At 34.0% G+C, this 72089-nt stretch overlaps 1 protein-coding gene and 1 pseudogene across 1 annotated transcript; one reads left to right on the plus strand and one right to left on the minus strand.

Annotated features, from left to right (window-relative positions):
• The first annotated feature begins 1264 nt into the window (after positions 1–1264).
• On the plus strand, positions 1265–1383 carry LOC141565145 (5S ribosomal RNA; annotated as a pseudogene).
• A 3108-nt stretch (positions 1384–4491) lies between these two features.
• ANKRD10 (ankyrin repeat domain 10) lies at positions 4492–60349 on the minus strand. The gene is made up of 6 exons (XM_074299546.1): positions 59867–60349; positions 49346–49498; positions 46648–46739; positions 32308–32543; positions 11140–11235; positions 4492–6199 (listed from the first exon to the last, which is right to left on the minus strand). Exons 1-6 carry the CDS (start codon positions 60077–60079, stop codon positions 5730–5732), a joined length of 1260 nt encoding a protein of 419 aa, XP_074155647.1. The 5' UTR covers positions 60080–60349; the 3' UTR covers positions 4492–5729.
• Between the last annotated feature and the right edge of the window lie 11740 nt (positions 60350–72089).

Below are 72089 nucleotides of genomic sequence, written 5' to 3' on the forward strand. Positions count from 1 at the left end.
GGACAATTTATAACCTCTAAAATTGATTTTGCACCAGGGCAATTAAGAATGTTTTGATGGGAGGGAAGATTGTGCTTAGAGGAATTTTAATAATATTGGTGTTGAATCTGTTATTTATATTTCCAGAAAAATTTATAGGGACTCTTTGATTGGAGGAAATTGAACTAACATTTTTTAGGATGAAGAAATAGGATAGGATAGGATTCTTTAATGCAAAATTAGGATAGTCCTGCCCATTTCTAAATTCTCTGAGAGTTTTAATTGGTTGTCTGAGTCATCTTAAAGCTGTTCTCATTGTTTAGGAGGATTCTGAAAACAGTGGTCTGTTTTTGTACCTTTGAACATGGTTAATACCTGAGCATATAGTGCTGTTGATTGGTTATTGAGCACCTTAAAGTAAAATGATTTGTGTAATGTTGAATTTAAAACTATCTACTTAGAGACGAAGATAAGCTGTGAGTGTTCTAGGATGGATCTCTTACTGTTATCAATGTAATATTATAGTCAATATTTATTTGGGATACGTGATCCTTGAGAGCTAAATTCACCTGAAGCTTTGATTAATGAAACTTATTATTTTGCATTAAATTTCTTGGGACTGTATTTAATATTATTTGGAATACAGGTATGATTGTCCAATGGATCATCAAGCCAGTAACTCACATCTGAACGGAATTTATCACAAGCTACTCAGAAGACTGTGATCCTGAACTGTTACAGGTGGAGGTTAGTATCTGGACAAGAGTTGGGAAGACAATTTGGCCTCTGCTTAAGGTGGGATCTTTCTGACTTAATTTCCCAGTGGTGTTCCTTTGAATAAAAACTCACCTGATTATTCCTGAGTCTGGCTATGTATAAAGTGGAAAACTAAAAATTACCTAAAGTCAAACAGGGCTGCTTGATCCCATCATGTATGTGCTCTCAGGTGGAGGCCTGAGGGACCAGTTTTGATACTATTATGTTCATGTCCCTGCTTTTTCCTCTTACAGCAAATTTTTATAATCAGAGCAAGTGGTCAGAAGAAACTATGAGTACAACTCAAGTAAGATCTTGCAGTTTTCAATTTGAAAATATGTGGTTATTATATATTAAATAAATAGGTATTTGGCCTAGTCACATGAATTTGTTTCTTTTAGCATTTTTGTTGCTGCAACTTTTATGATAGGCATTTTTATTTGTGAAGGGTTACCTACTCCACTGACTGGGGACACACATAGTTGTGTCCCAATCTGTATGCTCAATAGGCCTGTTACAGGAGCCACCTGCTAGTGGCTCTACCACCTTGAACACACCCGATCCTGTCTGATCTCGGAAGCTAAGCAGGGACGGGCCTGGTTAGTACATGGATAGAAGATTGCCTGGAAATACGGGGTGCTGTAGGGAGAGAGGTAGAGAAAGCAACCGTCTCTGTCTCCTTGTATCATTATCATCCTCTCACATGAAAGGATATATTCTGCTGGTCGGAATTGGACAAGGCCCATTAGACTCCAGGCCATAGTCAAAATAATTATTGATCAGATGACAAAAAAAAATTTGTAAGCAGACCAGGCCATTTTAGATATTAGACTACTTGTTAGATGAATAAGGTAGAGTTTGTAGATTAAATCTTTCCATTTGCTATGTGCAAAGTGATAATAATGTACAAGTGGTGAAGGAAATTGCCAAAGACATCAGAAAATTGGCCCATGTCCCACTCCATACCTGTCCTCCCCATTTAATACCTCTTGGTATTAAATCTTGGTCTGTAGGCAGCTAGTGAAAACAGCTTCTTTGGTTCCTGCTGATAGTATTAAGTGGAATCATACTACTCCCTGTCTGTCTCCCCTGTGGGATGCAGCTTATCACAAGAGTAGTACAGACATCACTGGTCAGGATGGTCAAGGCTGAACAAACTGCAAGGGGAGGTTCAGTTAAGCTTAGAATACTAAAAAGACTTGAATGGACCCCAGGAGAGCAAGAGGACAGACCAAGTCCAGAAGGATTGGAGACTGAGAATGATAGTTGAGGAAATGTATCAAGAATGGTGTGAGGTCATCAAAGGTTAATAAGAAGAGGGATTGAATGGCCTCAACTTGTGCCTTAATTATAACTTATTTGTGCTATAGCCAAAAGTCACAGGTGTTTGCTTATCTTGGATAAACATACATTTCCCTCCTATTCCCCGTCTTTATTCCCATAATTAGCATTAAGTGTGTCATTGATTAGTATTCTTTGTCTCTGGGTAATCCTGAATTAGGATGTATCCTAGACTCCCCCAGCCTACTGAGGATACCTAGTCTGTTGGGAGTTTCCCTTTCATAATAAATCCTTTTTACTTGGAGAATCTCTGATTTGAGTAAGGGTCACTGTCCCACACAGGGATAGGACAGACTCATTGTGAAGATCAAATGAATATTTTGTAAAGCACCTAACAAAGGCCCTACCACATTTATTTACAAATGTTATGTTATAAACATATATATATATATGCATATAAATATATATATATATGTTTATATACTTACATTATACATCTTATCTACAATTTTTAAGGCATGTGAGCTACTTGAGAACAAGGATGTTTACTTTTTCTTGTATTTTCAGGGCTTGGCTCTGGTGCCTTGATCCTAGTTAATAAACACCTGAGTACTTTTCCATCCCTATAAAATGGGAAAGGAAGCCTAAGTGAACTCTAATAAGCTAAGAAACCTAAGGCTAGAAACCAAAGGAATCTGTATTTGTTGTCATTTCTCTAACCCCAAGGCTGTATGACTTAATATTGGGAATAGAAGAAATATTTCTTAAACTTAATTGACTAAATTTAAGTAGGCAATTTACTATTAAGTTATAATTCAAAGGCATTTGTAGAATTATATATGGGAAAGAAAAGATCCCATGGTAATAAAGCCAGGCCTCTCAAAACTACCGATATCAATTTTATTAAATTAAACTTGGGAGCCATAGATTCTTGTACAATGAGAAAGTTACAAATGAAGTAGAATGAACAGTGAGAAAAATGGATCAAAGTAATGTTGTATGCTAAAGTTATCCAGGGGTATTTGCAACAACAAAAAAAATTTCTGATGTTTTGTCTCTCCCATTAGAATGTGAGTTATAAAGAGTATCTTTTCTACATGTATGGTCAGTGCTTAATAAATTCTTTGGTCATTCATTTCTTAAATATCTGCAAAAATGTTGAAAACAGGGGCAGCTAGATATAGCAATGGAGAGAGCACTGGCACTGGAATCAGGAGAACCCAAATTCAAATTCAACCTCAGACATTTTAAAATACTTCTAAATGTGAGACCCTGGGCAAGTTACTTAACCCCAATTGTTTTGCCAATAAATAAATTCTTTTAAAAAAAAAGAAAAGAAAAGAAAAGAAAAATTTAAAAACACTAATGATCATTACATAAAAACCAAAATCAATTACTGCATCAGAAATAAAAGTTAAAACAAAATAACATTCATATATTCCAAGGGTGATCAAAAGAAATTTAACCATAATTCATACATTATAGTTAAAACGAAATCTCAAAAAGCCAGCAAAAGAGCTGAACATTAATATAAGTACCACCACAGGTAGCTAAGAGAGCTGTTAAAATGCTGTTAAAATGCAACAATTAAACTTATTGTAAGTGATCAATTCAACATTGTACAAAATGTGTTATCATTAGTTTTTCCTCGGAGAAATGAAAGATCCTATCCTGACCAATAATCCTGAAAAGAGATTCAAGTGTTGTGAATTTTAGTGCATTTCAGGTAGCTCACTAACATGGCAAATTCTGGAAATGTTAAGCTCTTTATGTCTCTGAAATGCTTTTAACAAGGTCATATTCCTTTTATTCAATAACTATTATATCTTTATTCTTTGTCTAAGGAATAGATCCTAATGTGTCTCATAAAAATCATCTGAATGCTTTCAACAGTATATAAAAGAATGCAATAGGTTATTTTACTGGTAATTCCAAAGATTATCTGCATTTCTCCAGACACCTGCACAGAGGAATGATAAAAACTACTCACATTTACATAGAGCTTTACAAACTTCCTTTCTTTACAATGTTTACATGAGGTATGAAGTATAAGTGTCATTATGCCCATTTTACACAGGAGGAAACAGGCTTAGAGAGATTTAATTGACAACTCATAACTACAATGTTAGCAAATGTGGAGTCAGAAATTGTAAGTAGACTTTCTAGCTCATGGTACGGTACTCCTCACACTTTACCACACTTCATTAAAGGAACCTTTTGTAGTGCAAGAGAGCCTGTTGATGAGTCAATAAAAACTGATATGTAGCATATACATGACTTAGAACAAACTGAAGGATAAAAGATCTTCTCAACAATATTATTTCTATAAGAAAAGGAATAATTATGCATATGGTCAAATGCACTAGAGACTGAAAACAGGCATTAACATGAATCCTGTTGGCAGAAAGCAGGATAAAATGGCTTATTAAGATAGAATTGCTTAACTATAAAAAAATAAAAGGCCACCCATGGAAATTTGAGCATATAAGAAATTTATTTTTATTCAATTTGTAAAGGTCCCTTTTTAAACAAACAAAAAAGGATGGCATAGTTCTCTTAGGACACTGGTTTATTTATTTGACATTTTCTCCATCACACCATTCTTCATTATGAAATCACCAAAGCAGGAAAACATTACAATACTTGCAGTGTCGCTACTAGCTGCATCAATGTTGACTTGTATAAAACTATAAACAATACAAATTCAGTGTAAGAATCCCTTAAGGATCTCTCAACTGGCTAGATATACATAGAAGTCTAAAGCAGAATATACTTCCAAAGAGTAGAGAAGGGGAAGGGAAATTCAACATGTATCAAAAAACAGTCAAATTGAAATATTCTGACCTAACAAATTCTACAAACAACAGTAATTTTCATTGCATATAAAGAAACCGTGCTAACATCCCTTCAGTGGGTGATCTATAGTAAAGTATTAAGCACATAAAGTAAAAATGCAAGATAAAAATATTATAACATAGGATTAACTCCAGGCTGAATTGGTTTGCAACCAAACTTTGGGCTGTGACCCACTATACTTTGTTCAAGTCATAAGCCAAATATTTTGTTTGGTAACTCACGCCAAAGAATGGACTACACATGTCCAATTATAAACTTTAACATATGAAAAGTGAAAACTCATTTTCAATGTCATTGAACTTAAGACAAAAGTCATTTCCTCCACATAAGCATTGAAAATTAGTATAAGTAATCTATTCTAAGATTGAAATAATTTGTTTTTTACAAAAGGTAAGAGCATGGGTCTTCTCTTACTAGAGGCTCAACTAAATAAGTAAATGGAAGCTTTTTATAGCTAGGCTCAAGTATAATAAACTAAGTTAAGTGATTAGGACACTCATTTTTGGCCTCAATTTCTATCTCCACTGGATACAACTCAGTTTTTACAGGAAAAATAACAATTTTTGGTGCTAGTATTGGGCTTGGTGACCAGCAAATGTTAAAAAAGGAACTTAATTCTGAAAGAGCATCCCACTGTAACAAAACCTAGTCACTAAGTCCCATTCATGCAACAAACTAAGACTTCACTTTAACTAGGAAATCATCAAATGGAAGCTTTATTTTTCCCAATAATTCAAAGTATAAAAATGATGGTTGTGGCATTCCTCTCCAAAATAATGCTACATGGATATTTCCTCCCAAAAAGTCAGTCAACAGCATGAATCAATGTGTTTCAAATGAAGCAAATACGTCGACTTTTAGGAACCATGATAAAGGTGCATTGTGCCCAAGATAGTATTATCATATTTCTCCTCCACTTTAACAGAATTGGAATGCTCAATAACACTATTAAGTTCTGGGATGCTCTCAGCTGTGTCCCCAAACCCATGGTAATGTCCATAGTGCAAATTATCTCCAATGTCATCTAACCAGGATGGTCTATTAGCTACACAGCTACTTGGGCTCCCATTCAGGTGCAGAGAGCCACACATATCAGGAGAAATGTTCATAGTCTTTTCTGATTCTTCAGCACCATTAACACTGGGAGTTTTCTGGCTATTTGCAAAAGTCAGTCCTGGAATTAATCCACTGCTAATTCCATTAGGTGCTGTTAAGCATTCTCCATTCCTGTTTTCCATCCCATTGAGCTGTGTCGTGGAAGGGAAGTCCAAATGTCCATTGGTGGCATATCCACTTGTCAATGTATTCAAAACGGAGCTACTCATATCTGCATTAAGAAATACACCTGTCACCAAAACTCAGAATCAATGGGGGGGAAAAAACATTAAAAACTTGGCTATACTTAAAATAAAACCTCTTTTTATTTTTCAAAATCAATTAGATCTTCTGTCAGGTACTGATAAATTTAAGATACCTTGCATAGGTATATTTTTTAAAATTGACAAAATAATACAGGTTTTGACTAACAATTTGAAAAATAACTGGGCATTTTTAAAATATGGAGCCAAATTAAGAAACTTAGGCTATCATTATTTACTTTACAAAGTAGTGTTCAAACTATTTATAGTAGTTTTCGAAATAATTGTTTTGGGAATTTTTGGCTATACCTGAAAACAATTCTTGCAAAGTAAATTCTATCTTGCTCAAAAGGAAAAAACAAATTTGATTTTTAAAAAAATATATCTCAGGTTTTCAGTAGAGAGGATTCTAATCCAGTCTCAGACCAAGCCTGGGATTAGGAACACTAAACCCTTAAACTCTTAGTAACTTCAGGCAACTTTAAAATCAGTTTAATCATGACATCCACATTGGTAGAGGGAGTTACCTCATCTATAGGTTCTCAAAGTCAATGAAATCCCAGGACCTAACCCTCCTCCTTCCAAGAAAAAAAAACAACACAAAAGGGCTTTCAGAAAGGATTCAAATGAAGTGTAATACTTCATTCAACATCAGGAAAAACAGTATGGTAAAGTAATTGAAGCAAGTTAATTACAGTAGCTTTTTGTAAGAATGTAAGACAACACAAAGTGTTCTAAAAGCAATTTCAGACCAATAATTTAGGAAAAAGCATATGCAAATTTTAAAGGAATAGCTTTCTTTAAGTAACATTCAAAATTGACATAATCCATATGCAAAACGCCAAGTGACAACAACACTGGCAGAATGCACAGACCAGAATGCTTACAAAAAGAAAACATGGAAATATTAATAAAATTCATGCAAAAAGGTCATTTTGAATAGCTAGTTTTGAATTTTATTAAAATTATATTTAGGATATGTCAGCCACATTTCAAAAAAACATAAGTAGGGGGAACATTGGATTTTGAAGCTTAGACAAAAATTTATTTAATAAAATATTGATAAAGGAAAAAAATATCTATTACAAGTACTGGAATAGACCAATACATATTACAATTCTGTTTATAACTCAGTGTATATGCAGTCATGAATACAGAGAATAAAATGGTTTAAAATTGCTTCTAACCTGGGACTATTAAGTAAGGTTTGCCACTTAAAGTGCTGTTTTATTATAATAAAAAGTAGTCTTACAATGACCATTTCAAAAAATCCATTTCTAATAGCTTTTCACATATAGAAGCATTTGATGCATATCTTATTACCCTTATACAACAGTGCCCTGCCAAAGTGCATATTTTTAATCTTTTCCAGTCTAAGTAGTTTTCTACATTGCACATTAATGCTACATCTTCGTTCTCCCTCAACCTCATTTTCAACCCATACCCCCATCTCACCCCTTTCAAAAAAAAAAAAAAAAGTAAATAAAAGGTTGAAGACAAAAGTTTACAATGTTCTATTAATAATTAATTTTTGTCTGGTAACAAGTTTATAAAGTTTTTAAAGTTAAAAATACATTAATCAAGACCTTGGATTCCATAAAATCTGCTAAATTGGTCTAACTATGAAGGAAAATGGATACTTTCTCTGATCTTTCAAGTTGAACCTATAATCTTAAACAATAGTGTAATAGTGTAATGGAAAGAACACTGGATTTAAAAAAATGAGAATTCTGACAGCCAATTTTGTCATTTCTGTTGTTTGACCAATGTCTGATCAATGATATAACCACTCTCATCCTTAGTCTCCTCATCTATTATATGGGGATGAGATTTTTACTCCATGTCACAGCCAAGCATAAACATCAGCTGTTAATTACTTAAATTCAAGAGTAGATGGTGAGCTAAATAACAAGTATATGTAAAAAGTATTAACATCCACCACCAAAAAACCAAACAAAAACCCAGAAACCCAAATCTCCAGGGCTAGTTGCCTTAGAGGTGGTAACTAATTCATTCCTATTTTTCAAAAACAAAGATATCTTCTTTAAAGATAAAATCTGTCTATGGAGAAACAGTATCCACTTGAAAGATAAGAGAAAAAAAGAAAAAGAAAAAACAAAAACAAACAAAAAAACCAAAACAAAACCCCTGACCATTCAAGTATATTTGTCCAATTAATTATCCAAATCTCTTTAATGAGATGGAGACAGTAGACAGTATAATTGAGTTCCCAAAGGTAATTAAAATAGCTAGTCAACTGCTCAAAAAATGGGGTCTGTGGCTTCAATCCTAGCTTACTTTAATATGTACTTTTTAAGGAAGACAATGGGAAGGTGGGCAGCCTATTTTCATAACTTAGGTAAAATTAAAAATTGCTATAAAGGGTGTGGTATTTCCTCAAGCAGCTAGGTTAAAGCAAATTAGTTCCAGGGAATCAACAACCTAAAAAAAGCCCAAGCCACATAAATACAGCCTCATAACACTATCACAAAGTAAAACAAAAATTGTAAACCCACAGAATCTTATTTTAACATAATAAAATATGATGACAAGACCATCTCGGATCCTGCTCCAAAGGGTTTGGTTAGTACAGTCAATCCCAAATCTGCCACTTGACATTTTACCATTCTGCTCATTTAATGCTGCCTAATAAAGACCTATACTTCTCTTCTTGCTGCCTTTACCTGCTCATTCCACAGTTTCCACCGATGTCCGAACAGACGAAGGCAACAGCACATACACAGCCCGGATTTTGCCTTATGGCGGATCTGCTTTAAGATGCAGCCTCCAGGAATGCATGGCATCTAAAAGCGGGGCCCACCTGTACCAGAGTGATCTTGTTATAGCAGGGTCTCACCTATACAGGTGTACCTCGCTTTAAGCCAACCCAATATATGAAAATCCAGATTTACACAAAGAAATAAATTAGGGGGCAAGTATTTACTTTAAAAAGGATTCACAATAAGATTCCTTCAGGTAGTAAGCCCCTCCCAGCAATTTAAAAAGTAAAAATTTGATTTATACACTTTTTAGGAATGCATCCATCTACTGCATAAAGTGAGGTAGATCTGTAACATTCCCACTGGCACAGACCTTAAAGGGCAGCATTCTAGCAAGGCTTTTGTTTAGAAGTATAATATACTTAAAAATATAAACACTAAAAGAATACATTTCAAGTGGCTACTTTATTTATAAAGTTAAATTAGACTAGCTGGAAGTTTTATTAATTAAAATAAGAGGGCAGAATTTGGTTCATTTTTCTAAATAAGTCCCTGAACCTTTAAAGTGAGCTGTGAAAGATTAATTATTGCTTTTTAAAAAAAGGTGAAAATCAAAATTTATTACTGTTTTAGAATTTTTTTAAGATGTCAGAGGCTAACAATTACAACTGATAAAAAATAATATGCCTATGGCACAAAGCTGAGCAGGCTTTTTGTCTCTACTCTGAAATGGGCTTGAACTATGAGAATTATTTATAATTTCAACAAAGTAAACTGCTAGGAAGTCCCATAGGAACAGAACAGCTGAAGGTCAATAAATTTAACTTTTAAGTTTGTTCCACTGCTTTTCTTTTTTAAAATTTTGCTTTATGGAGTAGCTTTGGTATTTACCCATTTGCCTGGTTATATAGGTCTTAACTGCAAGTAAACTTGCCTACTATCTTAATTAAAGCATCATCCATTTGGAAGTCCCTATTTATTTACTCTTTAAAAAAAACAACAAATAGGTTTCTAGAATTTTAGATTATTTAGTAACAAGATATTTCCACCTATAGGAACTATTTACTAATATACTTGTATGGCTTTCCTTTAGTTTAGATGTTTGAAAACATCATATTTCATTTCCAAAAGGGTATGTATATGTGTATATGTATATATATATATACACACACATACATACATATATATTACATATATATGTACATGTGCTTTTTTTTTAAGTTTACTTTTTAAAATGGCTTTCATGTTAATTCAGAAAACAAAATATCTATTCTATTATTCCCCAAAGATTCACTTGGCATATAGAAAAACAATATTAATAATAAAAATTAGTTTCCATTTCTAAGCATAGCATTAAATTAATAAAACTGTTGTAATCTTTTCCTTTCAAGTACATTGAAAGGCTAAAAGCTTTTAATTAAACTAACATGACACACTATATCTGTGATAATTCATTTTTAAAATGTTCTAGAATTACTATTAAGAAATTAATCTGTTGCTATTTGAAATGTCAAAATGTGAATATTTAACTCTTATGACAGTTTTAAGCTGAAGAAATCAGGCATTTAAAAAAAAACTTAAGACAGTTTACAAACAATTTTAAAGAGTTTTTTCCCCCTCTTTTTAACTTAGGTTTATATTTTAGCTAAATATGTTTATTTCATGTTTTACTTTACTGATCAAACCTCTAGCAATTCCTAGCTATTAGCATAACTATCTTTATAGCTATTTCTATTAAGGTACACATTACTCTAAAAACACAAGTACACTATATGTGAGAAGAAAAACTATTTCAAAGCTAAAAAAAATTAAAACTCTTTAAAAAGATAAAGAAGGCACATTAAATTTATGCTCAAAGCAAAATAGGAAGAGTGACTTCATAATTATTGTATATATATCCACATTGTGTGTGTCAAGAAATGTTTCCTTGTGTCTACAAACACCCAAAAGAACGGGCATTAGAGTAATACAAGTCTCCAAGACACTGGACAACAATGTTGAAAAATTTAAAGAAACTTTTGTATCTCAGAAATAATATGCATACTGATTCTTACAACGACAAGGGGTTTGCATTGATGTAACTGTATAAATTTCTATCTCTTTTGGTCCAATAGAACCACTCTCCTGTTGTTTGATGTCTTCAACCATTTGAATGTTGTTGCAGTTAACAGGAAACTGTCCACTCCCACCTGATACAACAGCAAACTCTCTATCAATGTGCATACTGTCAGGATCATCATCAGCTTCTCCGTTCACTTGTGGCATAGAGCAAACAAAGCTCTGAGCTTTTGAAGAAAACAAAAAACAAAACAAACAAAAAAAAAAAAACAAACAAAAAGAAAACACCAAAACATGATTTTAGGTTATTTTGCACATATAAAGGAAAACATCTAGATAAATACTCTAATCCCATATTTTCAAAGCAAAGTAGTTAAAAGCCTAACATAATATAAAATAAATTGATATTACCCTTCCCTTTCTGTCTTTATTTTTCCCTCCTTCTGGAAATGCACATGAAAAGCTGTTTATGTAGCAGTCAATCTACATCACATGGCAGATTTTTTTAGCAAATAATTTAATAAATGAAACTTAAAAACTTCTTGGAACTAGCAATACCCATTTAAGTTCTATTTGATAATCTATTCCATTTGAAGCATACTGTGTTTCCACACTGAATTTTTTATTTCAAGAGAAACATGCATAACTTTAAATATTCAACAGAAACAGTGATATATTTAAACTCCTCCCATCATTGAAATGAATGAAAATTTTTAGCGCACAAGAATTACTTAATGATTAATACAAAGTATTTTGAAATTCCTATATTTTTACTTTTAATGTTGAAAAAACTGAGAGGTCCAGGAGTTAGGATAAGCTAAAACTTCCAAATGAGTCAATGTTTAGGAGTGACTACTGAATTTCAATCAAGATTGTACAATGTGTCACCAAACAAGAACATTCAGCATTTTATGTACCACCCCCCCCCCACCTTATACCTTGTGAAGTAAGTCCTATAGGTATTGTCAGTTCCATTTTTACATTTAAAGAAGATATTTTCCTTTGGTTACAAACTATCACAAGAAATGTGATCCCAAACTCTCCTGCCTCAGTCCAGTGTTCTATTATAGCCTGTTACCTTTCAACTAATAATGCCTTCCCCTCTATTGGTTAGGTCTTTATCTATTTGTGAAAATCACATAGATTCCTCACAGGTACATGTGTGAGTACAACTGTTTTGACCTAGAAAAGTTAACTAGAAGCTAGCAAAATATGGACTGGTCATAAGCAATTTCTTACATATAAACCATATGAAAAAAGTTAACCATTCTTTGTGTTAAATAGAATTCCTGTAAAGTACAGTAACAAATGCTATATAACTATAATGAGCAAACTTGACCCTGAAAAAAATATGAGAAGGCACCTTACTCCCTTCTTTACAGAATTAGGAGATTATATTTGTGGAACACTCAGATTTTACTGATATGTTGGTTTGTTTTGCCAAATCCTTTTTTTTTTTCCTTTTCTTTTAAAAATCCTATTATACCTGATAACTCTCTGAGTAAGGAGAAGAAAAAAGGAAATGCTGATAAATAGAAATGATATATAAACAAGAGGTCAACTTTAAAAAATATTTAGTGTATTAGGAATAGATACAAGTTTCAAAAACATGGGAGGGAAAAAAAATCTTACATAGTCAATGCTGTTGTAACATTGGAAAACACATGAATCAGTTAAGCAAAGCATAGGCAGCAATGTAATAGCAGTTTCAAATTATCCCCAAGACTATAATGAAATCAATGTGCAAATAGTCTTAATGAATCAGAAACAAGAATTGCATATTATACCAAAGAAACAAGAAAGGAACTGCAGAGAAATCTTCCACAGATACCCAAATAAGGTACATGGTAGGAGAAAAAAGTTATTTCTTATTTTATAAGTTGCTGAAAAAATATGAAAATTTAAGTTATGTTCAAGTTGTGGGGTGGAAAAATGAGGTTAAGAAAAAAACTGACTTTGCATTTATATAGAGTTAGAACATTCTTAAATATTTTTAAAGACCAAAATTATAGATTGACTCTGTCTTTCCCACACTCCTCTTCCCCTCCTCCCAACAGATGAACAACAGATCCTGGAGAAGAAAGTGTTCCAAGTGTCTGACACAATATACTTTATAAGGGCTTTTCATTCTTAAATAAAGCATTTGCAATACAATAAGTCATACTGCAAATCCAAGCAACCTGTAGTTTTATGTTTTCTTAGTAAAATGTAAATTACTCATCAGAAATGGGTTAAATAGGCAAGAGCACATATATACCACAAAAGGTATAGCACCCTTCAAAATCTATAAAGAAATAAGGGAGAAAGGATGGGTGGACCAGGAAGCAAAGGATGAGGAAAGAAGACCTGGGAAATAACCAGGTTGGAGCAGGGGAGGGGAAGGAGGGGAGCTAATAGAAAGGCAAGTTAGGAACAGAATTAAAGCAGGTGGCAGGGATAGGAAAGTTATATGTATGTGTGTATGTATGTATGTATCTATCTATCTATAAATAGATCCTTTCTTAACTAAAAATGGACAGAATTTCCAGAATAGCTCAAGACAAAAGAAACGTTAAGAAAATATAAGCCTCAGGAACAAACACTGGCAGCAGTGTTTGTGTGGCTATAGAATGGAATACAGGTATATGAAAGCACTGCTAACAATTGAAGCATATTTTTACAGAACACTTTGAAAAGAGAATTTTCAATAGGAGATTCACGTAAAGAAATTAAAGTACACTCAAGGTGCTGGCAATACTTAGGTATCATTTTAAGAACGCTGAGTTATGCTAGTCTAGACGTCTTCTGTCATGTAGAATTTCATATTTGTTAAGCCTTCCTTCTAACAAAGAATTAAAATTAATTACATTATGATCTTTCAAGGCCCTACTCTGCTCTTTGAAACTTAAGCAGTTTCAGGTTAGAAACATACAAAATACAAAAAACCAAAACAATGCTAAAGCCTTAGTCATAGGTCAAATCCATTATAGGAGATTCTACTATGTTACATTCCCCCTCCCCCACTCCCACTTTTCAATACTCACTAGCATATGTATTATATCTATTAGAAGAAAAGCTGTGGCCTTTACTCATACTGCTCTAATTTTAATAATAAAGAAAGCTTTTAGCAAGTTTCCAGTCTATTTTTCAAAAATCGCTCAAGCATGAAAATCATACATATGTTCAAATATCAAAGGGTAGGATTTTAACTATTTGTTTCCATCAACTTTTTACCAATCATATTTCATAGACACCTAACTTTGGTGTTGTAGTGTTAAATGTTCTTTACTCATTGAAAGATGCTTTATGCCATTTCATCAAAAAAAAAAAGATATATTTTAAAATCATTCTCAGAAACTTAAGGAAATCATAAAGATTTCCTTTTTTTATCATCAGAAAAATAACTTTAAATGACATGTGAAGATACATATATGCAAAAAACCCAAGACTTTCTCACTAAATGTTTGAAAAGATCTAACAATGAAAATAATGGAACTGGAAGTATTTCATATCTTGGTATTTTTTAACTGCAGAAATTATGATGTGAAGTGGCATAGCACTGAGTTAAAAGTGCTAAACTTAAAAGTCAATGGGAACTTTTCAATCATTGTTTCTCATCTCTAAAACAAATAGCACCTACCTCATAGAATTGTTTCAGGGGGATCAAATGAGATATGTGAAGCATATTGTAATCCTTAGAAGTGCCAGCTATTACTAATGAACAACAAATATTATGTATGCTCTAAGTTGAACAGTTGTCTGGATCAACAAGCATATAGAGAGCAATACTCTAAAATCTAATCTCAAATGATTTGGCTATTCCCTCCAGTGACACAAGACTGCAACCCATCCATAACAACCCATTTATCCCACCTCTGCACACAAGGTGCTAAACATTATTTTCTATGATTAGAAAGATACAACTGAAGTGCAGACTATCTGTGAAGTAGCTCATCTCTCTATTTTCTATCCTATTAAAAGACATTTTTTATTCCAGTGATCTCTGGAAAATTTTCCTTCATTACTTTGTAGCCTGCTCATATTCACTATTGCCCTCTGTGTGAGACAAAAATACTTTACGAATATAATATTCCATTTCACACTTACAACAATGGAGAATAAAGTGTGTTGGAAAGATGGACCTTCATTTCTAGGGAAAGTTTGGGGTCATTAGAGTTCTGTAATAAATTTAAAGCAATTCACCTTGTTATGAAATAATAGAGGAGTACAGGAACACCCCACTTGAAGGAGCAATGCTATCCTTTTCCTGTTCAATTCTGGCCTAACCCCTTATCCATGTAAACTGATTTTGTAACATATAACACACCTGCCTGCAAATGCTATATTTTGGGCAAAAGACATTTTTGATTTGTTACAAAACTCTTTCTAAGAGGCCAGACAATTTTCCTGGCCCTGACACAAAGAACATAAGATCATTTACAGAACAGGAACATCTACAGAGAACTACTTTTCAACTTAGCTCTGTACTAAATCTCCACCAGAGTGGCAAACAATTTCCTTTTTTTATACTTTAGATCTAGTATTTATGACACTGGGTTGTGGATACAAAGATTATTGAAGTTGTGAAATATCAAATATGTGAGGCTACATTTGAGCTCTGGTCTTCCTTATTCTAGGGCTGGGATTCTTTCTCACTGTGCCACCAGTTGTCCCTCAGACTTTTTATAAATGAGTATATTAATACATGACAATGATGTCTTGGTCATCTTTTCCAGTATTAATGATTTTCTACATTTTAATCTATTCTTTAGATCCCTTAATATAGTCATATATGTCACTGCCCACATGGATTCCATGTATTTGTTCCATTACAACTGCTTTTCCTCATCTTTATTTTCTTTATATTTCCAAGTGTAATTGGGATTGTGATAGCTTTACTGTCCTTGACAGTAAAAAGCTATTTTTAAAAATTGCAGGTTTTTTCCATTGTTGTTCTATTGGTTTCCATCTTTAAATGCCCTGAGGATGACTGCTTGGTTGGCTCTCTGACTTCAAATGAACAAAGTATTTTTTAGAAACACCTACAGTTTTAAAGGTGGGTTAAAAGTTTCTGCTCTCAAAAAGCTCCAATTCTAAGATATTCAAATAGCAAAAGATAAGAGGTGTATTTTGCTTTGGAATCTTATGATTTTATTGGATGACAATATAGGGGAGTTGATGACCACCACTTGATCTGATTAGTATTTAAAAAAACCAAAGAAGTGTGGGTATATGTGGTCAGTGGCAAAAAAGTTGTTAAGATGATCTAGCTGGGTAGTGTTAAGTTTACCTCCCGAGGATGAGAATTCTACAGATGAACAGGTTGCATAGTCTTAACTTATTTTGCCTATTATTTTTCTGATTTGGGCAGCAATACTACTCATTTCTAAAGCTATATAAGTAAGTTTATATTTTACATGAGTCTTCCTTGGCCACCATTACTACTTTGCTTAATAGTACATATAAAATGGTGTCAATTTTGCTTCTGTTGTCCATTATCCATTTTCGACTACAAAAAGCATGTTTTTAATTCTCACTTTTTACTAAGGCAGGCAACAAGGAGGCAATTTAACGATGAACAGAACATGAGTTCAGAATTCCCAAGGACAGATCAATAAACTATAGCTTTGGCAAAAGTATTGCTTTTTGAGCAATATTTGTAATATAGAAATCTCCTTATGTGACTTTAAAATGTATTACATTGATAAGCAAACTTAAAAACTTTGTGATTAAAAAAAAAAAACCTACTTGTAACATACCTAATCAAAATAAAACAAAAAAACCTAAGCACCTATCATTAAGTCAAACAACAAGATGGCCTACATTAACAAAAAGCATTTTTTCACAACCCATAGACTCCTGGGTCATCTCTCTGGGAAATTTCATCACTTTCCAGGAGTTTAACTATTAACTCTATGCATGACTCCAAAACCTGTACATACAGTCCTTATTTCTTATGAATTCTCTTGTTACTTTCCACTGCTCATTTGCCAGTTCTACTTAGATATTCCATAGGTACCTCAACCTCTAACCATGTCAAAATGGAACCCCTAAAACTTTTACAATTTTTTCTTAAGAGGACCATCATTCTTCCTGTCACTGAATTTTGCAACCTAGAAATTCTTTTTCATTTTCAACTTCCTAAGCAATCTTCATACATCAATTTTAAATTACCTACCATCTCAACATTTGACATTCTCTTTACTGCTAATAAAACCATCCTTCTCTAGGCTTTCTTTGTAACCTCTTTCTTAGACTACTGAAATAGCCTAACTGATCTCTTTTCTAACCACATTATGAAATTATTCAAAACTGGTATACTAAAAGAAAACTTACAAAGTCCCTTCCTTTAAAGAACCACTTCTTTCAGGAAGGTTAGACAAATATGAAAAAACATAGTAATGTGGGGAGGTAAAAAAGTAATCCAAGTTGAGAAAATCAATCAGAAGCTTTCCAAAGAAGGTTGTGATTTATCTGGGCTTTGAAGGAAATTAAATAGATACAGAGTGGGGAAGTCTTCCTTCTAGATACAGTAATCAGACAGGAGGTACAGTGCTTAAGTGCCACTTCCTTCAAGAGCCCTTTCTGGATGCCCTTAAGGTTGTGTATCTCCTACCTATTTTGTGTTCACTTAGTAATCTGTAGACATGTGTAACCATATAGCAAAATATAAACTTGAAAGCAGGGACTTTTTACACATTTATATCCATAGCTCCTAGAACCCAGTACTTGATAGAAAAAGTACTTAAAGAGGGATAATAATAGCAGCTCCTCTCCAAGAATTTTAGAAGGATAAAATGAAGTATTTGTAAAGCAATTAATATGCCAGGATTGCAGGTCAGACACATATGCAGAAATGTCATTAAATAATTATCTAACCCTGAAGTCTCTCTATATAAGTCTGATCTCTAAGATTTATAAAATCTTGGCTTTAAAGGTTGAAGACCTTGGAAATCATTAAGTCCAGACCCCCTCACTTTACAGATAAGGAAACTGAAATGTCAAAATCAATTAAAACCAGGTAACGTAATTAGAAAGCACCTAAGGCAGAATTTGAACTCATCTTCCCAATTTACAATCCACTAAACTGCCTTTTCATCTCCAAAAATAAGACTAGAGCAGAGAGCTAAAAACCTTTCTTTTTCTATAAATCCAAGGCTATGCCAAAAAATAGCTTTTCTTTTTAAAAAGTTACTGTCTATGTAAGGATATTATTTATAAGTTCAACATGCTTAAGTTTACTACAGGAATCTGAGAATTATTTGAAGAAATACAATCTTACCTAATATAGAGAAGCAAAAAGGCTACTGTTCTCAAAGTCCTAAGCAAAAGAATTGTCTATAATAAAAATTGTCTGGTACCTGAATAGGTATTATTTAGATTTCTTATGTAAGATCAAAACATTCTGGATTCCGAGACTTTAAAATATATATCTATATCTATGATTTATTCTACAGTAAAATCGCAAAAAAACATATTTGGGGGACTTCCGGCTAAGATGGCGGCGTGGAGGCAGACAGCTGCTTGAGCTCCTCGCTTTCTCTCAGAACTTACTTCATGACAAGCCTCTGACTTAATGCTTGACCCAGAAAGAAATCCACAAATTATCACCAAGAGAAGACATCCTTGAGAGTCGCCAGAAAAGGTCTGTGTTTGTTCGGGGGAGGGTCAATCAGACTGGGCGCAGACTGAGGGCAGACAGCCAGAGCAAGACAGGCAGCTCACACAGCTCAGACTGGAGGGGGAGGGGTGTGATCTCTGCAGTTTCTGCGAAAGGGCTTTTGCCCCAGTGTGGATGCTCCGTCTTGGCAGCAAGCCAGGAGCCACGGAGAGGGTGTAAACACCGGAGGTGAAGATTAAAACCCCAGAAAGCCAGCGTCTCTCAGAGCCCGGCCACCCCCAACCCCCACCTGGACTGACTCGGTGCGTTCTCGGAGCCTCAGAGCGCAGACTCAGTACAGTCATTGCTGTTCTGTTAGTGGCTCTCTGCTGCCCTATCCCCAGTCTGTAGAGGAAGCCCATTAATAACATCCAGCCCTATCCCCCGCAAAACAGACCAATTGCTTCTCTTGTCAGTTTGTTTTCTTTGATTCTGACAAAATGAATAAAAAATTCAAAAGGGCTCTAACCATTGACAGCTTTTGTGTGGAGAGGGAGCAGACTTCAAATGCTGAGGAGACTAGGAACAGAATGTCCCCAGATGTATCCCCTGGGAGGGATATAAGCTGCTCCTCAATACAAAAGAACCTCATAGAGGAAATAAAAAAGGCTCTCACAAGAGAGCTGGAAGAGAAATGGGAAAAGGAAAGGGAAGCTTGGCAAGAGAGCCTGGAGAAGTCATCCCATGCATTCAAAGACAGAATGGATAAAGAAATCAAATCATTGAGAAACAAGATTAGTGAGCTGGAAAAGGTAAACAACTCCAAGGAAAACAGGATTAGTGAGCTGGAAAAAGAAATCAGCTCTCTAAAAAATAAAATGGATAAAATGGAAAAAAATTCCATAGAAGATAAAAACTCAATTGGACAATTACAAAGAGATATAAAAAAAGTGAGTGAAGAAAATACATCATTGAAAATTAGACTGGAACAAGTAGAAATGAATGACTCAAGGAGAAACCAAGAGGGAGTCAAGCAAAACCAGAGAAATGAAACAATTGAAAAGACTGTCAAGTACCTTACCAGAAAGACAACAGACCTGGAAAACAGATCCAGGAGAGACAATTTGAGAATAATCGGACTCCCTGAAAAATGGGAGGAAAAAAAGAGCTTGGACACCATTTTCGAGGAAATTATCAAAGAGAACTGCCCAGACGTTTTAGAAACAGAGGGTAAAATAGACATTGAGAAAATTCATCGATCACCTACTGAAAGGGACCCTAAAATCAAAACGCCAAGAAATATAGTGGCCAAGTTCAAGAACCATCAGACAAAGGAAAAGATATTGGAAGCTGCTAGAAAAAAACAATTCAGATATGGAGGATCCACAATAAGGATAACACAGGATCTAGCAGCGTCCACATTAAAAGAACGCAGGGCCTGGAACATGATATTCCGAAAGGCTAAGGAACTTGGTATGCAGCCAAGAATAACTTACCCAGCAAGAATGAGCATTGTTTTCCAGGGAAGAAGATGGACATTTAACGAAATAAATGAATTCCATCTATTTTTGATGAAAAAACCAGACCTACATAAGAGGTTTGATCTTCAAATACAGAACTCAAGAGACTTCTAAAAAAGGTAAAAAGAAATCTTGAGAACTATACTTCTGTCAAAAAAATATGTAAAGAACATATGTACAATTTGTCTTAGAAAATAGAGGTGGAAAGGAGATTATATCATAAAAAAGTACAAAGTGGTGGTACTACATCTCATGAAGAGGCAAAGGTAACCTATTATATCTGAGAGAAAGAAAGGAGGGAGATGAACATAGCGTGTATCAATAGACATATTCGATTTATGGTGAAACTTCTTCCACTTCATTGAAAAGTGAAAGGGAAGGAGTAAGCTAAGGGGAAGGGAATACAGTAATTTCGAGGAAAAGGGGTAAAATAAGGGGAGGATCTTTAAGGTGGGGGAGGGATCCTAAAAAGGGAGGGCTGTAAAAAGCAAGTGGTGTTTACCAGTTTAATACTGGATAGGAGGGTAAAAGGGAAGGAAAGGGGAAAAGCATAAGCAGGGGTTAATAGGATGGCAAGCAATATAGAATTAGTCCTTCTAACCATAAATGTGAATGGGGCAAACTGCCTCATAAAGAGGAAGCAGTTAGCAGACTGGATTAAAAGTCAGAATCCTACTATATGTTGTTTACAGGAAACACACCTGAAACAGGGTGAGACATTCAAACTAAAAGTAAAAGGGTGGAGCAGAATCTATTATGCTTCAGGCAAAACCAAAAAAGCAGGAGTAGCCATCCTCATCTCAGATCAAGCAAAAACAAAAATTGATCTAATTAAAAGAGATAAGGAAGGGCATTATATCCTGCTAAAGGGAAGCATCAATAGTGAAGCAGTATCAATATTAAACATGTATGCACCAAGTGGTGCAGCATCTAAATTCTTAAAAGAGAAATTAAGAGAGCTGCAAGAGGAAATAGATAGCAAAACTATAATAGTGGGAGATCTCAACCTTGCACTCTCAGAATTAGATAAATCAAACCACAAAATAAATAAGAAAGAAGTCAAAGAGGTAAATAGAATACTAGAAAAGTTTGATATGATAGATCTTTGGCGAAAGCTAAATGGAGACAGAAAGGAATATACTTTCTTCTCAGCAGTTCATGGAACCTATACAAAAATTGATCATATACTAGGGCATAAAAACCTCAAAATCAAATGCAGTAAGGCAGAAATAGTAAATGCATCCTTTTCAGACCATAATGCAATCAAAATAACATTTAATAAAAAGCCAGGGGAAAATAGACCAAAAAATAATTGGAAACTAAATAATCTTATACTAAAGAATGATTGGGTAAAACAGCAAATCATAGACATAATTAATAACTTCACCCAAGAAAATGACAATAATGAGACATCATACCAAAATGTGTGGGATACAGCCAAGGCAGTAATTAGGGGAAGTTTTATATCTCTACAGGCCTACCTGCATAAAATAGAGAAAGAGAGGGCCAACGAATTGGGTTTACAACTAAAATTGCTAGAAAAGGAACAAATTAAAAACCCCCAGACAAACACAAAACTTGAAATTCAAAAAATAAAAGGTGAGATTAATAAAATTGAAAGTAAAAAAACTATTGAATTAATTAATAAAACTAAGAGTTGGTTTTATGAAAAAACCAACAAAATAGACAAACCCTTAGTAAACCTGATTAAAAAAAGGAAAGAGAAAAAGCAAATTGATAGTCTTGAAAATGAAAAGGGTGAACTCACCACTAATGAAGAGGAAATTAGAACAATAGTTAGGAGCTACTTTGCTCAACTTTATGCCGATAAATTCGATAACTTAAATGAAATGGAAGAATACCTTCAAAAATATAGCTTGCCCAGATTAACAGAGGAAGAAGTAAGTAGTTTAAATAGTCCCATCTCAGAAAAAGAAATAGACCAAGCTATTAACCAACTTCCTAAGAAAAAGTCCCCAGGACCAGATGGATTTACAGGTGAATTCTACCAAACATTTAAAGAACAACTAACTCCAATGCTATGTAAACTATTTGAAAAAATAGGGATTGAAGGAGTCCTACCAAATTCCTTCTATGACACAGACATGGTACTGATACCTAAACCAGGTAGATCGAAAACTGAGAAAGAAAACTATAGACCAATTTCCTTAATGAATATTGATGCTAAAATCTTAAATAAGATATTAGCAAATAGACTTCAGAAAATCATCCCCAGGATAATACACTATGACCAAGTGGGATTTATACCAGGAATGCAGGGCTGGTTTAATATTAGGAAAACTATTAGTATAATTGACCATATTAATAATCAAATTAATAAAAACCATATGATCATCTCAATAGATGCAGAAAAGGCATTTGATAAAATCCAACATCCATTCCTACTAAAAACGCTTGAGAGTATAGGAATAAATGGACTATTCCTTAAAATAATAAGGAGCATATATTTAAAACCTTCAGTAAACATCATATGTAATGGTGATAAACTAGAACCTTTCCCTGTAAGATCAGGAGTGAAACAAGGTTGCCCACTATCACCATTACTATTCAATATAGTACTAGAAACTCTAGCCTTGGCAATAAGAGCCGAGAAAGAGATCCAAGGAATTAGAGTAGGAAATGAAGAAATCAAATTGTCACTTTTCGCAGATGACATGATGGTATACTTAGAGAACCCCAAAGACTCTGCTAAAAAGCTATTAGAAATAATTCAGAATTTTAGCAAAGTCGCAGGATACAAAATAAATCCACATAAATCCTCAGGATTTTTATACATTACCAACACAATCCAACAGCAAGAGATACAAAGAGAAATTCCATTCAAAATAACAGTCGATAGTATCAAATATTTGGGAATATATCTACCAAAGGAGAGTCAGGAATTATATGAGAAAAATTACAAAACACTTGCCACAAAAATAAAGTCAGATTTAAATAATTGGAAAGACATTCAATGTTCTTGGATAGGCCGAGCGAATATAATAAAGATGACAATACTCCCCAAACTAATCTATTTATTTAGTGCTATACCAATCAGACTCCCAAGAAACTATTTTAATGACCTAGAAAAAATAACAACAAAATTCATATGGAAGAATAAAAGGTCGAGAATTGCAAGGGAACTAATGAAAAAAAAGTCAGAGGAAGGTGGTCTAAGTGTACCTGATTTAAAGCTATATTATAAAGCAACAGTCACCAAAACCATTTGGTATTGGCTAAGAAATAGACTAGTTGATCAGTGGCATAGGTTAGGTTCACAGGACAAGATAGTGAATAAAAATAGCAATCTAATCTTTGACAAACCCAAAGATCCCCAATTTTGGGATAAGAATTCATTATTTGACAAAAACTGCTGGGAAAACTGGAAATTAGTATGGCAGAAACTAGGCATGGACCCACATTTAACACCACATACTAAGATTAGATCAAAATGGGTCCAAGATTTAGGCATAAAGAACGAAATCATAAATAAATTGGAGGAACATGGGATGGTTTACCTCTCAGACTTGTGGAGGAGGAAGGAGTTTGTGTCCAAGGGAGAACTAGAGACCATTATTGATCACAAAATAGAACATTTTGATTACACCAAATTAAAAAGTTTCTGCACAAACAAAACTAATGCAAACAAGATTAGAAGGGAAGTAACAAATTGGGAAAAAATTTTTACAGTTAAAGGTTCTGATAAAGGCCTCATCTCCAAAATATACAGAGAACTGACTTTAATTTATAAGAAATCAAGCCATTCTCCAATTGATAAATGGTCAAAGGATATGAACAGACAATTTTCAGATGATGAAATTAAAACTATTTCCACTCATATGAAAGAGTGTTCCAAATCACTATTGATCAGAGAAATGCAAATTAAGACAACTCTGAGGTATCATTACACACCTGTCAGATTGGCTAAAATGACAGGAACAAATAACGATGAATGTTGGAGGGGCTGTGGGAAAACTGGGACACTGATGCATTGTTGGTGGAGTTGTGAAAGAATCCAACCATTCTGGAGAGCAATCTGGAATTATGCCCAAAAAGTTATTAAAATGTGCATACCCTTTGACCCAGCCATACTACTACTGGGCTTATACCCCAAGGAACTACTAGAGAAGGGAAAGGGTCCTGTATGTGCCAAAATGTTTGTGGCAGCCCTTTTCATAGTGGCTAGAAGCTGGAAGATGAATGGATGTCCATCAATTGGAGAATGGTTGGGTAAACTATGGTATATGAATGTTATGGAATATTACTGTTCTATAAGAAATGACCAACAGGAGAAATACAGAGAGGCTTGGAGAGACTTACATCAACTGATGCTGAGTGAAACGAGCAGAACCAGAAGATCATTATACACTTCAACAATGATACTGTACGAGGATGTATGCTGATGGAAGTGGATTTCTTCAACATAGAGAAGAGCTAATCCAATTCCAATTGATTAATGATGGACAGAACCAGCTACATCCAGAAAAGGACTGGGAAATGAATGTAAACTGTTATTTTTACCTTCTGAATCCAATTCTTCCTGTGCAACAAAAAATTCGGTTCTACACACATATATTGTATCTAAATTATACTGTAATATATTTAACATATATAAGACTGCTTGCCATCAGGGGGAGGGGGTTGGGGGAGGAAGGGAAAAAATCTGAATAGAAGTAAGTGCAAGGGATAACGTTGTAAAAAAAATTACCCATGCATATGTACTGTCAAAAAATGTTATAATTATAAAATAAAATAAAAAAATTAAAAAAAAAAAAAAAAAAAAAACATATTTGGGAAAGGAGCTTTCAATCTTTGAATTATTTTCAATTTTGACAAGGAAATAAGCCTCCTGAGACTTATAAAATATATGCCATAGTTGGACAATAGGAGATTCATATGATCATTTATCTTTTTGTATATTGTTACTATGTTGTGAGGGAAGCATTTTGTAATTCATACTAATTATCAGAATATTTATTACAAGACTTTACATATAAAGTACAAAAGAACCCAATCTATTTTGCCAGATCAATGTTTGTCTGAAATTAATGTTTCTAAATCATACTTTACAATGGAATACACATTCCTTGCTGCTCTTTGGAACCAATAAGCACATTCACATAAAATCAGACACAAAAGTTTTAAAGATTGCTTTCAAAGATATTTCCAAAATTGCACAATTATCACTATTCTTATTCCACTACAATAAATTTTTATTTAAAAAATTATATCCATCTTATGTCCTGTTTGTGCATTAAAATCAACATATTCTAAAAGGAAGTTTCCCCCCCCCCCATGGTTTTTTTTTTTTTTTTTATTTTCACGGTGAGGGATTTCAACATAAGTAGTAGTGCACTGAGATTCTATAAAACAGAATAAAAGCACTGAAAATTCTATAAATCCTTAAGTTTAAGCCACCTAAATATCAACAAATAAACAAGCATTAAGCACATACATACACTATGTGCCCAAGACTGATAGAGGCACTAGATACAAAAAAGACAAATAAAAGCACCTATGCCTTCAAGGAAAAAAATTGTTGGTTCATAAAGTTAACTTTCAACCTTTTTTATTAAACGAGATTGGCTAGGTGAATTGTTTTTATCCTGCTTAAATGAAATCTGCCTCTAGAAAAAGTTAAAAGAATTTTTTTTAAGATCAACATTGTACTTATAAAAATAATGAACTAGAAGTATCAATTATTTTGTAAGCAGCCATTAACTTGGATATAAGACTGATTAACTACCTAAAATTGAAGACATATTGACCAAATAAAACAGCAGAAAAAATACCTGAAAAGGCTAATAATTTCATATTTAAAGAAAACTACTTTATTTCCCCTATCATAATAAGGTGTTCCTTCTTGGTTTGATATACATCACTGTAACATTTATGACTTTGTATATAACTGAAGTCTGGTTTTTCAAAATTCTGCGAATGGCATTCAACTGGGGCAAGAAACTATTTTTCAAAGATATAAAGAAACTGACCAATTTTAAAAAATATATTTTTAAATTTTTGCAGCAGTTTCTTTGAAATCCACCTACTCAGTAGAATTAAAATTTGTTCTATAGAATTCTGAATTCTATATGAAGAGGGTTCATCTGTCTTTTGGATGTCCTAAGTTCCTAGTCAATAAGGCAAAATATCAAAAAGTGGAAAAGATATTTTCATCTTCAAACCATTTGAAGCACCCAGGTAAGTAGATCATATTTAAAAGGAAAATAGTTGAATAAAATTAAATTGCAAGTAAGAGTAACTTATCTGAAATGCCCCTGAACTTTATCCTGTAGTAAAATAGGACATTTTGCGATAACCCAAATAACTCAAAATATGTCGATAGACAAATATGCTACTGCTAAAAAAAAAGTTATCTCCTCAAAAGTTAGTTGTTTAGCCCAGATTCCTCTTTATTTACATCTTACAAGCAAAATGGCAAGTATTTATATAATGGAGGAAAAAGGGATCACTATTTGAGAGCATCCTAAACAAAATCTCATTCTAATAAGTATTAAAAATACTTGTACTTGTTTGAAGTACAAACTTGGCTGTTTGAATATTTATTATAGCTTAAGTGTATTACTTTCTTTAGCATGACTATTCTCTATCCATTTATGTTAGAATAACTCAAAATCAATTTCTTCATAAACATAAATATAAATTTTATTTATTCTTGGCAAGTGACATAGGAGCTTTTATATTTAGTATGTAATTATCAACTTGGATAACAGTTCATTTGAATGAATTAAGAATGAGAAGTAACTTGAAAATGACAGAAAAACATAACCATGATTTTCATCCTTACATATTCAAATGACAAATTAAAGCAAATGTTTCAGTTATATTATATTGGAAAAGAACTGTGATGGCATAAACAAATTTTGGAAAAATATTTGGCTTATTTCAGCTAAAATTCTTAATTTTTTTGAATATCTTTAAGTTCCATTTTGTACATCTATATACACAGTAAAAGCCCAATATTTCCTTTTCCTCTATAACTGATTCCATTGAAAGAAAATTACAGAGCTGCTGCAAATCTAGGAAATTTCAAGTAAACAGAAAACTAAAGTTAACGGATAAAGAAAACAAGCAACAGTAATATTGCATTGCATAATATGAATTATATGTGTATCATATTACATAAATGAATTTGGAACAAGCATAAGTCTTTTGGACTATTACAAAGTAGTCTATTCAAAGCAGTTATTTGAATTTCATATCTACAATATAAAAACTCACCTTTTAAAATTAGAGAAATTAAGTCTTCACGGGGAAAAATGGAGATTAAAGATCTGAAACTGAAGTTCTACAGTATTTACAATGAGACATTAAATATGACAAAATCACAGGTGTTTCTCAGGTCACTTAAGATGCTTGGCCAAATTCTTATCAAGTTGAACTTTTGCTAAGGTGCTATACAAAACCTGGGTCCTGATTCATTTACAGTTTATATTCATCCAGAAATAGCTCTTTTAAAAAAAATACTAAGAAATACCTTTCCCATAAAATATACATTGGACTAAATGCCCTCTGAAGTCTGAGTGCTGTAAAAATTACTTTGATATGAACATTTTTCTTAGGTCATTTTAAAGACTCCCAAAGGAGCAATTTAACTCAGGAGTTAATTAGGCCTGGGATCCATCTTTGTTTTGCTTCTTCACACTGATTTCGGTATTTGGGAGGAATCTTCTAATTCCTCTGAACCTCACTGTCCTCATCTGTAATATGAGGGGATTAGAAGTAGATCTCTACATTGATACTTTCTTAAGGTATATAATAATCCTTCTATAGCTGATAATATTTCTGAACTTGATAAGTGTTTCCTATGTAAACTACTTTGATTCCTCTTCTCCATAGTAGACTTTTCATATGTGTTTGAATGTTTCCTAAAATTAGTTATTCTTGAAAGACTTGGTCAACTTAACCTGAAGAGACATAATTTTTAAAATCCATTCATAAAAATGGAGAGATCAGAATTAGAGGAGAAACTAGGAACTCAAAATATACCTCAAAAAGCTAAAAATAGGAATAAAACACATTTAAATTCTATCTTAACTTGAAATCCATTTTAGAAACTTGTTCTACTGCATGTTTAACATCGCTACAATTTGGTATTAAATCATTCAACTCAAAATTTTTTTATTTTAAAAATTATGTTGTAGCAATAAATCTATATAAATCAAGGCTTGAGTATTTTACCAAGAAAAAAAAATGAAGAACCACACCCCAAGCTATCATTGGAGAACACATACACACTTAAGGTACTAAAATAAAAATTAAAAAATTAGTTGTCATAAGAAAAAAGAAATATAGTTGAGATCAAACAATAAAAGACAAAACAAGAATAAGGATTCTAGCACATATTAACCATAAAGAATTCTAGAAAACATTAGGAAAAAAACAAACAGGATTTCTCCAAGTGAAAACTGTATCAGACTACTTTTAACCAAGTAATATAGCTTAAGGCCAAATTATGATTGGTACCTTTTTTTTTTCATATCTGATTTGCGACTGTTGACCATATACATGATATAATTATTTAATGTTTCTGTAAATACAATGAAGCACTTAATAAGTGTTCTGAGTATATATGCTACTCTTTTGTGAATGATCAAATGACTGCTTGCAAGAATGGTTGTTGTCCAGTCTCAAAGATCAAAATGATCTCACTATGACAGAGTTGGATTACAGTGTCCAACTGTGGCTGATCAACCACTAAAAGCTCAGAATGAACATTTGAGTCGGATGCTTTTAACTGTGCATCTCATATTTCTTCTGAGTTAATTCAATTCTGCTTTGCTCATAGAGCGTCACACCTTCTCATGAGGCCACACCAGGCTAAGCGGTCCTGTGCCAGTGTTTCCTGTATTATAAACAGATTTTCTTGAGACCTCGAATGCCCTTACATCACTTTTTCTGGTCATCCTGTGAGGGTTTGCCTTGTGTGAGTTCTCCATAAAAATAACCTTTTTGGCAAGCTTACATTTGGGATTCAAACAATTTGACCAGTCCAAGGGAGTTGTGCTCTCTGTAGTAGAATTGGAATACGTGGCAGCTTGGTTCAAGAAAGGACCTTTTCACTTATGCACACATATATGTAATTGCTATTTGGTCCATTTCAAATATCTAAGTACCACTGTTTTGCCACTGGGCCTAACACGAGTCAATATTAACCTCAAAAAAGGAATAAGCTCCATTTTCCACATTCTAGCTACAGAATAAAGACCATTATCTTTGAGATCAGGCCCCCAATAAGTCATAGAATACATCAGAATATACCAGGGAACACCCTGCTTCTCCATCTCCTACAATTCCTAGGGAATTGAGGAAAACTAACATATTGGTTGGATATGGGCCCTTTATATATTAAAAAAAAAAATTAGGAAACTATCTTTGCCATTACCATCCCACCTATTGAATCTAATATAGATTTTAACATCTAGAATATCTATCTTTAAAAACCTGTCACTTGGATATGAGAATTTTGTACATGAGAGACCTAGGCTACAAAAAATAAGAATTAAAATGGGTAGAACTTAAGTAATTTTTCTTTTGTTTTGTTTTGTGGGAGAAAACTCCTATAACTCAGAAAATAGTTGGAATCCAGTTCACTAATTTAATCTACAATACTAAGTGACCCTTCAAATACTAATGAGAAAATAGTTAAGGATTCTTAAATTCAAGCTGTTTAAATGACAATTGAGCTATACAAAACCTATTTCACAGTAATCTCCTAGATGAATTACAATAAAGATTTATTTACAACCTAACTAGCCATTTCTCCTATACTTTTAAAAGGCTTAGGATAAGCAGTCAAAATCTCATTAATTTTTAAATGATTAAAATTTTTAAATAAATTTGTTAGTGACAATCCATGCCATACTTAAAGTAGATTTTTAAGAATCACTAAGTCTAAGGAATAAAGAACTTAGAAATCAGGTAATCCAAACTTCTACTGATGCAGAATTTCCCCTTTACAAAATTAACCCTTTGTCAGAGAACTCATAATCATAACTTTTTTTTGTTCAATTCACTAGTTAATAAACATTTATTTTTATCTTCAAAGAACGGACATTCTAGTGGAGAGAAACATATACACAATTAAGTAAATTATTTCTTGTCATTTGAATATTCGAATTCAGATTCATTGGTGTAGGGAACTCTTGGCATGTTTCTTCAGAAACTCCCTTTACAAAGGTAGACCATCAATTCTTCTGAAACTGACAGTCTTACAAGGTTGCTTGGGGCAGAGGGAAGTTAAGTGACTTGCCCAGGGTCACAAAGAAAATATGTATTACAAACAGGACTTTAAACCAGATCTTCCTGATTGAGCTTGCATCGCTACCATTCCATGTTGCAAAAACAAATATACACATAGATACAAATCAATCTAGAAACAGATTCAGATTATTAAGGTCTTTATGTTAGAGGAAAAAAATATATTTTTTCCTGGAAGCAATAGAAAATCAAGGAAAATCCCTAAGTAGGAAGTACCATGGTGAGATATATGCTTTAGGAATATCCATTTGGAAGTCAAGTATAAGAAGGAATGGGACAGGCTGGATGCAGGGAGGCTAACTACCATGTCTTTCTTTTTTTTTTTTTTTTTGGCTGAGGTAATTGGGGTTAAATGACTTGCCCAGGCTCACACAGCTAGGAAGGGTTAAGTGTCTGAGGCTAGATTTGATTCAGAGCTGGTGCTCTATCTACTGCGCCACCTAGCCGCGCCTCTAGTATGTCAATAATATAAGTGAAGAGTGATGATCCTGTTGGTTTCTTTCTGCAAACCAACATTCTTTGATACTGGTTCTGTTCTCTTGTATTATGCCAAAGGAAGGGACAAAAAAGTTTACTCAAGATCTACACTATATGATTTATAGATTAGTGCCCTAAATGGAACTTGATATTAAATCATCTTTCTATTTTTTATATATGACTCCAGTTAAAATATTGGGATTATGTAAATCCTTTCCACCCAATTAATGTCCTCTCCAAATTGTCACCTGGAACAAATATGCAGGTTTGCTTCCCAATGCATAGATTCCATAAATGAAATTTGAAGTGTCATTAGTTTTTAGAACAATATCACCACGCTAGGTAATTCATATCAATCTAACAGCAAAGAACACAGATATTCCATTTACTTTTTTTTGTTAAAGCAATTGAGGTTAAGTCACTTGTCCAGGGTCATACAGCTAGTAACTTAAGTGCCTGAGACTAGACTTGAATTCAGGTCCTCCTGACTTAGGGGCCAGTTCTCTATTCACTGAGCCATCTAGTTGCCCCAAAGAATTGTTAATTATTTGCAGAATTTTATTTCTTTCTGATTTTCCATATTCCATATTTCTGAATTCTTATTCTATTATCGAATTATCAGCTATTTCCTTTCTAATTGTGGTAATTTTTTATCTTGGCTAATAAGTTTATGCTTAATTTATGATTTTAAAAAAAGTCACTATCTTATAGATACCATTTCATGTAGGCTAAAATACATTGGAACCAAATCTTTTTCAGAGAAGGACAGCACATACAAAAATACTAAAAAGGGAAGTTTACAATGGAAAATTAAGAAAAATAAAATGCTTGCATAGTTTACCTAAAGAATAGAGAAGAACAATTTATCAGAGAAAAAGGCTACTCACAACTGAGATTAGTTTATTTACCTTATAAATAAAAACTATGTTAATGACACACAGTGTGCCACAAACAGATCAGATCCATTTATGTATTTGTATACCTAAGGATCTCAAAATGGCCATATTACCACACTATCAGAAATTCTTTCCCAAAAAACTCAGTTAAGTCAAAAAAACAAATAAATCAGGCACAATGGCAGAATTTTTTAATAGTTATATTTCAAATACAAGTACAAGACAGAAAATGTTTCTAATTATCTATGTCACAATGCCCAGTAAACTTGAAGGGTAGCAAGATTACATTAACAATGGTTCTTCATCATGTTTTGAGAACGTTAAAATTGATCTCTCTCTCTTATCCCACCTTTTCATAAGAGGCCAGTCTTCACAGCTACATAGAAGAAAACTTGAAGGTAAACAAATGAGTGTTTCTTGGTGCATGATCTCCTTGTCTGTAAAGCTCCCAGAGAGCTTTTTGCCTTTATGGCTGAAATAAGTAAAATATGCAAAAAGAAAATATGTTCATTAAAACTAGTTTCTTCCCCACCTCTAAAGCAGTCTCACCTTCAGTTCTAGCCTTCTTTATTCCAGCAGACTCGACATCTTCAAAGGATCGCTTTCGATTTGTCCCACCACTACCATGATTAGGAAATGCATTCTGATGAACCCCATTTAAGGTGCCATTAGTATAAAAACGATTCAGATGACAATTCTGGAGGTTTAAGAGAAACTGGGCACATTCTTGAAAACCCTGGGTTTGTGCAATGTCTGCTGCTGTCAGGCCACTGGCATTTCTTAAGCTGCATGATACAAAGAAACTGAATTACATTCCATTAACAGTTTAACTTGGTTGCTGCTCCTGCTGTTCTTACTGACTAACTATCTGAAGGTGATATGAGAGAGACAGATAAAGACTATACAAATTTAAAGCAAATTTTCGTTAAAGAATAAGTAAATCATCTTAGTTCTTTAACTAACTTTTGCTCTCATATATCTGGTTTCTAAGCAAGATCTGGAAGACAGTGTATGAAGACAAAAGAAATCAATATTCTAAACTCCCTTTAAAAAGTTATATTCCTATTTAACATAAACAGCGTAATAAAATGCTTAATCTGAAGAATCAAAACTTTATACTAACTTCAGACTAAGCTTGAATTCTGAATTCCATCATCTGCCTATACTTATTTAATAATCCAATATTCTATCTTGAGTAAAAAGTTAATTATATAATCAAAACAAACATGTACTAGTAATTGTCCATGGCATTCATATAACAATTACTATTCTGTCTAATGGAAAAGCATTATTGATAAAGTTTAGGTCTACTCATAACAGATTTTATTAAAAATATGTGACACTATAAGTGGAAAGTAGGGGCATTACCTTGATACTGAAATTAGATATACTAATTATTTAAATATCCTTATGTATCATTTAGAAACCTAATCTAGCTTAGATGGTGAGAATTATCTTTGGAAAGTCTGCTTACTCATAATTTTTCTATGATAGAAAATACATGTATTACTTAAAAAAATCAAGACTTTGATGCTTCTTCAAAACACTAAAAGGTAAAATTATCTAATAATGACAGTTCAGATTGAAATATTAAGCAAAAACAAAGGTCTCGATAAGATGACTTTTGAGAAAAAAAAATCATTTTAAAATAGCAGTCAGGCAGTTTATATCAAATGAAAATTTAAGGACAAAACTATTCTATATTGAAGTTTGCCTGGAATATGAGAATATGTATTGCCTTGTAGGAGGTTAAAAAAAAAAAGCAAAAATTAATTAGCTGAAGGGTCAATTAGAGAATTATCTAATAAGTAAAAAACGAAACAAAACATAATTTCCATATCTACCCACTTCATGGTAGTGACAATTAAAAAGATCAAAGAGTAAGTACTACAACTTGAAATGTTTTAGATAAATTTTAAAGTCTTTCCATCTAAAATCATTTCCTAGAGTCACTAATAAAAATGAGAAATATCTTGAGACCAAATATCCTAAAGCCAAAGATCCAATAACAAAACAATTTCATGTGCATAGAAGACCATAAAATTTATATTATTCCTTTGTCAAACTTTTAAGAAATTATTCCAATAACTAAAAATTGAAAATTCTCCTCAAATATGAGATTACATCAGAAAACCCTGAGATCAAATTTAAGTATCAAAGTTTTATAAATACCAAAATCAAATGCTTTAGAGGAATCTCACCTTTTCAGATTTGTTCAAGTATAAAAATGAAAAGGCATAAATAAGAATTCTACAGAAAAAAAAAATCAACTTAAAAATTTCCAATTTCATGGTAAGGTTTACAAATGAAAACAAGTTTCACATGCCTACGATCACTGACAATTTCACTAACGATTATAAAATCTGATGAATATTATTCTAAAATTTAACATCTAAATTCAAGGTATGAATTAGATAAGCAAAAAAAAAATGAAGTAATGTCAGAATATCCTGGTGAATTGTATGGTACAAAGGGAATTATACAAAATGAAGTCCTTGACTGTACTTCAAAATAATAATACACTGGACTTAGGAAAGGCTGAAAGATGGGCAATATGACTAAGAATGTAAGAAAGGCAATGTATGAGTTAATATTAAAAAGATTAAAATTCCAGCTTGGAAAAATTGTGTAAAAAAGTCTATAAATATTGTAAACATTGGCTTGCTCCCAAGATCCAGAAATACAAGAATGCAGTGCCACACCCCACTAAAACCTGAGGACATACAAATTTAGAAGAAAAAGGGAAATATTACTATCTGGCATAGAAAGACCTTAGAACATATGTCCTAAAAAGTTATGTTAAAAATACAGATTTAAACAATTTAATAAAGCTCATTAAACAAAACCTATTTGAAGCAATCTTTGAGTTGTCAAATTGACACAAGGAAACACCATCTTACAAAATATCTGTCAATGCTTAAACAAAATCTTAGGCTAGATGGGTCATAAATTAGCCTGGTATGGTAATTCCCAGGTCTTTTAAAAGTGAAATTTAATATCTGAAAGAAAACAGTACTAATATATTTATTACCAGGAAGAAAAAATTCACTAAGATTGAGAGCAGAATGGTAAATGTTGAACTATTTTCCTATAGCCTTTTTTCTCCCTCAAAGGGAAAGGACATGTCATTACATTGTTTTCATAAAAAATAACATTAGCCATTATTTTTGATAATAAAATTAAGTTAGTCAAATTAGAAAGCTTAAATCATTCATTTCTTACAAAATTAAACTTTTAAGAAGATAAGAAAAGAATTAATAGAATTAAATAAGAATTTTGCTGGTTCCTAAATTACTTGTACATTTAAAAGAAAATTAATCAAAATGAATGGGCTCTATGAGCCAAAAATCAGGAAATAAGGGTTAAATTTTTTCTTTAGAAGATTTAAATTTCCCCAACTAAAAGGCAAACAGATAGCATTAGTACTCCAGAAGTACAGATTGGTGATAATATAGTTTGTATCACTAAATGTAAAATATTTTCTGTTATTTCTATGATAACTTCCCAGTTCATTATTTATTTATAACATTCAATAAAATCTATTGTTAGTCTTATTGTTTTGTCCTCTTGGATTGAGTAGAAGGCAGTATGGTATAGTGGAAAGAGAATTTGGACTTGGGAGTCAGAAAGACCTAAGTTTCAAATTCCATCTCTCATGCTAGGTAAAGTTAACTTCAGTTTTCTTATGTACGTACATAAGATATATGAAATAATGACTATCTGTGGTACCAATTCATTGAGCTATGAGGCTCAAAGAAATTAATATACAGACCGTGCACTCTTTAAACTTTAAAATGTCAGCTATTATTAATTTGGCAATCTATACACATCACACTTACCTAATTCTTCTATGTTACTTTTAAACTCTTTGCCCTTAATATGTACATATCTTAGCACTTTATTATATCAGCATGTAATTAATTGGGAATACTATCTTATTCACTAATTGCTTTACTTGTAAGTACTGTCTTCCCAATTAGCTTCCAAATTTCTTTGGAAAAGACCGTATCTTTTGTATCCCACAGGACTGGGCACAAAATTAAGTATTTATTAAACACGTAGTTTTTTCTTCTTTTAAGTTAACTACATTATCTAAGTGTTTTGACAGAGGTTTTATAATTTTTAAAAATTAAACTGCAGGTATAATTTATAATCTCAATTCTTAATTATGTCACAGAGGCTTATAATCTTTAATACCTCAGAAGTCTAGAGACAACAACAAATACTTATTGGTCATACTAAAGATTCCTATTTCTTTGGGCTTTTTTCTTTTAAGTGGATTAATATGCACTTTTAAAAATCACTGTAATGGTTTAAAATAAACCAGGTAAAATCATCTCATATTTTATTTTTAAGTTACTTCTGCAGTTATTTTCAAATGTTATTTTATGATGGATAAAAAAATGACAGCTTGAAATGAGTAATCAAAGTTGTAAAATGTTGTACCTTTGCAACCACCTAATCTAATTCTCCTTTTCAACTTAATTTTTTTTTTTAAATGCGACAACTGGGGCCCAAAGAAGTGAAATGTATTGCCTAAGACTACCAAAAGATGTAGCACAGGTGAAACCACAACTTTGGCACATTCCTGACTCCAGTCCAGTAATCTTTCTTCTACCCACTTCTCTCTTAAAATGCCATTTTTTCCCTCTTAAAAAGTCACAAAAATGTTCCTATAACTTTCTGTAATATGTTATGTGTTTCTTATATAATGATTCTGTATCCAAGCTTAATAACTTCTCTAAAACAGAAATATTGTCATGAAAATATATTCCAACTTAGAACTTAGTGTTAAGAAAACAAAGGCCCCTTTTGGATTAGATTCTGATAACAGAGCAAAAAGCAATTTAAAGATTGACTCATCTTTACAAAATTTGTTTTTTATTAAAGCTTTTAATCTACAAAACATATGCATGGGTAGTTTTTCAACACGGACCCTTGCAAAGCCTTCTGTTCCAAATTATCCCCTCTTCCTCCTCCTCCCCCCTTCCCAAGATGGCAGGTGTTCAATATATGCTTAACAAAGCTTTGGCTTAACAAGTCTCATAGAATACATTTCATTTCCAAAAGTAAAGCACTTAGTTATTTCAATTTAAAAACATTTATAATTATTCTAAAGATGATCTTGATATCTGTACACTTAAAAGTATAAAGAGGTATCTACTAAATTAATTTACTGTTTTCCAGATGTATTATGGTACTCCAAAGGGAAGTTAAAATTAATTGGAGCCATAGTGTTATACAAAAGCTTAATTTTTTTTTTCCCCAAGGACTATCTTTAATGACAACTGAAGTGATACTGAAATTAGACATATACTGTTCTAGAACTAGATCTCTAAAAAAAAATTTTAAGAAAAACATCTTGGACTTGACATGCCTCTTAAAAAATACCATCTGACTAGATGAAGATATATTCTGATTGAAGTGGATATCTTCAACATAAAGAAGATCTAACTCAGTTCCAGTTGATCAATGATGGACAGAAACAGCTACACCAGAGAAGGAACACTGGGAATTGAGTGTAAAATGTATGCACTATTGTCTTTCTACCCAGGTTACTTATACCTTCGGAATCCAATTCTTACCGTGCAATAAGAAATTTGGTTTTACACACATATAATGTATCTAGGTTATACTGTAACACATTTAATATGTATGGGATTGCCTATCATCTAGGGGAGGGAGGGGAAAATTTGGAAAAATGAATACAAGGGATAATGTTATAAAAAAGAAAATTACCCATGCATATGTACTGTCAAAAAAAATTATAATTATAAAATTAATTTTTAAAAAATGCAATCTGCCTTGGAGCTATGCAGCATTAAAATAAAATCTAAAAACTGTATTTAATAGACTATCTTAATTTTGGATTACAATTGAAAGTATTACATCTACTAGAACCACAGTATTTTTAGGATAAATAATAGTAACAGAGTAGTAACTTTTAGAAATAGTTGCTTGCGGGAGAGTTAGGTGGTGCAGTGGATAGAGCACCAGCCCTGAATTCAGGAGGACAAGAGTTCAAATCTGTCTAGTCTCAGACACTTAACACTTCCTAGCTGTGTGACCCTGAGCAAGTCACTTAATCCCAGCCTCAAAAAAAAAAAAAAAAAAAAAAAAAAAAAAAAAAAAAAAAGTTGCTTGAGATACAAATAAAAAAATGTATATGTTAATTTTTATCAGTATATCAGTATTTATTTTGAACATATACTTTTACTAAGACTGGTATGGCCATATTATGAACTATTTGAGTTAAGTATCTCAATCAAGGCCAACAATTTACTCCCTACATTTAGCTCTCTTAATTTCTCTACATTTGTTCTATGTAAAAATAAGAAAACAATAGGAAGAATTAACTTATATTAGTGTTAACTACACTGCTCAATTTCAAATACATACTGATTATGTTATTTACATGGAAAAGTTGGTATTTGGACACACTAATAAAAAGTTAAACAAGGCTTTGTTCACTTAAAATTGGGAGTTAAAATAATAAGTTTTTTAAAAAATCCTTTTAATTAAAAAAAAAGTACCTTGCCAGCAATTCTTCTTTATATTTTCCACTTATAGTGCCACAAGAATAAAGGTGATAAATGAATAGGCTCTTCTATAAAGAAAAACCAAGTTTTTTTCAGCATTTTTTTTTAAACTCGGTATTTACAAGAAAATTTCTGAAAAAGCTTTTTTTTTTTTTTTGAAAATCTGAAGTTTCACATCACCTTCAGTCATGTTTTCTTTTTGTAATGCCATGTGACAATATAAAATAAACCACATCTTTTTGAATATCAACGTAATATTTCTGTTAAATACTGATCTCAACTTAACTATTGTTAGTTTAGTTTATAATAAAGGTAGATATCATAAATTAGGGTAAGCAAAGCATGCAAATCTAAAGATTCTATATCTGAATTCCTAGATTAGCATTAAAACCAATCACCGCAACAAATACCTCAACAGTATGCCTTGTGTGGAGAAAGGAAGCGATACTGAACATTCAATGCCACAACTGTAAGGTTTTCGGAGAAGCACCTGTGGCAGTTTCAGCAGTTTCTATATGGAATGCTCCCCCTTTCTAGGATTACTTGAAAAAATCAAGTCAATTCGAATTACGTAGCTGTAAAACATTGACATGTGTAGTTTTTACAGTTTCAGAATCTTCTGTTTGATTTAAAACGGGCAAGGGTTCATAAAACAGGAAACTTATATCATAAGGGATCACATATTTGCAGGCAACATTTAGATTAAAAAATACATATACATACATAAGGTGCAGGAGCACATTATTCATTGCTTTTAAGCCATTGTCATGTGACCACCTTAACCATGAGATACTGTGACAGGATACTGTCTTTTAATAACGATATATATATTTTTTTTAGCATGAAGCCAATTTAAGTCTGTCAATATTCCGATAAAATTTAACAGTATGGACTAAAAGCCATTAGTCAACTCACGATTCTGGTAACTTTATAATTTGGTTTGCTGTATCTCAAATACATTAGTAACTATTCCTAGACAAAAATAAGCAAATACATGGAATCATTAAAAAAAAGATCAAAACATTATATGTCTAATATGTACAGACACAAATATTAACATACTAGTAAATTTCTTCAGTAAAATAATTTGAAAAGTACATGTATATAAATATATATTATGTATATATTTTAACCCTTTGGTATCCAAATAAAAATACTGAAATAGGTATGAAGAATTTCTCACATACATATTCCTTAGGTAACAGTTTATAAGAAGAAAATACACATTTACAAAGTTTCTACCTAAAAGACGCTTGGTGCCAAGTTTTCATTTCAAATTTGAGATAACAAAGTTGATTTTGTAATGCAACTGTTTGAAGCCAAATTAGGTTTGCCTTCTGTTAAAATACTTGAAGTATTTGTTACTCCATTAATAAGGGGTCCAGTCTACCAAAACATTATGCCTTTGTAGACAAGTTATTAAAATTTTGCTTAGTTAATAGACTCTAATTAGATTATTTCTACTGCTGTGGATAATTTCAATGGTGACAAGATATAAAATAGCATTCTCTATTTTATAATTCAGAGTTTTTCAGGAGATAATATCTAGATCAAGAACCTTCATTTAGAAGCAAGACTTATAGAGCATAAAAACCTGTGAATTATTCCAGATGAGTGAAAAACTTCCACCTCAAGCCAACAAATAATAGGAAGAATTAACTTATATTAGTGTTAACTACACTGCGTCAATTTCAGGACCCAAAAATACATACTGATTATGTTATTTACATGGAAAAGTTCTAAATTCTAAATGGAACTATTAAAAATAGAATACTGCCATCTTAGTTTTCTCACACCTTGCATGATAATTCCTTAATATGCAAGCCTTCATTCTGATAGTAAGTAAAATATTTTAAAGAGCATGGAAATCAGAATTAGGAAAATTTAAAAAGAGAAAAGCTGGAAATAATCAACAATTTGAAAAATATTAGGTATCCATTTAAGAATCTGGCTAGATACTAGTGATACACAAACAAAAAATATGCCTCTCCTAACTTTTAAGCAACTTACATTCTACTGGGAGATGGGGGGGAGAAGAAAAAAAGGCCAGGAATACAAAGAAAAAAAGAAAAGAATATGAAACTAGAGTTAAGTGAGGTAAAGGAAAGGCTTCTTGTACAGTATGGCATCTAAGTTGAGCCTTAGATTTTAAAGGTAGAGGTAAAGATGGGATATAGTCTAAGTATGGAAATGGTATATCATGGATAACAATATTAACTAAGTCTGGAAAGGGAGGCTAGCAATTTAAAAAGACTTTAAATACCAAGCTGATTTTCCATTTCCTCCTTAAAGGCTATTAAATATTCATGAATAGGTCACACAATCAGACCTGTGTTTTGAATTACTTCAGCAGTTATGGATTAGTTGGATTAAAGAGTAGGGAGACTCTAAGCAGGGAAAAACCATCTAGAAAGCTACCATAGTTGTCCAGTTTGGATGTGAACTACAGTAATGGCTATGAGGATAGAAATGGGCAAAAAAAAGACATTGTGAGGGTGAATAAATAAAACTGGCAATTGACTTCTTTCAAGATAGAAGGGTTCATGGAGCAAGAGTCAAAACCAAGGATGATTTTATAGTTACAAACCTGAGTGACTGAAAGGATGTTATCTACAACAGAAATACTAAAGAGTTGATAAAGACTGGGTTTGGTGAGGGAAGAAAATAAGTTGCAGACAAGATAAATTTGAGATGTATTGAATTTAACTATAACTTGGAGAGCTACTTGGAGAGAAATTCTAGTTGAACTCATGGGAGCTAATGAGACTACTAAGAAAATAGAAGAGAGGGTAGGAAATCAGATATCTCAACCAAGGAAACTGAGAAGGCATGGTTAGATAGGTGGGAAGAGACCTGTGTCACAATGGCTAAGGGAGGAAAGAATATACAATAGAAAAAATTGGTCAACAGTATCAAAAACTGAGAAGTCAAGGGAAATTAGGACTGAAGAAAGATCACTAGGTTTCACAGTCAAAGAGATTACTGGTAATGATCAAGAGATCAATTTCAGTTGAATAATACGGCTAAAAGCCACCATGTGGAATGGGGTAAAGAAAGAAGAGGCAGCAAGCTCAAATAGTTCTAGGAGCTTATTAGTTAAAAAGACATGGTAAATAGAATAGTTTAAAGAACATCAAGATCAAGTGAAATATATCTGACCCCTCCCCCTCAACAAGCAGCAACAATGAAGCTATTGCTATTATTAGTAATGACAACATCCACATAGTGCTTTAACATTCAAAAAAGCACTTTTATCATTATCTCATTTGGTCCTCAAAACAGTTCCCAGAAGTATGTGCTACTGGAATAGAGTTATTTCACAAATGAGGTTCAAACAAAAACATGACTTAGCCAAGTCCCATAGCTGCTCAATAGAATTCAAACTCCAGTTTCCCTTTTTCCCTTATATGTTGCCTCAAGTACAAGGACACAATGAAGACTGGTATAAATCTTCATTAAAGAGCTAAAGTCCTGGAAATCTGGTAAAAAGGACCAAGGACATAAGAAGGGCTGGCCTTAGCAAAGAGGAGGACCATTTCTTTCTTAGAGACTGGAACTAAGAAATGGAAAACAGTGTATGGTATATTAGAATTTTGAAGTAAGGAATAAGAAAAAAATAGAAAATTTGATTAATGACCTCAATGATTTCTATAAAGTACAATGTCCATACATTGTACTTTATAGAAATCATTGAGGTTGCAGATAAATAATAATACCTCCCCCAAAATAAATTTGATTAAACACATTATTTAATTGAATAATCACTGCAGAAAATCTTTAAGTATCATGTGCATTAAGTAAAAATTTACCCAAATCACTAAAATACTGATCCTAAAGGAAGACAGGCAAAAGATATTACTTTTATTTAAAACCATCAAGATCCATCACTGAAAGATTAAAAATTAAAATAATAAAGAAAAATCTAATAAACATATCATTATTTTACAAATGAAATGGCCATATCTCACATACTCAAATTTTTAGATAATGCAGCCATTCAAAATTTTTCAATACCCAGCATTTAAGTAGAACCAATTCAAGTCAGTCATTTAAATTGCATAATACTGGATAGAACAATTTCAAACCTTTATTTTCTTTTTATTACAAAGCACACCTGCTATATACAACCTAAATGATATTAGAAAAATATTTATAGAGAACATACCTCAAAGTATCTGACTCTGAATTTCTAAATTTATGTGGAGAAATATTACCTTATAATATTCAGGAAGCAGGGGGTGGTTTGTGATTTCTTTAGTATGCATAGGCCACTCTGAATAAGGAAACTCCTTTTCCAAACTGTATAGACACCATTTATAACATAACTTTGGTAAGTCCATTATATATATATTTTTTACAATAAGTAAACTTTAAAAAAAAATGGCCACTGATGTATTGTAATCTCCTATATATCTGAAATTATAAAGTACTGTCTCTTAAGGTGAAGAGTACAATTTTTCAAAGCACACAAAACATTTTTTAAATGATAAAAGATCTTTAAATGCTTTAGTTTCCTTAGCACCCAGTAAACTTTCATATAGCCTACTTACAATGTCTAAAAAAATTCATAAACAACAAAAAAAAAATCAAGTAGAAGAAGAATAACACAATTTATATTCCAGTTTTAAATGATAGCTGCCTTTATTTGTAGCTATGGGATACAAATTTGGGACAGATTATGCCAAAAAATTTAAAGACATAGCACCTTTTAATACCTGAATGTAGCGGAACCAAGATTTTCGTGCTACAACTCAGGTCTCTCAAATGAAGTTAAAATAGACACTGTGTTCCTCAACTCTACCAACACTCCACTTATTTTAAGCAAAATATAAATCAACAAAATTGTGTACAATAACTTTGACAGTCCACTAAAGTTTGGTTTATAAGGATTCTACGGTATTAAATCACTTGGGAAAAATAATCCTAAAATATTTGCTTTGCAAAATTGTTTAAATGTGTATTCTACTAATATTTTTAACACTGAACTACCAGTGTCAAGATAACATACAGTTTAGATTTATTTAATCAAAGTTTAGCTATCTTGACTATATTTGGGGTACCTTATGGCTAGCAAACATAATTCACAAGACTCACATAGGAAAAAATTTGCCTCATGGCTCATTCTGAATGTTTTATTCTTTATAATGGGGAAGACTAGCCACCATGTAGGAGTAAAAAGTCCTATAAATTCAGGTGTATCCTACTTTATTTCCATTCAGAAAATCTAAAAATTAAGCCAGTAGGTTAACTGTTTCCTCCTGAAGAGAAAGAAAATGCGGTCAAGATTTGGTTGTACTTTATTAAAACTATGGATACTCAAAAAGGTATTAAGTTTTTTTCCCTCTCTATTATCAGAGGGTAGCTATTTAAAAGATCAGAGAACAAAGAAAAAGATGCTTTACTTTTATCAATCTCCCTATTATGAGATACACTCTGAAAATATTGATATTTAAATAGTAGTAGTTTAAAAGTTTGAAATAACTCTACATAAACAAATATAGTTAAACATTAAAATACACAACCTAAATGATAGTAGAAAAATATTTATAGAGAACATACCTCAAAGTATCTGACCCTGAATTTCTAAATTTATGTGGAGAAATACATTATAATATTCAGGATCAGGGGGTGGTTCGTGATTTCTTTAGTATGTATAGGCCACTCTCAGTAAGGAAAACTCCTTATTCCAAATTGTATAGACACCATTTTTAACATAACTTTGGTAAGCCCATTATATTTTTTGAGCCTGAAAAATTTTTTATCTCAAAAGAAAAAGAAAACATGGCACCAAAAATTACAATTAACAAGCAAATGAAAAAATAAAAGTCCAATTAACATACTCACGTGTGGTGCTAGAAAATTTAATACGATGCACGGCAGTTGATATGCGTTATCTTATAGTTGCAACCTACATTAACAGGTAAGTTATATAGCAACATTCTATCCACAAGTACTTGGTAGTTTCCTATTCGACCTTTATGGAATCTACCTGGTGATCCGTAAAACACGTTATTTTAAGGTCATGGATATTCACAAGAAAGCAAAACTGTAATGAAATAAAGAAACTTACTTTTTCCATGTTTAAAAAAAAAAAAAAAAGACCTAAACACTTGCCTAAATATTAAAGAAGGAAAAAGAATAAATATAATTTAGCCCATTATGTACAGGAAAATAATAAAATAAAAGCTTCCAAGTTAATCCATTCTATTGTAATGTTCTTAAATTTTAATTGAATAGCCCATTTTAATCTTCATGTTAAAATAGAATTATACATAAATATTTAATAGTTGATCTATTACAGATATTATGAATTTCAATATACCACAGTTCGGGTACAAAAACTACAAAAATAAAAAAAATTGTGGAATGAAAAAACAAAAATCAATAAATAATTTCCTAATTAACTTACTGATAAAAATAGTTTTAAGAATTATTTGGGAATTTCAAGGTTTTATTCCAAGGAATTATGCCGATTAAAAACCCAGAAATTATGCCATAAAACTTTTATAGGAAAAAAAAATCATTTTTGGATAGTTTCTCATTCAGATTAAGTACTTTTCATTAAAAAAAAAAAAAAAAAAAAGCATTTAATCAAGGAAATCACTACAATGAAGGTTTCATTGTGAGAAGGAAAAAACAAACTAGTAGTTGAAGCCATGTACAATCAGACTACAGTGATAGTGAAGGGGAAGAGACACCTGAAGATCCTGGAATGAAGGAAAAAACTGCAAATAATCTACAGACAAAATAAATATTGGAAGAATTCAAACTATTAAACTATTAAAATATGAGATGCCAAAAGCTAATAAAATAATTAAATAAAAATATTCAAAGAAAAACTAAAGGCATCAAACTACGAGTTTTATGGGTTTTTAAAAATAATTTCAATAAGTGACTATATGAAGTAATAATTACAAAAATACTTATTCTATAAATTATTTTATAATCGTCATAGATTCTACCTATTAATATTATTCCTAAAATTACACAGTGGAAGCATATGAATAATCTGCATTTATATTTAAGATGAAAGGTAAATTTTAACCATAACTATAAATAACCCTTTTAAAGTTGTTTTTTAAAGGGGACATTTTTTTAAAAAAATGGATTTCATGGGAACACGTTGCTTCAGAAAAAAAATTACATAGCTACTTCCTGAATAGAATGCTACTTAAAAGAAAACTTAGCTAAGTAAGTAGCTGTAGGTCAAATTTCAGTATGACGACTAATAACATTTCTATGATTCAACACAAACCATACTAGAATATGAAGTTTTGCTTTCCTGACAACATCCATAGCAAAAATTACTTTAAGGTAGATCTTTGTAACTGAGGCAAAAGCCAACAGTAAAATGGAAACCAAAGGGTTAAACAAAGTTAGAGAGATGTAACTTATTTCACTCAAAGGCCAAATTTTCATTTCTCCAATTAGGAAAGTTTGAAACTAATTTTACTAAAAATATTTTAAACTAATTCAATAAATTATAATAAAGAAAAGCCAATAGTTATTCTGGTTATAATAAGCTATATAGCTCACATTTGACTAAGGTTGACAGCTGTATCCATTTTGTTAATGCTGTAAATTGCAGAAGTACAAAATTTTAATTAAAAAATTAACTTCTAAAAAGTTAACACAGTACAAATATACTAGTAGTCAACACCCAAAATACATGACAAATGCAAGGCTATCTAATAATATCTGTGTACAAGTCCTATGCTCTCAGTGTATTTTAAGATACACTAAAGCACCAAAAATTTTCTATGTAGACCTATAAGGAAGTTTGTGTTAAAATTTTAAATCATAATGTTAACACTGTGTTAATACCCAATAAATTTTATGAGTGTTTGTGTATATATATAAAAATATACATGTGTATACAGTTCCTCTAAGGAGCTGAAAAAAAGAAAGTTAAAACTTTTTTTTCCAAGTCTTTTTTTTTTTTTTTTTTTAATTAAAGCCTATGTAGAAATCATTTCCTAAGATGAGAACACATACAGGGATTTTGTGACTTTAGAATCGAGCTTTAGATCCAGCCTCTTATAGAAAAGGCTGAGAAACAAATATTAACTTGTATAAGGCCACATGTCATGCAGATCTAAGAACTTTGTAAGTCAGTGTATTTTCCACAGCACTACACTGTCTCTCACCATACAATTATATGTGAAGCCAAAACAAAGCTAAACTCTTTTATCTGCTGGTGCTTATCAGCAGAAAATTTTGCTTCCTATCAGAGGTTATTAACTGTTAAAGAACCACTTTTAAAATATTAAGTGTCTTATTCTAGTGGTTATTTTTAATAAAGTCTACTCTGAATTATATTGTTTCACAATTAAAAAACAAAATCACTTACTCGATTTGAGCTCCATTAGCCACAAGAGCACTTATAGAATCCATACTACCAGAACGTGCAGCTTTATGAATAGGAGTTTCACCCTCACAATCCTGCAAATAAAAGTAGCTATTTTTTAGTTATACTCATTCAATAAACAGTGTGCTGTTGCAAAGAGAATGCTGTTAGCCAAATTTTAAAGAAAAAAAAAAAAAAGGATCCTTTTATTGGAATTCAAAATTTATCTTTAAAAACAAAAAAAGTAAAATAAATCTAGGAGCAGAGGAAAATGTCTTTTTAAAATTACAAAACAAAAAATCCCAAATAAACTTTAACCAGGTGTCAATAATCCTTGAAAAAAAAAGTTTGGGTCACCAGTAGAGGAAACAATAACTGTATAATATTTCTGCTTTCTTTTTTTGCTGTAGTACTTCATGATCTAGCTTTTATCTTTCCTGCCTTCTTATCCTTTCAGTCCAGCCACCTGTCTTACTGCTGTTCCTCACATGTAATACTATCATCTCTGGTGCCATGACAATGGCTGTCCTCCCTACAAGGGATTCTCTCATCTGACAGAACCCTGACTTTCTTCAGAATTTAGCTTAAATGAAGCTTTGTGAGAGAAACCCTTCTTAACCCTACTAACCTACTAGCTGTCATTGCACTTTGCCTTCTGTACAATCTCATAAATACCTATCATATACATTTTCTCCCTCCATTAGAAGTTTCTTGGGAGGAAGGGGATGTTTTATTTTTTCTTTATATCCCCAGAGCTTGTTTCAGGGCCTGTCACATAGTAAGCATTTAGTAGTAAGCATTTAGTAGTAAGCATTTAGTTAACATTTGCATCTTACCCAGTAGGGATTATGCTAGATGGTGGGGACACGAAAGTGAGCCTTTAATGAAGCTTCAGTCTACTGAAAAAATTCAACATGTTCAAAGATAAGTAAATACAAGCTATATGCAAAATAAATACAGTAATGGGGATTTGTGGGGGGAGTTTTCAGGCATGCCATCAATTTGGGTGGCATTTTTTGGATGGGTTGTTAATTTTTTGAATAATCATGCCCCTCACTAGAGAGACTCTGTAATCTTCTAAGTTTTGATAAAATCAGCATAAGGACATCTGAAATGAGACTGATGTTAAGTGATTTCAAATCTTGAACACCACTATCTGTGAAGAACCAAAATTTCAAATGACTCAAGAGTAATAAAAGACACCTATTTTGGGCCAATGAGGCACTAACTAATTTCCAACAATGACCTACCCACAAAAAGTAGTTGCACTGGTACTCACAAAATGTCAAGAGACCTAGAGGAAGATCTCTAGCACATTGGTAGGTCCTGTGGGGAATTTATGGATGACTATGGACAAGAATCACCAAAGTAGGATGTATGAATAGGTTCTGACCTGTAATGGAATATCCATGTCGATGAGATCATGCATTCACTTTTGCACTAAAGGATTAAATATTGGTTGCTTTTGGAGAAGAGAGGAGAAACAAGAGAAGCAAGAGAGAAAAAGTGTATATGAGGAGAAAAAAAGACAGGCTAGAGAACAAAATGTAGAGACTGCTAAAGGGAAATAACGGGGAAAGTAAGATAAGTTTAACAGATTCTAAAATGAATGTTAAAGATAGATTTACAGCCTGAAATTCATTTATCCTAAAGTTCCAATTTATCTAACCAGCTATATGATATGTTTAAGTTATTTTTATAAAATTAAGTGATAAATATTTTTCTGGGGAAAAAATTATGTGCATTGCTTTTCACTGTTCAAGTTTTCCCAGAACTGTTTGGGGAGGGCATATTTGTATGCTTTTCTTACATTGGGGGAGGGGAAAGAAGGATAGTTCAGAGAAGGAATTTAAGGAAGAAATAATAATGAAGTACAAAGGGAAAAGCAGGAGAAAAAAAGGAAAGCAGATTAGGGCAAGAATGAGATCAACAGCCATTGTTGGGTGCCAATCAGTTGCACCAAGTGACAAACTGCCTATTACTTCCATTTGGCAAGTAATAGGACTAACATTGGAGTCAAATGTAAGGGCTTACATTTCTCCAGATATAGGACTGTTTTTCTTCCTACTCAGAAATAAATCCAAGATACGAATTTTTAAACCACTAGCTTGAATACAACTCCTTTACTTCATTTTCTTCCAAACATTCTTTATCTTTTCTTTTCAATTAACTTTGGGGGTATATTAAACATTAAAAGAAAAGAAAGCACAACCAGTAGGAATTGGGCATATATCAAAGTTTATATTTTCTATCTTGAAAAAAAGAAAGCCCTTTAAGGATACAAGTATGTGCATGTATTTATATATGTGTGTGTGTGTGTGTGTGTATATATATATATATGTATATATGTATATGTATGTATTATGTCCAGCCCACTGTGGTCTTTTTATCTTTTCCAGTTTTTAAGCCACAGAACATTCCCAATTTTTTTCCACATTTTTTGTAAACCTGGCTATATTAGCTTATCTATAGTATTTAATTAGTATTTGTTAGGTGTGTCATTTTCTAACCTGAATTTATAATAACAAGGAGATTCAAGAATGCCACTCTTCCAAAATAATTCACTATAGTGCTCAGTTGGCACTTTGAATAGCACTCAAACTTTAGTTAGAATATCAATTCTAAATACCAGAGTGCAAAATGGTCACAATTGGGGGAAGGTGAGGGGTGAAGAAAAAAAAGTAAATCAGCCATTCTATACCTGTTTGTTAATGTTAGCTCCAGCTTGGATCAACCAGATCAGGCACTCAGGATGGCCTCCAAAAGCAGCAATATGGGCAGGTGTTTGGGCAAATCGTGTTGTACAGACATTCGGAGTAGCACCAGCTCTCACCAGCTGTATTAAGCACTCCAACTTTAAGAAAAGCAATGGAAATAAGAGAAACATTTAGAAATGTTATACTATTAAATATACCTGCAAACATTTGCCCCCCAATTCCAAATTAGTGATAAGTCCCACTGGAAAAAAATAAAACAAACCAAAAAAAGCCTATGTCAGACTCTTCTACTTGGAAGAAATTTCAAAGGTCATTGGTCTAACCTGTTCTGTTGCTTGGACCCCCTCTCTCACAAACGGTCATCTCTACAGAGGCAAATTTCCCTCAATCTAGCATGTTGTTCACATACTACTCTATTCTGTAATGGACACATTTTTAAAAAATTAGAAATTTCCTGTATATTCCTGAGGTTTCAACTATAAATTCTTCATTGAAACCTCTAATTAGGCTCTCAACACCCATGTTTCCAATAGCCTAGAGAAAATCACCTTGATCTGCTGCAAAAGACACCATAAATTCAGATTTCCTTTCCTTTCCTGAAAATCTTGTTTTACTTTCTGACTAGCCATTATTTCAAGGGGTACTACCCTTCTCACAAACCTCCCACAGACAGCTGATCAAATTTTGTTTATTTTATTCTCAAGCTCCTCAGTATCACTTGGGCATATGTCCCTTTTACAGGACAGATTTTCTCACTGGAACCACACGATCCAGCCTTCCTTACCATCTGAACCACACTAGCCTTCTAGCTTCCAGTTGTTTCCCCACTACAATTCACCCTTCAAACTACTTATCACACTTAGGCATAGATCTGCTCATATCACTCTTGCATGGTTCCCTACAAAAAAAAGTTTGAACATTCAATTACTCTGGCATTACTCAAAATGGAAGAATTTTGATATCATGTTCTCTATTTCAGCTCAAAGTGGGCTATTTCCTCTGCCACTGTTTTTGCTCATAGTATTCCCTATTCCTAAACTGCCTGTTTCTTTTACATAGGTTTTATATGTTCAAGCATGCAAAACATATTACCATATTATCCACATTATGAAATACACACCCAAAGGGGGGGAAAACAGTATATATATAATAATATACTTTGATTTACATTCAGACTCCATCAGTTCAATTAAGGTGGATAACATTTTTTATTATTTGTCCTTTGGAATTTTCTTGGAACATTGATTGCTGAGAATAGCTAAGTCATTCACAATTGATCACCGTACAGTATTGCTGTTACTGTGTATGTTTTTCTGGTTCTGCTCACTTCACTTTGTATCAGTTTAACCGAATGTTTAAAAGAAAATCTTTGTATGGGGGTAGTAAGAAATCACTTCCTCTTAAATGGCATACACAAACTTTGACATGACACTAGTTGCCCTTTTTTTTTTTTCCTAAAGCAATTGGGGTTAAGAGACTTGCCCAAGTCACACAGATAGGAAATGTTACATGTGAGACCAAATTTGAACACAGGTCCTCCTGACTTTAGGGCTGGTGCTCTATCCACTGTGCCACCTAGCTGCTCCTGACACTAGTTGCTTTTAAAAAAAGACTTGAATGCAAAATACCACTTTTAGTATTTCTGAACTAGTAGCTTTTGTATATTATTTCAAAAACTATGAATTGTCCTTTATCATGGGCTCAGAATCAGTCACTAGGTTACCATGAACACTCAACAGTTTATCTCCTTGTTATGTGAAAAGGGAGTGATTGGCTTCATTCTTTCTTTATAGGAAAAGAATTCTCTATTCTCTATATAGGGTATACTATACATAGTCTTACTGCATATATATGCTATTAAACACCTGGTTACAGAACACCACAGTCAAAATCTATATCCAAGAAATGGCTAAAATAAGATGTAGTTGGATTCAATAAAACCTCTAGCTAAAGTAACTCTTCTTGCCCAAATTATCTCTTCTGTGATTCATATGTTCCTATACCATTTTCCTCCTCCTAAGAAAAGGCTCTCTCTCATTTGCACACAGAGAGAGGCCTGTGTAGACTGAGTGTGGATTGCAACATAGTATTTTCACTTTTTTTGTTGTTTGCTTGTATTTTGTTTTCTTTTTCTTTTTTTTTTCCCTTTCCCTTGATCTGACTTTTTTTGTGCTGCATGATAATTGCAGAAATATGTATAGAATTTCACAGGTTTTACAATATTGGATTACTTGCCATCTAGGAGAAGGGGAGGGAATGGGAGGGAGAAAAAAATTTTGGAACACAAGGTTTGCAAGGATGAATGTTGAAATCTAATGTTTTGAAAATAAAAAAGCTTTATTTAAAAAAAAAGAAAGAAAGAAAGAAAGAAAGAAAGGCTTTTTCTTACTGAGCAGTTCTTCCTGTCAGAAGAGCATATCTAGCTCAAAGTAAGAAATGAACTCAGTCATCAAGCTTTGTTAAGTGCTAGCTAGACACTACTTTAACCAATGGAGATGCAAAGAAAGAGTGGAGGGGGGGGAATGCTCAAGGAGTTCACAGAATTGGAAGGGGGAAGAGGAGGAAACATATAACATGAAAACAATTATGTGCAAACAAGACATATTGAAGCTAAACTGGAGATAAAGAAGGGACTAACATTAAGAATTGGGAAAGTCTTCTTGTAGAAGATGGAATCTTAATAAATCCACATAAATCCTCGGCATTTTTATATATCACTAACAAAATGCAACAGCAAGAGATACAAAGAGAAATTCCATTCCAAACAAATGTTGAGAGTATAAAGTATTTGGGAATCCATCTACCAAAGAAAAGTCAGGAATTATATGAGAAAAATTACAAAACACTTGCCACAAAAATAAAATCAGATTTAAATAATTGGAAAGACATTCAGTGCTCTTGGATAGGCCGAGCGAATATAATAAAGATGACAATACTCCCCAAACTAATCTATTTATTTAGTGCTATACCAATCAGACTCCCAAGAAACTATTTCAATGACCTAGAAAAAATAACAACAAAATTCATATGGAAGAATAAAAGGTCGAGAATTGCAAGGGAACTAATGAAAAAAAACTCAGAGGAAGGTGGTCTAAGTGTACCTGATCTAAAGCTATATTATATAGCAGCAGTCACCAAAACCATTTGGTATTGGCTAAGAAATAGACCGGTAGATCAGTGGAACAGATTAGATACAAAGGACAAAAAAGGATACATATATAGCAACCTAATCTTTGACAAACCCAAAGATACCAACATTAGGGATAAAAATTCATTATTCGGAAAAAACTGTTGGGAAAACTGGAAATTAGTATGGCAGAAATTAGATATGGATCCACACTTAACACCATATACCAAGATAAGAGCAAAATGGGTCCATGATTTAGGCATAAAGAGGGAGATAATAAATAGATTAGAGGAACAGAGGATAATCTACCTCTCAGACTTGTGGAAGAGGAAGGAATTTATGACCAGAGGAGAACTAGAGATCATTATTGATCACAAAATAGAAGATTTTGATTACATCAAACTAAAAAGTTTCTGTACAAATAATACTAATGCAAACAAGATTAGAAGGGAAGTAACAAATTGGGAAAATATTTTTAAAAACAAAGGTTCTGACAAAGGTCTCATTTCCAAAATATATAGAGAACTGACCCTAATTTATAAGAAACCGAACCATTCTCCAATTGATAAATGGTCAAAGGATATGAACAGACAATTCTCAGAGGAAGAAATTGAAACTATATCCACTCACATGAGTGTTCCAAATCACTACTGATCAGAGAAATGCAAATTAAGACCACTCTGAGATATCACTACACACCTGTCAGATTGGCTAAGATGACAGGAACAAATAATGATAAATGTTGGAGGGGATGTGGGGAAACTGGGACACTAATACATTGCTGGTGGAGTTGAGAAAGAATCCAGCCATTCTGGAGAGCAATCTGGAATTATGCCCAAAAAGTTATCAAACTGTGCATACCCTTTGACCCAGCAGCGCTACTACTGGGATTATATCCCAAAGAAATACTAAAGAGTGGAAAGGGACCTGTATGTGCCAAAATGTTTGTGGCAGCTCTTTTTGTTGTAGCTAGAAACTGGAAGATGAATGGATGTCCATCAGTTGGAGAATGGTTGGGTAAATTGTGGTATATGAAGGTTATGGAATATTATTGCTCTGTAAGAAATGACCAGCAGGAGGAATACAGAGAGGCTTGGAGAGACTTAAATCAACTGATGCTGAGTGAAATGAGCAGAACCAGAAGATCACTGTACACTTCAACAACAATACTGTATGAGGATGTATTCTGATGGAGGTGGAAATCTTCAACATAAAGAAGATCCAACTCACTTCCAGTTGATCAATGATGGACAGAGGTAGCTACACCCAAGGAAGAAACACTGGGAAGTGAATGTAAATTGTTAGCACTAATATCTGTCTGCCCAGGTTGCATGTACCTTCGGATTCTAATGTTTATTGTGCAACAAGAAAATGATATTCACACACATGTATTGTACCTAGACTATATTGTATTGTACCTAGACTATATTGTAACACATGTAAAATGTATGGGATTGCCTGTCATCGGGGGGAGGGAATAGAGGGAGGGGGGGGATAATTTGGAAAAATGAATACAAGGGGTAATATTATAAAAATATATATATATAATAAAAAATTAAAAAAAAAAAAAAAAAGAAGATGGAATCTTAACTGCAACATAAAGGAAGCCAGGGAGGGCGGGAGACAAGAGATAAGGAAATAGTATTTCACGACCAAAAAGTTTATTGTCACAGTTAACAACTGGGGAGAAAATAAAAAGTTGGTTTTTTTTGTTGTTGTTTTGTTTTTAAATCAGTCAAATGTCATTACAAGGAAATATCCTTACTCTTCCAAAGGAAGGACACAGTATTGCACACTACTGAATGGAAAGAATAGATCACAAATCAATATAACAAATAATTAGAGGAGTTAGCCTTTAAAAATATTGTGTCTAAAGTTGTTAACTTTTCTCTCCTGGATCCTTGCCACTTAAGTTAGCACAAAAGTTGTACATTATTAACATATGCATTAAGGATCTACTTCTATGGACAACAAGTTAGGGGTTTGCTAGTGGCTCAATGGAAAGAGCACTAGGTCTAAAGATCTGAATTCAAATTTGACCTCAGACACATTAACTATGTGACCCTAGCCAAGTCACTTAACATCTGCCTTAATCCACTGGAGAAGGAAATGTCAAATTATTCTAGTATCTTTATCAATAAAGTCACATTGCCAGTATGGATGTGCTAAAAAAAAAGTTAGACAGGCCTGAGACAGGAAAATTCTGGATAAGATTTCTACCATGCCTCAAGTGTATATTAAATATAAAAACTGTATACAAAGTTTTAATGGTATTTGCTGTTTTTTCTTTATAAAAATTATTTTACATTTTTATGTCTTTGCTTTTATTTTCACAATATTTTTATTTAGTCCTTTCAGCCATGTTCAACTCTTTGTGATGATTTGTAGTTTTCTTAGCAAAGATACTGATTTTCAGTTTCCCTCTCCAGCTCATCTTACAGATGAAGGACTAAGGCAAAGAGATTTAAGTGATTAGCCCAGAGTCACACAGCCATAAGTGCCTGAAGACAAATTTGAACTCATCAAGATGAATCTTTCTGACGCCAGGCCTGGCATTGCACTATCTAGCTACAACCTTTACGATGTGTAGAATTTGAAAAGTACCTTTTAAAAATCAGAGGGCTAATTTAAATTTTTTTTCCCCAAATACTAAAAAGTACAGCTGAAATTTTTAAAAATACTTGTAGTTTTTAGCACTATAAATACTGAGTCATAGAAGTGTAAAGAATTTCATAAAATGAAAGTATCTGAAAAAAATAAATGAACTATAGCAGCTTATATTTGATTGTTTTAAAATGCATTTTAATAATTAAATTAATAAATGTATACACTTCAGCTTTTACATAATATCTAGACAGCAGTGTTTTCTTATATGCTGTTCAAAATGTTGCCCAATGCCTAACAAAATGTGTTTGTGCTTTAATACCTTGGGAAGCAGTAAAATGTGGATATGAATACTTAATGACATACGGATTGAGAAGAGAGAACTTTCTTACCAATTTCTTTGCCAACAGTGACAAAAAGTCATTTTAATATAAAAAAAGCAAAACTAAATTTAGAAAAGCTTTGTGAATGATAAAACATTCAAGCTAATAATACCATCATTAAAAATGAACAAAAAACAGCAACAACAATAATTCTGAAATCAACCTATTTGTTCTCTCAGTATATTTAGTTACCCTAACCCAGTGAGTTTGACACCAACACCAATTTTTGATTTATCTCAACAACCACCCCATTCCCTCCCAAGAGTACTCAATGACAAACATGTAGTCTTCCAGGATCAGCAATTTTGTCAGCATGGGGATTATTTCCACTGAGGCAGGCAGATGTTGTTTATAATATTATTAGACTGTCATTAAGATAATGCTAGAAGTTAGGATACATATGATTAGCCACAGTAGATACCCATTTTGGATGGACTAATGATTTCAATAGCATTGGAAACTCCCAGAGAACTTTCTCTTAATCAAAGATCAGCACCGGCACAGCAATTTTTAATCTTAAGATTTGTCTGAAGCATTGAAAAGCAATACCCAGGTAGGTCTTTCTTATTAAAGCCACTAACTATCTCTATTCAGTACTCAACTTTGCCTCTTTAAAAAAAACCACCCTTATAATTTTCACAAGCAGCCCTACAAGAACTTAAACATTCATTAAAAAACTGTTTATTGTGCCCTGCTAGGAGTTGCTGTGACACTTCTCCAATGACCTATGCCCACAGAAGTTTGACAAGGCAATATAGCATTCTTCTTAAGAGACTAATTTGGCTTCATAAAAAATGATAAGGCACTTAGTTACTAAGGTAGAGCTATCATAAAAAAGAATTAAAGATATTTACAAAAATAACTGAAGACGTCACACAAAAAAAGAATAATGGAATATAAGTCCTTAAAAGGAATTAGGTTATACTACTTCAAACTGTATACTTACAGCAAATATTTTCTGTTTAACCTTTACCATTTCCTAGTTCAACATCAACCTAATTCATCTAAGAAAAATGCTCCAGTCACAAACTAACAATTTTCATACAGATTTATTTCAGAAAGTTCTAGCTTGAATTTCTGTAAACAATCACTGAAACAATTCAGTTATCTTAACAGTAGTGACAACTCTGACTATAGTTTTGAGTCAATTCTTTTCTTTTTTTACTAATACATAAAAATTACTACTCCTTCCACAAGATTCTGAACAGAAAATCAATGCTGAATCAGAATAGGCTAGAGCTCTTAGAAATCATCTAATCTATGCTGTCATTCCCACATTCACTTATATTTTCAGTTTAACTTTAAAGTGAAGCTTAGAGAATTCTATAATTTATCTTGTTCGTAAACCTCAATAGTCAATTATCTAGCTGGCTTAAAGTGGAAAACATGTATAAACAGAAAAACACTTAATTGTATCCCTCCTACGTTTAATATGCAGTAAGAACCTGAGCCATCCCTGAAGTCAGAAACACCTGGGTTCATATGCTGCCACCTCCAATTCTCTCTAGCAATGTAACCATTAGTAAACAGAATCAGGAAGCATCTGAGTTTAAGTTCAAGTTAAAGATCACCATTGGTGAAGGGAGTTTCCCTTTCAGGAGTTCCTTCATATGGGTTAATTTTACCGATCCAAAATACATATTGAATAGTCTACTAATTTGAATGTCAGTCTTAACAATAGAGAATCTCAGAAGAGCTTTATAACTGAAAGGGACCTGTCCAATTCATCTTCTCCACCCTCATTTTATAGGTTATATTGGTGTCCAGCATTAAGTAACTTGCAAAAGGTTAAAATTAAAAACAGTGTTTCATACTCTTAAAGGTATTATGAAATCCAGAAGCCTACATAGAAGTAATTTCCATTTAAAGAGTGAAAGACTTCCGAGTGGAGAAACATAGCTACAATAAAACTCAACTAATGATGATTTATATCAGATTAGATTCATGAAGGGAATTTAATAAGCTCCACAGCTAACCAAAGGAAGGATACAATAATAAAAAGCAAAACAATCTGGGTTTCAATAAGCTTGGTTTCAGATAGAATCACTAACAGCTTCTGAGGCCACTCCTGCATTAGCTTACATAGCACCATCTAAGTCTCAATATCCTGCAGAACATCTAGTTCAATTTCCTCTTTTTAAAAAGAATAAATATATCCAAGATCTTATTAATAAGTACAGACAGGACACTCATAGTAATGATACAGAATCTACTATGTACAAGTAAACTATGTCCTGTATTTTGTCTAATAAAAGGCAAATGTGCATTTTAGATTTTCTTCAAAAAAGAACTTTTAAGAAAGTGTCACTTTCAGAGATGCATGCTTTAGGTGGTTGGTTGAAAAAAACTGAATTATGTGGAATACCTTAGAATGCAAAATAAATGAGGCATTATTTTAACTCAGGACGTATGACTAAATTAATTGTGTTCTTGCTAGTCTACTAAATTTGTAATTAAACTATCACATACAAATCATACTCTAATTGATCACTTAGAACATAGTAGAAAAAAGAATGGATTTGGAGCCTAGTTCTATTACTTATTAACCTATGACCAAGGCAAGTCTTTTAATTAACCCCTTTGGGCCTTGGGGATCCCTAAGTTCTCTTCCAAATATAAATGTTATAATTCTAAACCTGGTTCCTGCAAAAATTAAGTACAGTACAAAAGAAAAATATTCCCTATGCTTTGAGGTCAAGTCTGCTGTCACTGAATGGCTGTTAGAAAGTATAAACAGCATTAGAGCAGTCGTTCAAAACCTGTCAATACTGCACCATTCCCTTAATATCAAGAATGGCTCAAGTTTTCCTTAAATCAATTTTCGAAACGACTTTATAGAAGTTATATCAGTTTTCAAACAAGTATTAAACTGGATCCCTTTCCATTTCTAAATCTGTGAATAGTTTTACATTCATTCATTACAATGACTGAAAAATCTTATCACATTATCACATCATTAAAATAACGAAATGATTTTCCAAAGTACTGAACTACTTAGTATTATTTAGTAACTATAGGCATAAACAACCTTTTAAGGTAGTTATTTAAATATGTATATTTTTTAAAAGACTATAACCACGGCCTTTAGGCTTAATTTAGCATAAAATGACTAATTTCACAAATGATTTTCCAACACGTATTAAGCAAACTTGTTCAGCCACTGGTGCCCAACATCCGCGGGGACCGCATCTAGGGCATACAATAGACTCTTTGTCTATTACAAAACATAACAGCTTCTTAGTTGCCACAACAGAAGAACTGTCAATCCGTGCTACAGAGAAGCCTTCACCAGAAGAACGCAGGGGTCAGATAGAAGTACTTATAGACAAAAGACTCATTACTACAAAAAGTTCGCCTCAAATCTCCATTTTAAACACCTCAAGCTCCTAAAGTAGCTCCTCGGGCTACTTCTTAGGCTGCAAATTAGACAGCTCTGGCAAATTATTTACTGGGCAATAACCACTTGAAAGGCTTGGCGTCAGCGCGGGCCCTGGCACCGCTACAAACACCGGCGGCGCCTCCATTACGGGTCTAATTGCGGAGATTGGTTGGGATGCCCGAACCACGCTACGCAGAGAAACCGCCCAGGCGAAAGGCACGCGCCCAGGGCCGCCCGCCCAGGGCCGCGCGCTAGTTCGCGCGCCGAGGCCTCTTCCACCGGGACCCAGGCAGCAGCTAATATGAAGGAGCTTTCCCTCCTTCGCCCCGCCCCTTTTGTTCAATGCCTCGAAGGAGTTCTAACAGAAGTTGGACCACGCCGCCAGCCCCGCCTCTCCTAGTCTCATATGCACCCCCAATTCCCCCACCAAGTAGCTCCTTCCCCGCAACAGGGTCAAAGGGAGGGCAAAAGGCTGGCCGGTAAGAGGAACCCGCCCCCAAGTTTGAAACATGCTCTCCCCACAACCACCACCCGCAGTGTCCCTTAGGATCCAGTGGGGCCCATCACCTCCCCCTTCCCCTCCCTAGCAGCGTCCATCCGCTTCGGGTTCTCAATCGAGACAAGGCGCGACATCACCCGCCTCCCCTGCCTATCTCCCACCACTGTACCCTCCCACCAGGTGCTTCTCGTGCTAAGCGGGTGGAAGGAGCCGAAAAAAGGAGGTGCGCGCATGCGCCGGGCCGCTCTATCAGCCCGCGCTCCGTACCTCCTTCTCCGGCCCCATCACTTCTCATGGAAGGGCAATTAAAAAAAAAAAAAAAAAAAAAAAAACAAAAAAAAAAAACAACCACAGGAACTATAGAAAATGGCGCCTTAAAGCGACATTCTCTCCAGCACCCACCCCTGCCCGCACCTTACCACAAGCTCGAGCCCAGGAAGGGGCGTGCGGTTGCCAAGCCTGCTCTGGCTCGGCTCCGTCGGCTGGTCTCCGCCGCTCCCCGCCCCCGCTTACCTTACCGAAGTGTGCGGCCCAGTGCACGGGCGTCCACCCATAGAAAGAGTCCTCGGCAGCCAGGTGGGCTCGGGGCGTGTGCTGGAGCAGGGCGCAGAGTGCCGCCAGGTCTCCGTCCCGGCAAGCGCGATGCAGCGGGTAGCGCAGCGTCAGCAGCTCCTCGCTGGAAAAGCCCGCCTCGACGCCCGAACCGGCTCCCGAAACCGCAGACATGGTCTTCCGCTTACGGGGAAGGAAAGCGGCGGCGGCGAGGTTGTAATTCAGCGGGTGCCGCTGTCGGGCATCGAACGCCGGCCGTGCAGCCGACGGAGGCTCTGGCCCGGGAGTGAGGCTGTGGGAACAGAGGGAGCAGCAGCAGGAGGCGGAGCAGGCGCCGTAGCTTCGGAGCACAAAGGAGGCTAGCCGAGCCGAGAGAAAGCCGCAGCCCCTGCAGCCGCTGCGTTCCTGAGCCGAGTGGAGGAAAGAATCCTCAGCGAGGGAGGAGGAGCAGCACTCAAGGAGGCCGGGACCGGGGCCGGGGCGGGCCCTGGGTGAGGGGCGGGGCCAAACTCTGCAGGCTCAGTTTCGCCACCTCCCAGCCCGGGCTGAGGGCCCGTAAGCGCGCCGCCGCTAGGGGGTACTGTGAGCGCCGTGGGGCAGGAGCGCAGGCTGCTTCCGAGAAAAGCTCGGCACGCACGCGCGAACCCCCATCTCCGGTTTGGTCTCTAGTTTCCCCACCTGCTCCGGGCGGGTCGCACTCATAATCGCGGGCGCCAGCTTGGGCACCACCGAGTTAAGGAGGGAACCGGAGGGGCGGAGGAGGCTGAGAAAGCAGCCCCACCCCCGCCCCGGAGCCGGAGCCGGAGCCGGAGCCGGAGCCGCAGCTGTGGCCTGGCAGCTGGGAGGGGAGGGGAAGAGGATGCAGGCTCCGTGTAGGCGAGGGTTCCGGGCGGTGACTCGGGCGGTCTTAAGAGCGGAGGTGGAGGCGTCCAGAGGCCGAATTTGTAGGAAAGCAGCTTAGCTCCGGATCAGGGAAACCCGCCCGGAATCTCCTAGGCTCGTCCATCCCCAGGAAGGTGCTTCGGTCGGATTTCTGAAAAAACGGCTTTGGAAAGCACCTGGTTTTCCTGCAAACTTGCCACCTCCTGCATTGACTTACAGCCTATCTGGGTGGCGAGAGGGCTTCCACCGAGGCTTTGTTTAAACTGCGTTTTATTTCATTCGTTTTGGTTTTGGAGCGCCTGCGGGGCGCTAGACAGCTCATTAAAATAACAATAAAATGCCCAGGAAATTCCCATCTTTACCCATCCCTCCGTTAGGAGACCAGGCCACAGAAACCAAGGGCAGATTTAGAAGTGTCGCCGTGGAATAATGGCTGGCTCGCCGGATCCGAGAGCCTGAGCTCGAGTGCTGATTCTGCCAAACTTTGTACAAGTCACAATCTCCCTGGGCCTCAAGTTCCCTCAACTGTGAATTGAAGGGGTTGGCTCCTTTCAACATTAAATCTGACCCTTCGAACGCAATTAATATTATACAGTTGCAAGTAAAAAAATAACTTAAGACAGGCATTCTTGGAGGGGGAATAATTGATTTTTTTTTTTTTTGCTGAAGAAATGTATATACTAACATTTGCAGATAACTATATCAAATCAATTAGTAAAGTGTATAGTTTTTCAACTCAAAACATTTCCTTTAATTGTTCAAGCAGTTCCTTTCTCCACAGAAGAGCTTAAGAACAATAGGCTTTAGAGGTAGAAACCATTTTAGCCAGATTCATTTTACACATGAGGAAACCCAGTGAAAATAAGTCACTTGCTCAGGATCTGTCCCAGATATCAAAATACATTACAAAGTGGTAATCACCCAAACAATATGGTACTGACTGATAGAATGGGGAATCAATGGAATAGATTAGGTACTGGAGACCCAGTAATAAACTATCAGAGTAAACTAGCTTCAGTACTAAGGTATATACAAGTAATGCCTTGTATTATTAAAGATCCACAGAGGGGTCCCTATTGACCCCTGTGATGTGATTTTAGTACAGTTAGAGCAGGAAGGACAAACAATATAGTGCTTGATAAACCCAAAGATCCAAGCTTCTTGAACAAAAACTCACTATTTGACAAAAACTGCTTAAAAACCTGAAAAGAAGTTTAGCGGAAATTAGCCAGAGACCAATAACTCGGCCATATCTATACCAAGATAATGGCAAGATAGGTACATGATTTAGACATAAAGGGTGATTCCATAAGCAAATAAGGGGAGGATGGAATAGTTTACCTGTCAGATTTATGGGAAAGGAAAAGAATTTATGGCTAAACAAGAGATGGAGAATATAAGAGATGTATAATGGATAATTTTGATTATATGAAATTAAAAAAGTTTTTAAATAAAGCCAATGCAGCCAATATTAGAAGGAAAGCAAAAACACTGGGGGGGGGGGGGGAGGGGAAGGGAAGAGGAATTTATAGTGTTTCTTTGATAAAAGAGTTCATTTCTCAAATATATAAAGAACTGAGTCAAATTCATAAGAATATAAGTCATTCTATGAGGAAGCCCCCAAACTCTTAAAACCTCCTTGGACTCTGCCTCAGGGAAGGGACTCCACCCCAAGTACAAACAGTTGCATCCTTATCTGGCTCAATCCCAAAACCCATTGAATTCTATTTAAATTCTAACCCTGGCAGAAACACAATCCCCAAGCCAACCTGGGACTCCAGCCATGAGCCCCTTCAGATTGTTCAAAGCCCCCTATTAAAAAAAGAGCCAAAGTGGAGTCCACTCTTTGCAGAGGTCCCAAACATGGCATCCTTACACCTGCCATGTCAAAAGATTTCTGCCCACTGGAGCTCTGGTTCCAGTGCCCTCTCAACTTTACTATTTAGACTTAATAATAAACCTCTTTTATCCATCTAGGTTTTTGGGTCTGTAAATTCCTTTACAGAGGATTCTTGTGCTGCTACTAGACCTCATTTAACTCTGTATCCTTGCGCTGAATCCAAAGGGGTGGTAGGGGAGCTCTATTTGACTCCCTATACCCCGTATCTGCCACTGATGGAGGTTGAAGTTCCTTTAAGATTCCTCTCTGACTGCCCAACCCCCATGGCTGACTTTGATTCACAAATCCTGGTCAAAAGCACCCTTTTGAATATCCGGGCCCAGCCCCACTATCTGTTCAGCTTCCCCCAGCCCTCCCTGATCTGAGCTAACTGAAAAGCCCGCCAAGAACTTGGGGCACCACCCACAATCTTTTAGGTATAAAAGAGCCAACTCTCTCTTTGCAGGAGCCCTTCCCCCCAACACATGGTATCCTTCCGGCTATGTAAGAGTTCCTGCTCCGCCCAGCTGCCACCTTTGGCCCTGGCATCTTTCTAACTGAACTTTACTTCCAAATTCCTACAATAAACCTTTTATTTATCAATCTAGGTTTTTTGGGCTTGTAAATTCATTTACAGGGGACACTGCGCCTCATGGGATCTATGCGTGGAGAAACGGGGTTCCCCCTTTCCTTTCCCTCATTACCACTAGACCTCAATTAAACCTAATTTCATTTAGGTACCCCTTATCTAGTTCTCATCAATTCCTATATTGACAAATATTCAAAGGATTTGAATTGGCAATTTTCAGAAGAAATCAAAGCTATTGATAGTCATATAAGATATTCTATATTACTATTGATTAGAAAAATGAAAATTAAAACAATTCTTGAGGTACCACCTCAAAAAGGAAAATGACAAATGTGGGGGAAAATTGGGATACTAAGGCATTGTTGATGGAGTTGTAAATTGGTCCAACCAGTCTGGAGAGCAATTTGGAAATATGCCCAAAGGGCTGTAAAACTGTATATCCTTTGACCCACCAATACTAGTACTAGGTCTTTATACCAAAGAGATTTTTAAAAAGGGGGATGGAGGAAGAACCTAACTGAATAATTTGTGGAGGCAAAGAATTGGAAAATGAGGAATGCTCATCAGTTTGGGAATGGCTAAACAAGTTGTGGTATATAATTGTGATGGAATACTATTGTGCTATAAGAAATGATGAGCAGGATGTTTTCAGAAAAATCTGAAAAGACACGAACTGATGCAAAGTGAAGTGAGCAGAACTAGAAGAACATTGTACATAGCAACAGCAATATTGTACAATGATCAACTGTGAATGACTTAGCTATTCTCAGCAATAAGATTATCCAGGGTTTTTTTTTTTTTTTTGTTTTTTTTTTTTTTTTTTTTTTTTTTTTATCCTCAACTAATAGGCTTAAACAATTGGCAAACTGATGTTATATACTCCCAGTTGGGACACTTGGAAGATTCTTTTGTTCACACTTCAACATTAATAATTTGGAGGGGTTCTGTTGGAGACAAACCTAATTAAAGTGTTTTTTTTTAAATGTAATCATATGAATTTACAAGTAATTATTTTAAAATATTCAAATACAAAAAAGAAAATAGGAAAACATCCAAATGAGCTATTTAATAACCTACTCTGATGCCATATTATTGCCCTGAGGTGACCCAAAATTCTCAAAGAACTTGAGCTCTGGCAACAAGTTCAACCAAGCTGGAAAATCTTCAAGAATGAGCTTGAGGACAGTTGAATTACATTAAGAAAGGCTCATAATCTGAACTCTGATTTATCAAGTGATACTTCCTCCCAAACAATTCATAAAACTTCTAACTAAATCTTGGAGAGACTATGATCTGCAATGACCAGGATTTTTTTTTTTTTAATACTGGTTTTACTTTAATTCAGTATCTTCATTGTTTCAAAAATAATGTTATACCTTTAAACTGTTTCAATAACTAATTAGATCATAGAATTAAAACTTGAAGTGATTTTAGAGGACATCTAGTTTAATTCATTTTATAGAAAAAGAAACTGAGCCAAGCACTTTTGTTTTAAATGATTTAATACTCCATTATTATTGCCTCAAATGAAAAATGCTGGAGTACTTAGGTTGACCTGATAACTGAAGATTGGTTTAAGAAGATATGAAAGGTTCACTTGAGTTACCCATTCCAAGTCTCTCAAAATTCACCAATGAGCTGAGAGTTAATGCTCTATCAGAAGTGCCTAAAATCTAGTAGTAGGGACTACAAGTGTTCAAACTTTAAAAACCAGAAAAATACATCTAAACCTAGTGGCTTAGAGGGGACTTCCTCCACCCTGTTTACTATATTCACAAAAATCATCTTAGAAGTGCAGGCCTTCATATTTTTCCCAAACAAATTTCATCATATTTCAATTGTCCCGTCATTCTTACCCTTCAGAATACTTTTAAATGTTCTATGCTCGAAAGTGTTGGCTGTCCCTCTTAACTTTGCCAAAATGTGACAACCATACAAGTCACTGATAAAAACACTGATAAGCATAGAGCCATGTTTCTTGCTGCAGCATCTCACTGTAGACCTTTCTCCAAGTAGACATAATATCTAGCTAATTGTAGAGCCTGGATTCAAAACGAGGTCATGTGATTCCAAATTGATTGCTCTTTCCACCCTTTTTTTTTAATGTTGGGGCATGCACCAGCATAGTATGTGCTTCCACATTCTCTGTTGATTTGATAAGAAGCATAGCAAAATCTGAAAAGACTCATTATCTGACTATCAGCAGGCAGATGATTTTTTTCAGCCACAGCAGCTCAAGAAAATGAATTTACCAAAGCTCACACATCTTTCAATCAGTGGAGGAATAAGACAAAAATCACTAAAAATCATGAATTTATTTTTAGGTGAAGATTGGATGTAGCACTGAGTTGATGAATTTCAAAAGTACAAGAAAATGAGTCCCTACTCCCTCCCACCCCCCACTCCAGCCTTTTTTCCCATTGTTTGGGGGAGTTTGGGCTTACATTCTAATCACAGAAATCTGATCCAGAAACTAAAGAATACAAGTCAATAATAATAAACTCTTAATTTAAATTTCTATAGAGAACTTCTAGACAAGCAGATATCCTTGGATAAGAGAATTCAAAGCCTTAATTCAAAGCCTAAGGTGATGAACCTTAATACTAATTAAGTATTATTAATTAATTAATTAACTAATTAATATTAATTAATTATACTAATTAAGAGGTGGTGGGAAACAGGAGGAAACAAACACCTACAACTTTTAGCTATAGCTCTATTTGTTATAAAGTATCAAAGCACAATTAAAATATAGTTTAAGCTATATTCCCATGAGAATGTCTTCCCTCAGTTAATTACACACACACATGCTTGCTTGATTAAATCCATTAGCATGTTTCTAAAAGCCACGCTAACTGCAGGCTTTCTGTGCATTCAAAAACCATCCCTTTAAAAATATATTCTAGAATTTTGCCAACTATCAAAATCAAATTGCCTGAACTATGACATGCAGGTTTTATTCTCTTTATTTGGATATCAGGACATTTGCCCATCTTTAGTACTATACCACCACCCTCATTTTCCATTCCTTCACAGATCACTAATGGTAGTTTTCCAATTGTATGGACTAGTTGTTGTTTTCCCCAGCTGATTAGAATGTAAACTACTTTAAAAGTAGGTTTCTTTATTTCTTTTTATTAGTATCCCCAGTGGCCAACACAGAGTCCCATACATGGAAGCTGCCTGTTTATTTGGTTGCTGGATTGATGTCAATAGAGTGGAATGTAGTTCATCAGGGATCAGTGATTTGAGCTCACTGAGATCAACTAAATTCTATCTTCTTTGTCATTCACTTATCTTGAATTTTAACTCCCTAATGTTGAACTACTGTTTTCCATTCCAATAGATTATTCTTCTAGTCAGAGAAAACAGAAACAAGCAATTCTTCCTTCTCTCTATAGCCTAGTATCAGATTTATCTAATCACTTTTATCCCTTACCCCAACCAAATCTCATTCAAGAGGCTACTACTCAAAGGTTCTGGACATACTTGGACCAACATGGCACTTAACTGTTTTTTCCATAAATATATGTCTTTGGCTTTCCAACAATCTCAGACTATAGGCCATGTCTAGGTCTCTCTTAATGTGACTAAAACTCTTGGGTTCCCCTTCCCAGTGCTCAAGGTAACTAGGTATTAGTTAACAGATAAGTCTTTATCTTATCTCATAGACAGAATCCAAGAACACAGAAATGCATGGTAGCCTGTAAAGAATCCACCCAATATTCTGCCAATTTCTTCTTAGTCTCACTTTTGCCCTGTATCTTGAGGTCTTCTTAGAAGGAAATGAATTTAGGACTGTAGAAAAGGCAAATGCCTTTCTCCATCAGACTTACTCTTCCATATTATGACTCAGTCCTTTTGTACTCTTTTAGCTCTGGGGACAAGAAATGAATTTTCAACTGAGGGGTTCAGAAGGCTCCTTCAGAAGGCCATCTCTCTCAATTTATCAGTGTTCTAGGCAACTCTCTAAGAAGATGGTCATCTGTATTGGGAGGAGTTTCCCTAATTTCCCATACCAATGATATCACAGGTCTTATTTTTAAAAAGTGTATATATGTGTTATGCTTTATCTCCCCAATTGGGGTTTTTTTTTTGGCAAAGACACTGAAACGGTTTGCTATTTCCTTCTTTGGTTTATTTTACAGATGAGGAAACTAAGGCAAACATGATAAGTGACTTGCCCAGGGTAACATAGCTAGTAAGTATCTGAAGCCAAATGGGAACTTAAGAAAATGAGACAAGACTTCCTAACTCCAGGTCTGGCACTCTGTTCATTGTACCACCTGGCTGCTCTTGTGTGTGTGTGTGTGTGTGTGTGTGTGTGTGTGTGATTGCACATGCATTCACACATAATACTCATATATATACATGTACATGTATGTATTCAAATGTACATGTATATGTCAGGGGAAATATATATATTTGTTGTTAGAGTATAATCTAAGTGCACTAGGAAGTTCAGTGTTGAGCCCAAGGTCACATTGCTAGAATTTAACAGAGGCAGGACTTGAATTTTCTCCAGGCCAATCCTCTAATAGCCAAGGAGACAAACACACAACCTCAATGGGATATCAATTCATCATCAGCATGTGTATAGTCTATGCACTATAGTCTAAATAATAGAGCATGATCTTATATTCTTAGAATCTCTCAATATAAATCCTGTAAGAAATCCACCTCAAAAATTTGGATGTTCCATGATAATTCACTGCTAATGGTGACAAGGATTAATTAAATGGTTTTGAAAAACAATTTGTATTTATGCATGAAACATTACCAAGTTGTTTTTTAAACATGGATCAATGTGATCCTAAAAGATCCAAATTATTGGCAGAAAGATCATAGGTACAAAAAGTGTTCATAGCAGCATTACTTAAAAAGCTGGAAACGAGATAATCTCAAATTTGGGAATGGATGAACTATATATTTAATTTCATGTTTTATGAATGTGGGGCATACATCTGGACAGAAAATCTGATATAAAAAAATTGTAATGGAATATGTTTACAAGGTTACTACTACTGTTACTAATACAGTGATATGTTAATTAACCAGAACAAAACACAATCATTAGATTATGCTTGTTGATTAATGGAGCATTTTCACTCTTAGAACAGTTTTATAGAGAATTAAAACTATCTTTAGAACCAAACATCCATTTTACAATTTTTTGCCCTATATAATGCTACAAAGTTGGATTTATATTTAATATTTGGAATCGTGAAAAATTGAAAAGATAAGTCATATTCTCCTTAATGACTAAAACTTTGCATGCTGATATTATGTGTTCAGTACATTGTAGTGATAATTGGTCAGGCAACGAAATGATAGCAAGACTGATTGAAGTAATTTTTAAAAAAAATATTTTAGGAATGACAAACAAAAAAGTTTAAATTTTAGAGAGATGGTAGAACCTGTATTTCCTGCTTATCCCTGGAGCAATAACTACTGACTGACTTTCCTGCTGTATGAAACCCATTGTAAAGTGCAGTATTACAGGCAGATGAAGAATTCCGGCAACTTTTCTGACCTTTATTTGAAGACACATGCTGATTCAGAACTATTTACAAGGTTTAACTGAGTATAGATACATATAAAGTATATGTTTTGCCCATATAAATTATGTCCACATGCATTTATCTAAATTAAGCTCTAAGGGAGGCATAAATCCCGATGTCTGGAATTTCATTCCTATTCCCAAGGCGATTCCTTCAAGAAAGGAGCAGGAGATTGAGGCTACAAGGCTAACCACTTTCTCTTCTCACTAAGAGATTACTAGGCTAGAATTGTATCTATCCACTCCCCTAAGTATTATTAGGGGAAATTAGTTTTTGGTTCAGCATACTTCCTAATGATTATCCTAAAAGAAAGAGCAGCTAGGCAGTGTAATGGATAATGTGCCAGACCTGGAGTTAGGAAGACTCATCTTCCTCAGTTCAAATCTAGTCTCAGATACTTGCTAGCTGTATATCCCCAGGCAAGTCATTTAAAACTGTTTGCCCTTAGTTTTTCTCATCTATAAAATGAGCTAGAGAAGGAAAATGCCAATCACTCCAGTATCTCTGCCAAGAAAACCTCAAAAAGAGTTATGAAGAATCAAAATGATTGAAAAATAAGTAAAGAAGTGTTCCAAGCCATATCCAAAGCTTGACTTTCCACCAAATGCCATTGACACAAAAGACCATCACAAAAAGTGAATAGTGAATAAGTCTGTTTAACTAAGCAGATGGTAAACAGAAATCAGAAAAGATAGGCAGATTACAAATTATCAAATAATATCCAGAATAAGTGATCAACAAAGACCCTAATCCCAAAGAAACTAGATGGAATAGTAGATAGGATCTACTATTCAGATATCTGAACATAGGAAGACTTGAATTCAATTCTGACTTCATTCTACTGGCTGGGTGGCTCTGGCCAAGTAATATGTTTGCCTCAATTTTCTTATCTGTAAAATGGACATAATAGACCCTATCCCCCAGGGTTGCTGTAAGGATCAAATGAAATAATTATGAAATAATATTATAAATATTTAGCATATGCCTAACACATAGTTATCATTATAATTAAATCTCACCCAAGGGGAAATTCCTTGAAGTCTAATGTGGCAAGCCAGAAGTCAGAGGTATGTTTGAGGTGCCATCTCTACTACATGTTAACTTCTTTCTGAAATTTTGAGCCTAGAACCACATTTGTATGGGTTGTCTTTTGAAACCTAAACCAGAAGAAGAAACATCTGTCCTCTCCCAAGCCTTCACCAACTCCAAAGAAAAGAAACATTCTCCAAATGTCTAGGCTTGAGCCCTGGGTTGTGGAGCAAAGAAAACTAAGTTTGGTTTAGTATTCATAAGAACAACTCATATGAAGGTATTTAGACTTTGTAATCCTTATTTTTATCATGTTTCTAGCCCATTGTTTTTTAAAAATAATTCCACTGCATATGTTTAACATACATTGGATTACTTACTGTCTAGGGGAAGGGAGAAAAAGAGGGAGAGAAACATTTTGAAGACAAGGTTTTACAAAGGTAAATGTTGAAAACTATGAATGTTTTGAAAATAAAAAGCTTTAAAAAATTATTCCAAATAAAAAAAATGAGTATCTCCACATACATAGTAAAACAGAAATGGAGGCTTATGACTATTATACATAGGTTACTTTTCTTTGTAAATATGTAATAAACTCAATATGTAATTTTCAAAGCTGTCCTTTTGTCCTTCCTTTTGTTGTCTTCTGTTTTTGTCTCTTTGTGTTTGAAAAAAAATTTCAATGATCCTCTTTCCTTTTTTAAGTTTGGCAATTTTGTATTTCTTCTGTCTGTCTCCCTCTCCCCATACACACATATCCTCACAGGCCCATCTTCTCCAAATTTGAAAAAAAGAAAAGAAAATCTCTATTAGAAATAAAAAGTTAAGAAAAACAAATTCTCAGTACACATGTTCAAAAATGGGTGCCTTCCTTGCACTTTGAGACTCTCATTTCTTTCCTAAGAAGTAAGCAACATATTTTTATCATCAATCCTCTGGAATTACAGCTGGTCATTGTAGTAATCAGAGTTGTTAAGTCTTTTGAGACATGAGTTCTTATAGGACCTTCCCAGGTTTCTCTGAAACCAGTTCTTTTGATGATTCTTACAACTCACTAATATTTCTCTTCTTTCAATGTGGTGTAATTTGTAATTATTTGGCCATTACCTAAATGGTGCCAGCTCATTTTTTTTGTTTGTTTTTTTGTTTTGACTCATGCATTTTTTATGACATTTCCCTCAAAATTAATTTTTTAATAATATATTGCAACATGCTCATACTAATGATGTTCCTTTCCATTGATCTTTGGGTGACCGTCAGTTTTAATTCTTTGGAGACAACAGTATTCCATGACTTGTAGTTATACAAAATCATTAGTCTCAATATTTTCATTGAAGTAGTCAGGAAGACCATTTGTGTAAGTGATGAAATGTAAAGGATTGGAGTGGAGAAAAAAGGGAAAAAAACTCTGGAATTGAGACTAAAAAGAATAAAACAGAATTAATAAGAAAGATAATTTCATAAAATACTTGGTCATCTCAACTTAGAATTTCTCTATTGAACATAATCATATAGAAATAATAAAAATATTTTCAGTTTGTGTGCTGATATCTATTATATAAAATGAATTAGTAGAAAAGTTCTGCAAAGAACTTGATACTCTAATAAATTGACATATACCTGGCACATTATTTTATTGTAAAGATTAAAACAAGATGGTGAAAATAATTGTTAAATATGTTTCAGAATCAAGAGATGAGCAAATTTAAAGCTTATAAATAATTCATTGGCCTCACATCTATATATGAACAATGGATATTAGTTGAAATATTGATTAATTCATTAGATTATATGGTGGTCTAGTGTGAAATCCTCCTCAAGGTCATTCAATTCTCTTTGCTCATCAAATATCTGCCTTAATAATAATTTGATTTTCTAGAGTACCTTGATAGAGGAAAAACAATTCTTGAAATAGGAAACAAACATTTCAAAAATTGTAAAGTTTTAATTCCTGTTACAAAAAAAAATCAATATTTTGGGTTTTGTGGGGTTTTTTTAACCTTTTTTTTTAGTCTAGTTAGTGGGAATGTTACTCTAGTTCCCTAGAGATAGGTTGCCCCAGGTTAAAATTATTTTTAAAAACTCATTTCTAAATCTGCAAAGCTAAGTATTATACTCCAGTTACTTCTACAAAGAATCCATACTTCAAATAATAGAAATCCAGGTTGCATTGAGTCCTTTAGTATGCAGCAACCTTTTGAGAACCTGTTAGTTTTATCTATCTTATCTATATACAATTATATA

The sequence above is a fragment of the Sminthopsis crassicaudata genome, chromosome 3 (assembly GCF_048593235.1).
Source record: "Sminthopsis crassicaudata isolate SCR6 chromosome 3, ASM4859323v1, whole genome shotgun sequence".
Taxonomy (NCBI): domain Eukaryota; kingdom Metazoa; phylum Chordata; class Mammalia; order Dasyuromorphia; family Dasyuridae; genus Sminthopsis; species Sminthopsis crassicaudata.

What these genes read in the sequence shown, in the direction of transcription:
- ANKRD10 (XM_074299546.1), bottom strand. Translation starts at nt 60,079, where the DNA reads ATGTCTGCGGTTTCGGGAGCCGGTTCGGGCGTCGAGGCGGGCTTTTCC. An exon ending in GCTAATGGAGCTCAAATCGA is followed by an intron (nt 32,544 to 46,647) that starts GTAAGTGATTTT and finishes TGTATCATGCAG; the next exon opens with CTTAAGAAATGCCAGTGGCC. An exon ending in AGAGTTTGCTGTTGTATCAG is followed by an intron (nt 6,200 to 11,139) that starts GTGGGAGTGGAC and finishes TTCTTAATGCAG; the next exon opens with ATATGAGTAGCTCCGTTTTG.